Source organism: Falco punctatus, assembly GCF_963210335.1.
Source record: "Falco punctatus genome assembly, chromosome: 5".
NCBI lineage: Eukaryota > Metazoa > Chordata > Aves > Falconiformes > Falconidae > Falco > Falco punctatus.
In genome coordinates, this window is record NC_137584.1 from 24,007,204 (window position 1) to 24,079,292 (window position 72,089).

Here is a 72,089-nt window from a genome sequence, read left to right on the forward strand (position 1 = left end):
ATCTGCATCACTCTGATATGTGTTAGTGTAGTCTCCAACCTTTTCCTAGCCCACCTATAACCTAACTCACAGGTTATAGTAAACTATATGTAGCTGTACAGTGTAATTCACACTTAAGTCTCCAGGAGGAAAACACCAGAGGTAGGCAAATGATACACAAAGTTACATCAGGTATAATAAAACTTCCTTCTCTCTGATGGAATCTGTATTGGGTTTGTGTGGCAAGCTTTTTTTTTTTTTTTTTTTTTATTTTCCTGTGAGGTGGTGGGGAGCTCTACAGGGATGGCTTCTGTAAGAATCTGCCAGCAGCTTCCCCTGTGTCTGACACAGCCAACACCAGCTGGCTCCAAGATGGGCCCACTGCTGGCCAGAGCTGAGTCCATCAACAATGGTGGTGGCGCTTCTGGGATAACGTAGTTAAGAAGCGGGGGAAAAACCCTGCACAACAAATTGCAGCTGGAGAAAGGAGTGAGAATAAGGAGTGAAACAACTCTGCAGACACCAAGGTTAGTGCAGAAGAGGGGGAGGAGGTACTCCAGGCACCAAACAGAGATTGCACAACTGTAGTATCCATCTTACACCTGAGACAATCTGCAGCTGCTACAAGGTTGTTTCACCCATTAGGAATCCATCAGATATTTGACCACCAGGTGGCATATAAACTATGTAAAATATCACAAAGGGATTGCAGATATTATGATATAATTACCTCTTTTTTTAAGAATATGGGTATTCAAATACTTACTGATCCTAGCTATCAACTTTGAATATTATCTGTATATTTTTAAAAAGTAGCTAATAGCTCTTAGTTTGTGTGTATTAGTTTGCAATGTTATCCCATGAGGAAGGGCCCATATATGACACATTAATCAGCTTTGCTAATCACATTGTATCATACCTTTAATCAAGTTTTGTTTTTGTGAATAACAAATGACTTCACAGATGGAAAAAAATAGGTTATGTTATATTGATTTGCATAGAAACACAACCAACCACTTTAAGAAGCCAGCCAAAACTCAACTATTTTCCATTGTTAAAAACACATTTTAGGAAACTTTTTGTAAGCTGTAGTGTAACTTCCAGTGTAAAGATAGAAATGTTCTCAATGATATCAGTTCCTACGTTCTTACCATAAGAAAGTGTAGAGAAAATGGCTTTTAGGGCCAACAGAAAGGCAAGGTAAGTGGTGTTAGTAAGAAAACAGAGGGCCTGAGGTGGCAGACACAAATTCTGAAATTCATGTAGAGACTTTCCTATGGTGAGATTCATGACAACTTTGTAGGTTTGAGAGGCTTTTCCCACCTTGCTTTTATGGGGTGGATGCAAATATCACATACAAATTTCCACAATGACACATATATACTAGGCACTAGTCCATGTTACTCTTTTTCAAATTTCTTTAACTTTTGCTCTTTCCTGCTGCTTCCTTTGTTCCCTTCTTGATCCTCTCCACTGCATTGCTAGAGGTCCCCTAAACTCCAATTTCATCATTTTTACTGTAGTTTTAAATGATGACACAGAGAAGTCAGAAATTTTCTTTTTAATCTTTGTTTCTTCCTTTGGCAACGTTCCTTACTTTCTCTTCCCTGCTCATATTTTTTGAGCTTTCATTCTTTTCATCTTGTCCCGACACTCTGACTGTTCCTTTATTATCTTACTCAGTGCCCTCTATTTTTTTGTATCTCTTTAACGTTGCTTTCCTTGAGTTTCCGTTTTAAGTTCCTTTCTCTTTTATTTTCTAATATTAATTTTTTATTAGTTTTAAGACTGTTTTGTCATTTCTGATGCAAGTTGTTTAATCTATCCAACTTCTGTCTCAGCCTCATATTTCTGGATAACCAACTGAACTTCTCACCCTCCCCCATGACCCCCTCCTCACTCTCTCTTCTCTGTCACCATTAAGAACTTGTGGCAGATTAGTTTAATCCATCCATGATTCATGCCTGATACAGAGTCAGATTAATGTAAAAAATGTATTATAAAAATTGCTTGCAGCTTTGTAAGCAGGATGAACTGGTTTGGGGTTGACACCTTCTGTCTAGGCCAATAGCAGAGCAAAATATGTAGTTAACAGTTTACAATATAAATCTCTTCCTAAGGTGAAGTTAATCCAAATGAAGATGTAAAGGCTTCCTGAGTAATATGTATTGTCTACATGCACTTTCAGGAAAACTTGTTTGCAGACTTTCCTGCGTGCAAGAACCAGTTGCTCTGAACCAGGAAGGTATGGAGATCCCAGTGTGTAGTTTCTGTGGGACTCAAAAGGATTGAATAGGGCACCTCAGAAACTAGTGGAGTGGCAAAGGTACCTTACAGCAGTGGACCGTAGCTCTGCTTTCCTTGCTTCCAATGGTGCAGAGCACAGAATGGGACCTGCAAGGAGACATGGTGCTTTCTGTTGCTCTAATGAAGTCCAGGTGGAATCTTCTCAGTTATGGACAAGCACAGATTAGGAATGTTAAGTAGACCTCCTCTTCTGATCTATTTTTCCCAGTAAGAGTTGTTTTACTCAGCTATCAAAGTTCTATAATAATAGAAAAAATTAAAGTAGACAGAAAATTAAAGTAAGCTTTAGCCTCTAAGAAAAGGATAGCAGAAGGTAGAATAAAGATAGCAATGACTTTTTTTTTTTTTCAACAGTTATGTCAGAAACATAGTCAATGGATTATTCAAAGTATCAACTGAGCAAATTAATTAAATTAATATCTAGATTCAGGGAACCCTTAAAGTTCTTAGCCATGTTTTATAAAAGACATCAAAGGTTAATAAAATGTGTATGACAAAATCCTTATGCCTGAAAGGGCTTCACTTTTTATATGCTAAAACATCTTCCCACTGAAATCTTACGGAGCTCAGTTTCTTGCATTTAATCAAACCATCCAAATAAATTTACAATCTTGTATGATCATGTATCTTAAGTCATAAAAGTTGTTTTTTCACTTTAAAAATCCTTTGTTACATTTCTTTGCATCCTATGCAATTTCAAATGCTTGATGTAATGCTTTGAAATAATTTGAAAAAGCATTCAAGCAGAAGCTGTGGGGTTTTTTCCACTAGCTAACAAGGCTACGTTCATTTGTTACACACAGAATGCCTTCTCTTTTCATGGTTTATCTGATGCCAATAGAGTTCAACATCAGGCTTCTCACTTTCAGCTGGATGCTATGGGCAAAGTCAAATCATTTGCTGTTAACATTGTAAAGCACTGCATACTCTTAGGACACGCTACAAATAATAATGTTGATTCATCAAGTGTCTGGAAACACACTCAGAAGTGATTCTTCCTTTTATTTGTTTGGTGACTGCATGCTGCTAGATCTTTGGGATCAATAAAAGCAAATGCTTAGTCAGAGCTAAGAATGTAAAAAAATTTCAATAATTTGTTTCTTATTCTAGTTGATGGAAAACTTCAGTGAGGAACTTTGATGCACTAAAGGCACTGTCATCAGTTAAAATGGATCTTCTAAGCCCTCAATACAATATGCAGTTTCATTTACATCACTCACTGATACATTTTACTCACATCTCTATATGTCACCCCATACACTAGGCTGTATAAAAGCATTAAATAAGTCCTTCAGATTTCATGGATGCATGTTCCCAGCATTAAAAGTATAAAAGAAATGCGATTTGCAAGTCGTACGGCATTGGAGGGAGTTTGCCATATCATATTACTATGACGTCCAGAACAGCTCTCCTCAGCTGATGGTGATACTTGCACTACGAAGCCTGAGGTCTGGTGGTGTATCAGGCAGATATCCTTCTCATAGCTCTAAATAAACCAACACTGATACTAGAAATTGTGGAAGTGTGTCAGGGCAACGTTCACTCCAAACTCATTAGCTCAAAGGCAGGTCTAAATAGCCTCAAAGCAGACCTGCACTAATGCACCTGCATCACTTCAAAAGTCTGAACTACCACAACACAGTGACTAGGTAGAAAGATAGCATTGCTTGCTGCTGTCTCAGGTACCTCCAATTTCCCACAGCATTTAAAGGCTCTAAACAACTGCCTCTCCTGTCTGCTTTGCCATTTCATATGCTTTGCCCAAATCTTTTACCTCATTCTAACCCCAAACTTTTTATTAGACTACCTGCACTTCTACTATCCCTGTTTTATAGATATTAAATATTTACCATGTGCATAAATGAGCAGTTAAAAGCAGTTTAAAAGTAGTTTGGTCAGTTACATTTTCTCCTTGGCGACAGGCCCCCACTTCAGTTTTCTGTGCTGGCTTTTCTTATCTGCCTGTGTGGCGCATCCAATTAAAGAAAGGCCAGAGTTTATACTTGGATCTTAACAGTGAAGGAAAATGCGACATTGACAAAATTTTGAAGATAATTGCTTCCTGGTACTGATTTTTATTTAGGTATAAGACTGTTCAGCACACCATTTTTAATCATATTTTACATTTCTGTGCATCTTTAACAAGCCCACTCAACTGAGTGGTGAACTAGATGATGTAATACAACTTTGATACATAACAGCTTGCTTTAACAAGTTAACACCTGTCAGCTGAGCAGCTATAACTCACTGTTTCCACTTCCAGGGTCCTCTGTGGGCAGCTCACATTTTTTGACAGCTTAAGCTGTTGCCTGCACCTCACAGCTATAGGGAACTGAGTGGGAATTGCTGCCCGCAGCTCCATTCCAGGCACAGGAACTCGGGAGATGTGGTGTCTCGGTGGTCCTGAGCAGGTGCTAACACCTGTGAAACCACTGCATTCATAACAGAGGAATGGTGGCTCTGCAAGTGTAGTGAGGCTAAGCTTGTCTCTATCATGGGATGGAGGTTTTGCTACAATGATCCCTTTTCAGAAAAAGATCTTCAAGAGCAGAGATGGTGACAACTTTGAGAACAGTGCCCATGTTAATGACAGATGAAAGAGACATCAAAGGAAGGGTAATCAGAGATGGATTTTCACTACCCTCCTTTCTGCCCACTGAAATGGCTAACATGAAATTCCCAAAATTGTTATCCCTGCTTATCATGGATTTTTTTTCTAGAAGGAAATAAGACAAGTAAGACCTGTATTTTGCCCCTGCATTTTCATTTCAGCTACTGATGGCCTATTTTAACTCTTTTAGCTACTTTTTGCTCTCACTCAAAATAATTTTGAAAGAGGTCCTACACTTCAATGGCATGCTGTAGCTTTCAATACTGTTATTAGTGTCCCTCTAACTTCCAAGGGAGGGTTTCTTTCCATAGTTTCTCAAGGCAGATGTTTTGATAGTATGAGAAGCTTTGCTTTCACTGTCCTTTAGAAATGATTCCTTCTAATTATATACCAAGATCTGAAACAGCCAAGCTGCATTATTTACTTCGCTTCACATAAATATATTAGTATCTACAATGCAATTAGAAATGTTAAACCTTAGTTCTAGAGAAAAAACCCTGCTTTTCTTCTGTCACCTCTTTTTGAAAAGTTCATAAAGCTTTTAATAAAGCAAAGTATGTTCTAAATGTTTTTATTAAAAATATAAAAATTATTGGAATTCAAGTAGACAGAAATATTTATCCCAGTAAAATATGTAAAATATTTTGGACATATTATAGACAATCATATAGTTACACATGACTGTGACATCAGAAGTTACCATTATGATCAGTCAGTCCAACTTTGATGTAGAACAGTGTCACTACTTTTCACAATATGTGCATTAAATTAATTCTTTTTTTTCACTTACTATCCTTTACCCAGAGGATTTAATGCCCCCTTTTTTTTTTCTTTAACGTAACCTCCCACTACTTGAATATGTAGCAGTGAAACAATATGTTTTTTCTTTAATGTAACATCCCACTGCTTGAATATGTAGCAGTGAAGCAGTGAGAACTCTCTCATCTGATCAATGAACAGTAATTTTATTCTAACAGTTGCTGTTGAACATCTTGCCTAACTGCCAATGGGGAAAAAAATCCCTACTATTCTATCAATGTCAGCCACAAATACATCACTGCTTATTCATTCTTTCCTTTCTTTTATTCATTCTTTCCTTTCTTCCCACCTCCACCCCCCACCCCACCCCACCCCCCACCCCTCCGGTATTAATTTTCTTTCAGAAACAGATATTTTAACTGAAGAAACTTACATAATCATCGCTTTGCATACCATGGGGCTAAGACAACTTTGTATCTCAGACTCATGAAAGCAATGCAGTGTCCTGCACCTGTCTGAAGCAGCTCCATCAGCAATATAACTCTTTGCCTCCTCAGGATCACATAAGTGACCCCAGAGCTGCATCAAGGAAAGCACTTTTCTATTCCTTATGGACAGCCTTCCAGGGCCAGTTAAAGGAGGCCAGACTAGCTATATTGCTGATTGCCATGACTTTTTAGACACTTCACAAGGTGCATGTTCAGGGTCATGTGCAGCTGAAGGAAAATCACACGTGAAAAGAAAAATTGGGCATGGAAGAAGATGATATCCATCATGTCTCTGAGATCAGTTTTATGCAGCAGATAACCAACATGAGAGAATAACCACTGAGTGACAGAATGACATCTGTCATAGAAGGAAATTAATTGCCCTCTAGAGATGCTTTTTGTCTTTCTCTGAAGTGTCAATGATTAACGTGAACTACAAATCTTACTTTTGAGATGCTAAAATTACAGAAAATGAATGCTACCTAAATGTGTGATCTTTCCAGTAGGTACGGTGAACAAAAAGCATTGGGACATATTGAAATATCTTTTACTGTCCAGCTGGCAGAAGCAGATTATTTAACTGCAAGAGATTTTTATTTTTATTTTTTGCTGTAACTTCCTCAAGAAATGTATTCCCCAGGCAGACTGACTATATTTCAATTACATGAAGTGTATCTCACATTTTGTAATTTTTCACTCAATGTAATCAGCATTTGAAAAGAATTCATTGAATTTTAATGTTATTGAATTTGAATTTTAAAAGCATTTTGAAAACTGGAAGCAAAAAATCAGAACATGAAAATATGTTATGAAATAATAAATGATGAAGCTCTGTATAACTGTATTACACTGGAAAGCAAGCAATCAACAGAATTTCCTCTTAGAGGCATGTATGCTTCACAAAATACCTGCCTACCTGACCAGAAAATACTGTTGTTATCTTACAAGTTATAAAACCTTGCAATATCTCTTTCAAATAACAAACTCTGAAATTAAGTCATTTATGGTTCTTCTAAAGTTTGTCAGCTGTATTTCATAGTTGTAGCTGATACAGTCCCAACAATTTATATGGTTTGCTATTAACAGGTCTATCAGAATGTAATTATTTCATGGCCACCTTTTCCTTAAATCTAAGTTGAGTGCAATAGAAGTAGAATTTTAATTATTATAATGCAAAGAAGCTTACAATTTTTTTTTATTTTTTTTTTTTAGCAGTCTGGTTATCACATAAAAAGGAAGATATATTTGGCTGGTACAATCAGGAGGAATGTAAAGCTCCCACGCCTGCCTTCAATAATTGATGAAGTGGGTCAGTGACATTTTACAGGGCTGTGATTGAATTGCACCCTTGAGGATAAATAGCGCATAAACCTTTTCCGCCAGCTCTTTGGTAAGTTAATATTGGCAATTCCAATTTAACGCTTATGAATGTAAGTATTGCAGGCTAAGTGATATAAAAGAACAGCCACAGCTATTGTCTTTGGTTGGTGCTCTTTCCCACAAACACTATTGAATCCAATGAAAAACAGAGAACTCATCTGTCAAAGAAACGCATGTGACTGGGCTCGTTCTGGGCAGAGGGGAGTGCTCTGGAAGAATTTAGAATTTCTTGTATGATGAAAAATGCAGATTTTTATCAAAAGTGCCTGTCATTAGCCCATTTGGGAAATATTCTTGTTGATTCCTTGGTGAGGTGGTACATTGAATGGTTGTGAGGTTTCAGATGCGTGTTAGTGTTGACAAATTCTATTAATAATTTACCGTAAAAGGAAATATTTTATTAATGCCATCTGAAATCAATGCACAAAATTAAAATGAAGCATTCCCAATTGTTTAACTAAGCTATGGGGCATGGTTGGAGAAAACAGGTATTTAATTTTTAGAATACATTGTTCATTTATTTTTAAACATTTCATTTAAGCATAAATGAAATTCTTTCATGCTGTCATTATGAATATTTAATTTCTTCAATGTCACATATAACTTTTATATAAACACACACGTAATTAGCTTTTAGCTTCAACTGAAAGAATCTGGAGCTTACTAACAAATCTGCACGGTTGCGTACAAGTAAATTGATATCAGCAATTCCTCCAGACTGCATTTCACAGGCAGTGTTTTCCTCCACTGTTTGGACTTTTCTGGGCTTTGTTGGTGCTAGTGAGCTAAACAGGGACAGGGCTGAAGCTCAGTCTCTAGTCTTGTGGGTATCTACAGCATTTAATGCTAGTGCACTACTTGATATCATTTTGGTCCATGGCAGGCATCGTTTTCCCAGAAAGTGCTTGGGCTCAGCCTGTGGATAGCCTAGGGCTGTCCTGGTGGGCTGTACGGACAGTGCAGCCTTGCTTTGGGGAAGATAAGTTTTTAGCCATACAGATGCAAGCCATACCATGTCACTTGTCCTCAGGGTCAGAGAATGGTGTCTGACCCATTTTATTCACTAGCAGAGATGCAGACATACCCCATAGCTACTTTAAGAGCTGCGGATTGAATGCCAGCTCCATTTGCAAGGGTGGCTACATCCCTGTGGCATGCCATGGACTGGAGGGGAGCTCCACGGACCTCTGCTGATGGATGCCACAGTGCAGCTGGTAGCTCTAAACTTGGTTTAAGAAACACTGTAAAGTTTAATGCAAAGCATTGGGGACATAAGGCAAATTTCTACAAAAATAGTTCATGCAAGACTCCTATTGAATTCAAGAGAAATTTTGCCAAGATGAGGTTTGTTAATTAGCTCTGTTGCCATTGAAAATGTAAAGCTTAAAACTCAGGGAATGGAGTGTCCTCACAAATGATTGACCATGCACTTGCTTTTCCTGAAGCAAACCACTGTGCTTGGTGTGAATACTGAGGGGCCATGTTGACCACTCCTTTGGAAATACACAGACTTGAATGTAATGATGGATTTACCAGGGCATGGAAGGGAGAACAGTCATAGCATATACATTATAGGCAGCACATATGCTCAGTGTCACACACAGATTTGCTGTCACCACTGTGGCTGCATCCAGCCCCAGGAACTTGTGCCTTTCCTGAACATATGGTCGGAGCTTAGTCCCAGGAGTTCATAATCATGGCATGTATGCTTTGTAAAAGGGATGAATAGTTTTACTGGGAAGCAGTTTAATCAGTCTGTTGAAAACTTTCTTGGCTGGAAAGCTTAAAACTGGATAATGAAACTGAAACTGTAAGACCACTTGTGAAAAAACCTTGTTTTGTTTCTGTACCTGTTTGAAAATGTAATATTGGGAAAACATCATCTTAGATTTTAAATTCACTAGGTGAGAGCAGACCCAGCTACCTAAGCCTCCTAATTATAAGCATCTGGTATCACTTTTTATGTGATAGGCATATTAATTCGAGCTAGTTGGGACTTTAGGAAAATTACTCTGGGATTTTTAAATTGGAGAGTGCTCATTCCATGCTCATTCATGCTTTGCAAATATGCATTTATTTCTATAAAGCTTACATCTTAGAGATTTTTTTAATTCAGCACAAGATTGGGTCAAGAAAGCCCCTGTCGAGAAAGCCCTTTATCCCAGAGCCTTGTGGTGGTACTTGGCAGTATAGGAGGTTCCATTACCATGTGGGCCTGTAGCTCCCTCTCTTTTTTTTCCTTTTGAAGAACTTTCACTCTGGCATATAATGAAAAATGATATCAGAACCTTTGGGTTTTGTGTGTGCTGTCGTGTGTGCCAAAATTCTTGGTTTTTCAGCCAACAAAGATCAATCTTGGTAATCCTGCTTTAGGAATGCAAGTCCTACCTGCTGCCACTACTCCAGGCCTCTCATCTATCTTGGATGCTTGGCAGGGGCAAGAAAGAATGGCTGAAGGCAAGTGTTCACTTCAGTAGTTCACTTACCTAAAAGAGCAAATATTCTGCAAAGAAATCCTCTAATTTCACCTTTCTTAAACCAATAAATGCTGTGCAGTCTTCAACTGTGCTCTTCCTACATAAGAGTCCTTGCCAGGACTATATTGATACTGGTATTTATTTAATTTTAAAGGGCATTTGGATTTCAATGGTGTCAGTACATATGCCTGCCAAAGAGTATGGCACCATGGGCATGACTTTAAAAACACTGTGCACAAGAAGTTGCAAAACGTGTATTTTCCTAAGCATAGTTAATCACTATTAGTCAAAGAAATACCTTTGGAAGTCTCTAAAACATCCCTGTTGTAAGTGCGAACAGAGGTGCTCCCAGTGCCTCTCAGATGCTTTTCCCAGTAAGGCTGATGTCGATATCCTCACCAAGCTCAACTGCAATTTGAGTGGAGTCACAATCTTGATTTCTGCTGGCTGTGTTAGCTGGCCTTAAATCCTTTAAACTTTAAGGAAAGGCTTTTATATCTATGAAGCAGCCCATACAGAATTCCAGGAAAGCCTGGGACTGTAGCCTGGCTGACAATATCCACAGTGTGGTGAGGAAAGGGATGTCAAATATTCTTTTTCTCCCAGTAACCTTGAAGTGACAATTCCTGTGCTTGAAAATTATACTGTCCTGTACTTTAAAAGTAAGGTATAACTTCTTGAAATATTTAAAATAAGCATTCCCATCATGAAACATATTTATTCAGATTTGAAAATGACATGTTTAACTGTTTGAAAGCTGATTACTAATTTCTGGTGGTATCTGTAAACTTTCAGGATTCAGAAAAGAAAATGAATTCAGTTATGTCTCTAGTTATGTTAAATTACTGGATTGAACTGTTCCCCTAGACCCCATTTTGCCATGGCAAAATTCCCATTGAAATTAACTGGACTTCTGTAACAGTTAATTTTTCAATTATCTCTATGGGAATTATTAATGTCAATAAAATTTTTGGTGAATTAGGTCCATGGCATATACGCAGGGCTCTAACTTTCTGTTTCATCTTCTGATTTTCATACTTTGTCTAGAATATGGAATTTAGGAAGAAAACAGCCACAGGAGAGATATCCACATTGCTAAGAGATTATTTTTATTTAAAAAAATTAGTATTAATTGAAATTTTTCACCAGCTCAACAGATATAACTGTAGTGAATTTATTAAAATTATTATTGTTATTATTATTAAGAAATTGTTATTCATTGTAATTACTTCTGCTTTGACTGCAAGAAAAAATATTATTGTAAAAAACCAGATAAGTAAAGTATTATACTAAGATCATTGGAGTTTATTGTATGGCAATGAAAGATTACATATACATCATGGAGTTTTTGTTGAGTAGCAAGATGGATAAGATGTCTTGTTTAATACCCATTAAACAGTTAAAAAAAATAAATTCCACAACATACAAAAATTTTTTTGTGAGTCACTGAAAAAAAAAAGGCAGACAGAAGATAGTCTACCTGTAGATTAAATCTTTCTTTCTCAATAGTTTCACGTTCTTTAAAACTCTTGTGATGTAAACAAATTTGCATTTATAGAGCTTTGTTGGCCAACACGAAGTCTCAGACAAACTAAAAATTACAGGGAAATTTTTTTCCACAAGTATCTGAAATACAGATACTACCTTCCTGGTGAAAAATAACATGCTGTACAAAGATTTGAAAGGTATAGTTTTGAATGGACTGGGGAATTTTTCAGGTTTTGCTGCTTAAAACTTCTGATACATGCCAAACAAAATAGAGCACACTTGTACGTATTTGGCATATGGTGCAGCATGCTGGTATTCAGAAAAAGGTCCGGCAACATTTTATTTTATTTTTTTGCCTCTTACTAATTTGGTTTTAGAAAATCCATTAATTTATTTCAGAGATTAGGAGTTAATAGGAGTCTACATATTTTTCAGGATATTTTTTATTTACCTGTGTATTTAATGCAAAGTTTTGGGAACATAAAGGTAAATTCTACAAAACTAATTCAGGCAAAACACCTGTTGCATTCAAGAGAAATTTGGCCATAGTTAGGCTTGGGGATTAGCTTTATTGCCACTGAAGAGCCTTGTTACACTGATGGTGGTCAGACACTGGCACAGAGTGCCCAGAGAGGATGCGGTGCCTTTATTCTTGGGGAAATTCCAAACACACTTTATATAAACTAGGCATCCTTCTCTGGATGACCCTGCTTTGAGCAGGGAGGGTGGATTAGGCAACTGCAGAGGACCCTTCCAGCCCCAACTGCTTTTTGTTTTGTGATTCTGTTTTAAAAACAACATTTTCAAAGACAGACTATTTTTCAGGTTTTGTGTATTTGTTTCTGGAAAACTGAGTTGGTACAAAGAAGGAAGATTAAAGTTCAAATAACTCCTCCCCTGAAGACAGGGAAAAACTGTTATAAAACCTCTTACAGTTTCTCAGTAGGTTGATGGAAGACACTTAGAAGATCATTGCGTCCTCTTATTTAGTACTAACCGATTGCTTGAGACATAGAGAATCAAATCTCTCTAAAAAAGATGATGCCATAGAAGCAGCTAGCAAAAAAGTATGGTTTGGGGGGCTGATTAAAAGGCAATCTCCACTGTGATAATATTCCTGATGCACGGGGGAAACTAACCTGTAAACAGGGGTCAGTTGATCTAAAGACCAGGGGCAGGTATTCAAAAGATTCAAAGACTTAACCAAGGGTTCTCCATCCATTTTTTGTAGCTAAACCATGACCTGACTTTCAAACATGTTGACCACAGATATGTATAAAGAGGTGCATTGGGTAAGACCAAAACTCCTGTCTCTGAAAGTGGATGGTCAAGGATACTTAAGGAAGAAGGCTAATAACACAGCAAAATAGAAAGAGTAATTTCCTTCACTGAAACCTTTGAGCACCCCTCAGTCTCAGCCTGCGAATTTTTTGAGCCGAAGTGCCACATTAATGAATTTAAGAACCAAAAAGTGTGTTGTGGCCATGAGAGAGATAAGCCCAACATCAAAGCTGTAAACCAAGGAATTTCCAGACATGTTCCAGTGAATCTTCAGTTAGTGAGATTGCCCTGAGTTGAAATTACTGAATTTTGTTGTACCACTGGTTAATTTTCTTTCTTCTAGATGATGTCAGGGCAAGTACAGCTTACCACATCCAGACCTTGTTGATCTGATCTGTAAGTAATGTAAAAATACATACTCTCAAAATACAGGACCTACCTCTACTTTCAAGAAGAAGCAATAATGATTGGACAAACACCTATCTTTCATCTTTTAAAAGGAACGAATTATTAATAAAAGTATTAATTGGATAACCTCCCCATATGCTATTATAAGATTATCTTATTTTTTTACTGAAGATGATCAAATACTTCAGGAACTGGGGCCTTTACATTTATTAGGTATATATTATAGGATCCATGCCCTTTAGATTATTGGTTGGAATACACACCAGGTCAGTGATTAATGAAAATTGTTATTATTTCATGGTTGTTCAGTGACCTGTCTGGAAGGAACCGATGTCCTCTGTTTTATTTTGGCAGGTGTACGATCATGTCTGAAAGCCAGCAGAATTGTGTAGCTGTCCTCCATGTCTGTGCTACTAAATCCATGACCTCTGCGGGAGGTCATGGATTTAGTAGTTCTGGAAGCTAAACACTTCATTGCTTCTCAAGACCTTTTCTCTGAAATACCGCTGACTTACAGTGCTGTGCCATGATTGCCTTTATTGGTCTGCTGCAAAGATGAGAACTTTCAGACATAAGGGAAATCTTTCTGGATGATAAAGCCTTCAAGTATTTGAGAAAACTGACAGACTGGACTTGCATTTTTAGAACAATTTGGGCAAATATTTATCAGGAATGGTTTAATGTCACAGGCTTGCAACACAATTGAGGTTCTCTGGGGCTGTGAATTGTTTGTGATGCCTCTGCAAAAAAACTAAAAAAGCCCACATTACCTATGTGGAAAGACAGAAGATTTTTTGGGGTGCAGGAATAGAAGCTCAAACAGAGTTGGTGCTGCCTAACAGCAGGAATGTGGATGATCTCTTGGAGTAATTTCCAGCCTATGTTTTCTATGAAGCTATGATTTCATAATGTTATTGATTCGACTCTTTCCATCAGTTCCACCACCAGAATCAGATGGAGATACATTAAAATAAGAACTGTAGGACTGAATGTCTGTATGAACATCAGTGTCAGTCCCCGAGGAATGCAGCGGAAGTGAATATTTGAAAGATAATTCTAGCTGATGGCAAGATGATAGCAAAGCATGCTTTAATAAATACACAACAACAAATTAATATGCTACAAATCCTAACGAGAAGTTGGGTTGCCAGTTGGGAGCCTGTATGCTTGTGAAATTTAACAGTAATTGTTTCCTACCGTACCTGTGACACACACTGTGCTACATTACCTATTGTATGTCCTTTAAATGATGAATGTGTTTGTCCCTCGCAATCTCATGAGCATAATGATTTGTTTACTTTTTTCACTTTCACTGCTAATCCATATTAGAAAGTTTAACCTAGTAAACAAACTAGAATCCAATCAAAGAAAGAGGTAATAAGTGTCTAGAAGCCTGAAGCTAGGCTGGCTAAAAGGATTGTTTATCAGAACAAATGCTCAGTGGTGTAACTGTTTGTTAGAAGTTTAGTATTGTATGCAAAAATGTATGTTTTTCCTTCACTTAGACATTTAATCCATCTATTTATTTTCCTTCCACATAATAACAGAACACATTTCAATAACACCATTGCCATAAACTGATAAAATTTAGCATAAAAACTTGAAATTGTTCTGATTTATCAGAAGCTTCATCAGTTTTGAAAACTGTTTTGAGAGCCATACTGCAGTGATTTAGCCTTGAAAAGAAATAGTTTTGGTTTTTAAGCATTTGTAGTACATCTTCAGAAAGCCTGATGTATTGAACTTCATGCAAAGTAAGAACAGGAGATGCAATGCGTTAATTCCCAAACTGAGTGGAAAGAAAGTTTGATTTATTAGCACTTGATCCTGTGAATCATGTACCCACCCACAGCTTCATAGATTAGGTGTTTGCAGCTCTAGGTTTGAGCTGAGAATTTAATGAAACAGGATTTGATGAATTCTATAAAGTTTTCTTCTCTATCTGGAAATTAGGTTGTTATACATATGGAAATAAAAGGATTTAATTTCCAGTCATCTCGCTTGCTATTTTTCTGTATAATGTTTAGAAGCTGAAGAATGAAGGCTTAAACAGAGACCTGAAAAGTTATGATAATGCTAACATGTCAAAAAGCACAGGACATAATATTTTGTCCCTATACTTGCCTTCAATGCCTTCAACGCCTTCAACCAAGTCAAACAGAAGCCCATGTATCTGTTCTCTTTACTTCATCATGATGGAACTACTGCTAAATGTACCACAAATGAAAGTTTAATATGAGTGTACATTTATTTATATATTAGTGTTTTATTACATAATGCTAATTTTCACATTGAAGTGTGTCCAAAAGTGATAAAATAAACCTTGCCATATTATTTTTGTTACTAGTAGATTAACCGTTTATTGATCTTCTAAGCAGTCATTTGATTGATAGTTCTGAAATTGCCATAGTTCTCATTATTAAATGAAGAAAAGGCTGTTATTTAGGTATATATGGAGGATTAGAAAGTTTGTTGCAATATGACTATATTTTTCAAGGAACATGGAAGTGTTGCAATACTCTTAAAGACATAAATAAAAGCTTGACAATTTTTTATTTAGAAAACATGATAACACAAGATAATAATTTCTCAGAGCTAGAAAAAGCAAATTGAAGCTTAATTTACACCAAAGTTAAGAGGAAACTGAAGAACTGGGATTGAAAAGTATTGACAGAAAGGAGAAATGAGAATCAGTCTAAGAGTACAATCTGTGAATCATGGTAACTTAATAATTGCTCCATTTGATTTGTTTACAGGAGGGAGCAAGAAGGGTGAGAAATCGGATCAGACACATTAGTCTGCTGACTAAGACTGTAGGCTTCAGTAGACTGTGAGTGAAAATAATGGATTATATATGTTTTTCATGACCCAGTTTTCTGACAACCAGTTTATTCTATATGCGCTGACACCACTCCTGATACATACAACCTCAGAGAATAAACTCAGCTATAATTTGAAATGTGCTGGCAATGAGAAGAAATTAAATTAAATTGTATATAGAGGATAAATGTTCAAACCTGAATCAGTATTAAAACCCAGATTTGTTTACACTTATGGCATCAGGGTTGTTCTTAGGTCAGTCTTTACAAAAAGAGCTCAATACATGCAGTGTGAGTCTACACTTTCCCTGTTTTTAATCTAATCAAAATTTACATCTAGTAAATATGAATCAACCATATATAAGTGCATAGAAAAGCAAAGTGTTATTAAATAATCTAATTAAAATTTACATCTAGTAAATATGGATCAACCATATATAAGTGCACAGAAAAGCAAAGTGTTGTTAAATATGCATACTACTGACTTAATCATAGGAGTTAAGGGGAAACTTGAGAAAACTAGGATTTTTTGGTATGTTTTTCTTCTCCTTAATCTAATCAGACAACACTAAAAGCCCAAGAGGTATATAAACTTCAGTAACTAGTTATATTAAACCTGTGTTTACTTAGATGATTTGTATGAGATAAATAAGTAATTACCCAAAGGACATTAAAAAATGGAATATATGAGACTGCATGTGAGCAAGCTAACACAAGGCAGAGAGCCTGACTGGTGCATATTTAATAAGAAGAATTCCCTGTGCTTTTATATCGTCTTCTATTCTATAGAAGTCCTTATATCACCTTTATCACCATAGTAACTCAGCACTTTGCAGTCTTCTCCTTCTATTCATTGTATTATTTTATCAGTTTAGTAAAGGATAAAGTGTTTCCCAGATCATCCACCATTTGGTACCCTGCCTTGTGGGCATCCTGCCAAGAAATATTGTGAATAATATAATAATTCAGCAATCTTCTACAGAATAAGAAGTGATCCCTGATTTATACTACCGTACAATCAATTTATCATTGTATTTCATCATAATATTTAAAATTAATTAATCATGAGTGCTTAACATCTTTTAACCACTTGATAAACATTTCTGTATCCTTCTGAGTCTGGAGTATCAATTACTATGGTCATAAACCTCGCACAGGTTGAAGACTGGCTCTAAACTGTCTCTGTCAAAAAGCTGCATTCAAAGAAAACAGTCATTATTTAAGCTCACTAGAGGGTATTTTTTAAATTTTCCTCTATTACAGTACCCCCAAAAGGAAGGAAGGTGCCAGGAAAGCATGTTTTGTAGCCTCACTTTGCTATATTATTAAATATGAACAGCCATAACAGACTAGAAAAAATTAGAAGGTATTTTCATTTTCATGCATATCTAGTCATTTCCCTTTGAGCTATAGCATATGAAATTAGATAAATATGTAGTTACTAATTAAATGTTACATGCTCTCAGAGTGGATACATCAGTTAAAAGGAAAGAAAATCTGCAGTTAGCTAGTTTCATACAAACAGGAATGGTAAAGATTATATCAGAGAGTAAAAACAGTTTAATAGATTGTATTCAAAAAAATAGGATATTTCTCTTTCATTTAAGCATTTTTTTCAAAGATACCACCTCCATAGTTTCTAAATATGCGTTTGGCTTACTTTTATTTATTCATACTGAAGCAGTGTGCCTAGAGGCTTTGTCAAAAAGCTTGAGTTTATCTGCATGAATACATACCTCACTACCTTGAAACAAAGCTGATGTTTCTGGGGTTTGATCATTTCACTGCAAACCATACATACATTTGTCCTAGCTTTTATTTAACATCGCAAAGCGTTCTTCTTCTGTGTCACAATACTTCAGTTTTGTGCTTATAGATTAATCAAAATATATGATAGCTAGGCTGGATGACCCAGAGAAGCATTTTAGCTTTTATTCTGAATATAACTTTCCAAAGTCTACCTTTTGATTTGGTTTTATTCTTAACAGCACTTCTTTACGCACAGTGTTTCTTAATGTTACCAGCAAAGGCTCAGAAGGATAAAAATGTTTTTTTCAACCATAAAGTACTATCGTTACGTCAACAGATATCTGGTCTCACTAAATCCTGCCATAAGAAATTTAATTTAAATGAACATACTACTTTCAATCCATTAGAATTACTGTCATGACTTGCACAGTTTCACTCCATTAATTTCAGTCATGTTCTGTTCTTTCTCAGAGGAAGGCAAGGTACAAATAAAAGAGTATAAAATTCATCCCGCAGTGCTTCAGCCAAGAACTGCAACAACCATACAGCTCACAAGAGTGACTATGTGTGCTAATCAGTAGGGTAGGTGGGACCAGATCCTTTGGTTAATACAGCCTGATAGAGCTTCAGGATCTGACTTGCAGATTTTAAAATATGAGATGATGAGTGGCTGGAGCAAGCTAAGTTGTTCAAACTACACTTAAATACTTACTGTGATATTTCCTTCAAATAAAGAGTTAAGGATGCCTGGTCTAGATAGATGAACCTAACATTTACAGAGGCTTATTTATCCAGCACCATAGACTCGGTGATTCCTTTTTCTGCCTTGCCTCAGATGGCATTTATGTGCTTTCTCCACTGTAGGGAGTTTTTCTAGCCAGGTTTTCACACCAAATTTACTGATTTTCTTTCGCATACTCCTCTGATTAATCTTTCCTTACTTACCCAACAGCTGAGCATGATTAAACTCCAATGAAAAAAAGGAAAGATTCCACTACTAGGTATCTTGTGAAATGTTAATATTTATTTTTAACCCACAGGGAAAACTTATTTAGCTGAATTAACTAAAAGACAGAAATAAAACCAAGTTATATACTTGTAAATGTCCCTTTAACATATCCAGTGATCTTTACTTATTAGTTACTCCTGTGTTGGCCCTGTTTTGAGCTTAGCTCCACAAGCCTGCTCGTGCTGCAGAATTTCTGAATCTGTTTTAGCACAATGGAAATGTTTGGTGTAGACTCAAGAGTTACAGGGCTAAAAGTGATGAAACAACACTGTTTCCAATTCTCATGAGCCCCACAGGCTGGTGGTCCTGAACAAGCCTCTCTAGAGCTTCTGCCTCAGTGCAGGTGCCAAACGTGAATGCAGTGTAACGCTCCGTTTCCTAGTAGCAAATAAAAAAATTACACTTTCAGACTGTGGCTGGACAATAAGGAAGCTAAAAAGTGACAGATATGTTGTCTTAAAAGAAAACTTTCCCAAGTAGTACCAGAAGAGCTTCTTTTTTTGGGTATGTTAATGTGAATTGCAATTATTTATAATTTTGTGCAGAATGCAGTTTTTTAAAAAAATCCACCCTTAGCTGCTTGTTTCAGGAAGTGAGTCAGTTTTGCTCTGCTTTGATTATTTGGCAAGCGCATATCCCCTTGCTATTATGTACATTTTAGTCTGCATGTCCACCACTGGAACTTGAATGTGATTATGTTTGGCCCAGTAGGTTTATGTCTTTCAGAACTATAACATTACTTCACTTGAACAGTTATTAGAGCTGCAGAGATCTAACTACAATTTCTAAATGGGATAATGCAAAATGAATGAAGTGAAAGAACCCCTGGAGGCTTCTTGATGTTTACTCTTTCAAGTAATGCATTCTTCTTAGTCTGTCAGCTCATCACAACAGAGAATTATTTAGGGAACTGTGTGAACAGCATTGCTTCACAAGTCTTACAGGCACCCAGAATATAAAATGTACATTATACAAGTCATAAATAGACATTTTCCTGTTTTCTCCAAACCTCTCTCACTACAATGGCTTGTCTCATTACAGCAGTCCAAATGGGATAGCAAAAACATAAAGTAGCAGCATACAGTTGTGGTTTATATAGTATGTGCACACTCTGTTTACTGTCATAAATAAAGCTAACCTACTAGGCTGATTATCACTTATATCCTGCTGAGGATAAACTAAGACTGTGACATTTCATTCTTACCCAGTATCTTTTAATATTTTAAATATTTAATATCTATTATTTAGGTCAGACACAGTAATGGTATTGCTAATGATGCTGCATGTTTTAACACTGAATATAAATTTATGCAAAAGTAACTAACTCTACAGCATTGCAGGTGTGACTTGTGTGACGGGTGTTACAACTTAAGGATGTGCAATCCTCGGGACACCATTGGCATAACATACAGGAAAAATTAGACAGACGCCATTTCTGTGGAATTTTTGCACATGTGCTTAAAAGACACCTGTACAGTACTATGTATCACTAACAGAACAAAAATAAGTATTTGAAGTGAAAAATAATATATATGATTTAATAGCACTAGATCTAATCTTCCTTGTATTATAAAGGCTAATGGTCCCTCTAAAGTCAAGGAAGATTCAGGCATATTTTCTAGAACTGTTCTAACCACTCTGAGCTGGGTGGAACAAGAAGTAGTCATCATCTGCACCCCTGAAGACGGAACAACTTCTTGATGTGCAGTAATAGGAGAAGGCAAGAGGGAGTCATGGATTAATCTGTGACCTTCTAGGATGTAATGGTGCAACAGAGCGGCTATGCCTGTGCCACGGCATAGTAAACCAAGTCGATAACATTTACCAGGGTACACAGTGGCAGCTATGACCCTGATCTCTGGACTAGCAGAGAGCTGAACTTCTTTCGACAGTTGCAAACACCCCTAAGGGTTGCCTGCTTCTGGACACAGCTATCAGCACCGAGCATGAACACACAGAATTCATGAAACGAATATGTCCCTATCACCAGCCTTCACACAATCTCAAGTTGTTATATGTTAAAACCTGTGCACTGTGAATAGAAAGTAGGAAAAAATGTTGACTTCTAGAACCATGGTTTAACTAGATGAAGGTCATAAAATTCCCTTCTTTTAAAAATTGTTCTGTCTCCACCTAATGCCATTGAGAACCTAATAAAGCATTGGAACAGTCTGCTTAGAGAGGTTATGTAGTCTCCATCCTTGGAGATTTTCAGTAACTAGCTGGACAAAGTCCTGAGCAACTCCACTTTAATGTTGACCTTGTTCTAAGGACATCAGTCTAGATGATCTTGTGAGTCCCTCTCCAACCTAAATGGATCAGTGATTCTGTGATCTTTTGGGGTCACACAGGCTACCTGTAACCCTAAACTTTATGCTTGGCACCAAGGATAGATGAAAATAAATAACCCAGTATTGTCCATGTCTCTTCCATGGGGTCAGACAAAGGGAGTAACAGGAGGCTGAGGTGATGGCTTTTTGCTGGACGATGGAAGGACAGGCAGAGCTGTTGTCTGCTGAAGTTGTGCAATGCAAGTTTTACCTTTGAATTTAAATTTATTGCAAAATTATTTCAAAGTAATGAATCTGACCTATTGTCTTACAGATCCATTTCATGAATATAATTGCTTCCATTTTCTCCTAAACTGTGACATAGAAGGGACAAAATATACCATAACTAGCTTCTTTCTCTTCTCTGAAGATTCCAGCACACTTATTTTGAAACAATTGGATTCAGAGACTTTGATGCCACTGGCACAGTGGCAAAATGTACAGATTACTATTTTCTTACTCTTGTTTGACTGCTGTTGCTGTAATTCTTTCATTTCATTAATATAAATTAAGATTTATATCTTAATCCACGGATGTGTTTTAGAACAAACTGTTGAGTGTGCTTACATGCTCTGGGTTGCAAACCTCCATTGTGAAACAGAGTTTGCTAGTCTATGTTTAGCATTGCTGTGGTTATTTTTTATTTATTCCCATCTCATCATCCTATTATAGGCAATGAATGTATAAAACTGCAGATGTGTTCCTTGACTGTCCCCAAAGAAGACCCACTCTAATAGATAACCAGTTAAATGATGAAATATGAATATAAATATGAAACAAGCATCTGTAGTAAACATTACCTCAATCTTCATTCCTGTATTCAGAAAAAGAAGGCATTCCCTCATGAAAAAGATTTTTGGTATCTAGCTTTGTCGCTATTCACAAGTTTTGGGGGAATGAGGATGTTTCAATTCAAATGTGCAGAGGAAACCATAATCTAAACATTTCACTTTTCCTACGTCAAAAGGAAAACCAGAAAACTCAAATTAAAAGCCTGGTTTCCTATGGACAGAAAGTGAAGTATATGTACTACCTTAATCTCTTGAATTATCTGCACTCCCCCCCTTTTTTCCCCTTCTTTGATGAAAAGGACTCCTGTCTTCTTCTTTTCTTTTTTTTCTCATTCCTTGCATACTTCACTTTCCTAGGTATATTATACATTTCCTAAATCAGTTCTTGTTTATCTAGGTGACTTACATGAACTTCCTTTAATAAGTTTAGGTTTTTTAATGTTTTAGTATTTAATATATTAGCCTCACAATTACTTTGTCAAGTGAGAAATTACTAGAATTCTTTATTACTAATAGGAAACTTAGGCAGGGATCCCACAAAATAACAAATGTGCCTGATGTGGGAGTTGGATATATGTCAGTGAGGGGATAAAAACATCTTTGCTTCCAGAGAAGACCTTAGTCATGAAGTAACAGTTTATTCCACGCAGATCTTAGTGAAAAAGGAGGTACAATCTACATGTCCTCTGGAAGCTGTGCGGCTGTTTAGAAAATAATGTAAATGGATTGCGAAAAGCACAACTGAGTCCTCTGTGCTTAAGCTTGTAATGCTCAAAGGGTGTGTAGGGAGCTCAGGTGCCTCACTTCAGTGTTGATTCCTCTTAAGAGATGGGACAGCTCCACTAGTTTTCCCTCCCTTTGCAGAAGCCTGTGGCTCCCTTCTCCCATCTCTTTTCAGCTTCCTCTGGCTCCTGCTGCCCATCAGTAATGTGATGGCACTAGCCTGTTCTTTGTCCACCTTCTGCCTCAGTGTCTGGAGCCCCAAAGCAACTCTGCTGAATACAAATGAATAGTAATAGAATCTACTCGCTGTATCTGCTCTTGTTCTCAGGGCATTGCCCCTGGGCCCTTCAGTCTCTTACTATGTGAATTCAAGCAAAAGCATGTTTTTCCTCTAACAGTATCTATGAAACAAGTGAAACTAGTATATTCATAACGAAGTCTCTATTTAACTTTGACACAAACCCAAAATTTTGATGGCCTAGAATGTTTGAAGCTGATTTAGAAGATCGCATACTGTTGCTTAAAGATTTAGAAGGTTCCTTCTGTAAATATACTATACCAACCACAGTGCAGAGGACATGAATGACAATCCACTGCTTTCCAGATTGGACAACAGTTGTTTTATCTTCTGATAGAAAAACACATAGAATCCAAGGAGAGATTTGTAACCGTAATGTATGACATCAAGCCAACCCTTGTACATAATAAAACCACAGTTAAATCTAAGCAAGCAAAACTATCAAAATGTCTCTGGCACCACCTACAGAAGTAATTCAGTATTAGCTTTAAAGGTTTTCTGTTAAAAGAGAAGGAATAAAGACCAAAAAATAAAAAGGAATAATAATAAAATAAATAAATAAATGAGGAGCTTCAGGAACTAGAATTACACGGATGCTCAGCCCCCCACTGATGAAGTGCTGCTTATTAGTAGCTGCTGTGCTTTCCATGTAACATATTCAAACTCCAAAGTGTGCTTACGTGCTTGTGAATGGTTTACAGGAAACGATTAAGTGACAAGATACAATCTGTAATGTGTGGAAATCAGTCTTTACTATGGAGAACTTACTTTCTAGTACTGGAAGACTATGTATATAGATTAATCACATATTCACAGCTGGATTTTTGAATAGAGCCTCATTAAACTGGTATAAATATATACTATATTGTTGTGTGGTTGGTTTTTTTTTTTCCTCATCAGCATCAAGATCACTTTGGTACGGAAGAATGCTGTTTCATTATATCCACTCCAGCTGTGCTCTTCTTCCAAAGTCCCAGCATTTGTCAAATGTAAAACTTAGCACTTTCTAACAACAGTAAGCTGGTAAAGTTGATTGAACTGAAGTAATACAGAGAACAGACTAGGTAAGGAATAAAAAGAAAAAATGGAGAGAAAATTTTGATTACAATATTCTTTGCTTCACTAATTGCTGAGGATGTGGCAGTTATTATCATAAACAAAATAGACACTACTGAGCCCCACATCAATGAAAGTAAAAAAATATATGTTTTGACACAAATGAAAGATAGCAGCAGAAAATCCCAAATAACATTATGGTTGTATAAAAAGATACAGAAACAGCATGCTACATAGTTGTGTTGTACTCAGACCTCTATAAAGTATTTCCCAGTAATGGTGATTGATACTGATACTGAAATGGTGATACTGAAAAACTCAGTAAGGGCTTGTGCTTAAGTACGGGCTTAAATCTCAGTGGGAAAAAAAATATAAATCATGAGCTAAGTGATGACAAAGTCAAAAATATCTCTTTCATTTCATCAGGGTCAGATTTTATTTGTGGATTCCTTAGAGGTAAAGAAAGTATTTGTGTGTCGTCCAGACACCAGCCTGTGGCACAGCTGTGAGAGCAGGAGGCAGTGCAGAGCCATAGGGGTCTGCAGCCCAGTGGACCCAGTTGCTGGGCTGGGTGCCCAGGAGGCAGCCAGGGCAAGGCTGGCAGATGGCTGGCAGGTACGTCTGTTTTACCCTTAGAACTGTTCATGCTTAGTTATACCAAGTATGCAGCATCTCTGTGTCAGGTTGTGCTCCTCACTGGGCACTTCAAGAAAAGAAGCAAGGTGTGAATATGTTTATGGAGTAGCTTAGCCAAAATCTTTGTTTTTCATGATGTTTTATAACTTGCCACCTGACATTTTGTTCTGGAAGTTGCTGTGTAGTGTCCAGGTAGGTATAAGATTCAACAAAACTGCTGCATATATTCATATTTGCATTCTTCACACTTTATGGATATATAAAATGTCTATAAACGTTCTTTACTGGTACTCTTTACTGGAAGTAGCTCCCTGATGAAATAATTTCAGCTGATGGCACTGATGTAGCTCAGAGGTAAATTTGACTTGAGATTGATTTTATATCATTGCATTTACTTAAAGATTTTTCTTTTTTTACCTAAAGCAAATTATATATAACCATCACATTTTGAAGTGAATGAGTAATTATTAAACTGGAGATTGTTATGATCCCATTAAAATAAGTCTATTCCTGTACTAAAAGCAATGATTCACTGTTCATAAGTGAGCTTGCTTAGACCACGACATTAAATGCTAATCCTTCAGCCAAACCAGAGCTAGAATGATTTTCTTCTTGAGCTGCAATATAAAATCCAAGTAAACAAACCATTTAACCAATGTAGGAGTCCCACAGATATCAAATATTAGTGACCTCAAGTCCCATATTGTCACAGAGGGCTCTGGAGAGTATATAATCCCACCTAGACTGTGAGGAAGTAGATAGCCCTTTAGCTGATGGACTGCAGAGTGCTATCCAGGTAGCAGTTTCCACCTGATGGAAACAAGGATAGAAAAGGAAGGGGATGTCAACCTCCTTTGTGCAGCAGCTTCTTCCAGGTGTAGCATGTAATGTATTTACCAAAAGCAACATGCTTTTTTTTATGGGTGAACAGTTAAGTACCAGTGACATTATCTCCTGCTGTTAACAAAAAAAACCCAAAAAGAAACAAAAAACCCCCACAAAAAAACCCCAAATAAACTACCAAAAAAACCCACACCAAAAAAAAAACCCAACAAACCCCCAAACTGTGAAATTACTTTAAGTCAAAAAAGACCATGCAAAAACCAATCTCTTACCTATTTTCAGTTGATTTGCTTTGAATATTTGAGAGCACTTTTTGTATTGTCATTTTCACTTTCTTCTCTAAATTAGGAAATTTTTTCTTTTCTTGGGGAAAAATTTATGTCTGTCAGGCTTTGGTTACTTTTATTTAAATTCTTTTAACTGATCATATTTCACACTCACGGCATCTCCACTAACACATTACAGTTGATAACAGCGAGGAAAAGCTGCATCTATTATCTTTTATATAGGCAGTACAAGATTAACATGCTATTTTATTTACCTAATCTACTCTGTTTTATTATTTCCATAGCAATTATTGCAACTTATTCTGGATTTATCCAGTGTATGTAAGGTCAAAATCAGAACTTGATGGTGCAACAGCGATTTCTTTCATAACAAAAAGTTTTCATAGATAATAAATCAGTTTTGTATGCTCTGGGTTGGTTTCATCGAATTAATTTGAGATGCCAATTAATATGGACCACATAGCAGGTTAAGTTATTGGAACAGTTTATTAATGCTTTCCCTTGAGTGAGAAGATTATTTAAATTGGTCAGTTAGCAGTCAGAAGGTCTGTCAGTTACAACTCTACTGCTAGCCTTCCATAGACTAGGTGGGTTTTTTGGTATGCTATGGAAAATGACTTTCATATAACTGTTTTCCTCTGAATTCATGGATTTGCTGTAAATCTCACTGGTGAGAGGGAAGTGTTCTTACACTGTTGACTGAGTAGGTTTTTTTGGCAGAGTTCTTAGCAACCCTCCATACTCTCAGTGACAAAGTGTTGATTTTCAGTCTTCCTATGAGATTGAGTAGGGATGGAGAAAGTTGTTTTCTTTTACTTTTTTTTTTTGTTTGGAAGCATGTGTTTCCAACACTGCTGTTGTCATATTGGCAGTGAACAGTGAAGATTAAGGTTTTGTTTTAGGAGGCAGATGCAATTCAGAAAGTTTTTTACTAAATTATATAGTGAGGTTACATAACTTCTTTTTTCTTCTTCTTTTTTCTTTTTTTGTCTTTCTTTTTTCTTTGGAGTCCTTATAGTATATTTGGCCCTCCAACAAAAAAGTCACAATCATATCAGAAACTCCACTGATGGGCTTGAGGAATAAGCAATTAGAAATCTGTAAGATGCCACAATCTGTGACTATGATGACTGATGCCCCAACAAAGAAGCTGAATGATTTTAGTTATAATATCCAAATGGTGCATTCCTCTAACCTCTTGCCACTGACTCACTACTTGATTAGATACAGCACACAACAGCTCCAGTGATGAGAGAAGCAGCCTTCAAGGATAGATTGCAAGCTCTTCTTATCACAGACGTTCAGAAATCTGTAGGAGGTAGATGATCTTTTCTTGCGATTTCCACTGTCATTTACACCTCATTTTTCACTACATCAATATTTGCTAGATCTTCCAAAATCTTAGGCACGGAAGATTAAGCTAGTCCTTGTAGTTAGCGCTAGAAAGAGTTAAGCTTTTCAGAAGTTACTTGTGGATTAGGCAATTCCCTGAACCTTGAATCCACACATATGCACATATGTAATCAAATATAAATACATTACAATATACTTCTGATTTAGAAAAGCCTGAAAGTATGAGAAATCTGAATTTTGACGCTGAAAACTAATAAAATTGCAAACTGGAAGTGTTAAAGGGAGATTTTCATCCATTGTTATTCTGAAGTCTGAAAAATTATATTGCTTTGTGTAAAGTAAACAGTCTATGTTTACTTACACAGTCTCACATAGAACATTGCTAATAAAAATACAGCAAACAGAGTACTCCCAGCCTCCTTAGAAGTGAAATGGCATATTCACGCAAATTAACAGACTCTGGAAACAAATTGATTTTATTTCAGAAATCAAAATATTGAAATGTCTTCTATAATTACATATATATATATATAAATGATATAGCAGGTTCTAATAAGCCATCTGATAGAACTTGCCATAATAGCATCACTTTCTAGGAAGGCAAGATTTTAGGCAATATTTTTTTGCTAAGGCTAACCTAACCTATATTGTAAGTCTGTTGACTCTGAAGGGGAGAACATCTTGTTCACTTCCTCTCTTCAGCAGCCTTTCACAGATCTGAAGAGAATTTTCGTGTCTTGCCTCAGATTCCTCTTTCTTCCACTCAGCAGCTCACCCATGTAGTTCGTGAAGAGCAGAGATCCAGACTTGCATAACACTTCAGCTGCAGAGATCCAGACTTGCATAACACTTCAGCTGAGGAAACAGTTTTGAAGAGGAGGAAAGATTATTTTACATGTCATGTAGGCTATGGCTCTCTTCATATGCTACAAGCTGTTCACCTGCAGCTCTTGAGCATGATAGCACTGGGTTTAATTGTATTGGTTGTTATCATCTCCAAATATTTCCTTTCTAAAACTGACAGCTTGTCAGTTGCTCACCGTTCTGTATTACTGAAGTAGATTGTCTAAGTGAATCTTCCATTTTACTTATTAAATATCATAGTGTTTTAATATTTTTTTTCAGTTTATCAAGATAATTTTAAATTCTAATGGTCTTTCAGCACGTGTGCAGTCCTTCCCTTAATGAACATCACCTGCTGTTTTCTCATCACTTATTTGCAAGTGTTCAAATTCTTTAATTTACTAATACTGTTTCTTACAATTGCAAAATGAATATGACAAAATGATCCTGCTTCTGCTGATCCATAAGCAATTCACTAAATCTGAACTACAAAGTTGAAGTATTCACAAAAAAACACTCATAAAATAGTTATATATTATTAATAGGATTAATCAACTCAGAATGCATACCTGGACACAGAAGGCAACACAATTTTTCTTTGAGTAATATAAGTAGTGTGAAAATAGTCTAGATGATTGCACGAATAACTGATTTTTAATATTGGCTAATTAAAATACTTTTTTTCTTATAGGAAAACATATACAAACCTTTTTTTGCAGTCAAATAAAACACCTGCTAGAGTGATTCAGAACATTTAATTTGAGGATTTTGTTTGTTTATTATTCATTTATCTTTTTCATTACTTTTTGAAACTGTTGATAGACCTACTGCCAGACTTTAAAAAAGAAATCTTATAATGAAAGGGTTAAACACTGAAATAAGTTCAGTAAAGATATTGTGAAATCTCCGACCTTAGAGACTTTCAAAACTCAATTAGGCAAGGCCCAGAGCAGATGGATCTAATTTTGACCTAACCCTGCTTTCAGTAGGAGATTGAACTACAGAACACCCGGAGGTCCCTTCCACTCTATAGTTTCCTGTAATTCTATGTATAGTAAAGATGAAACATAGCAATAATATGCCTACTTGGTAAACATCAGTATCCATTGTTTCTTCCAAAATTAATAAGCCAGTATTTTTATGCCCAGTGTGCTTGTTATGCATACAAATAGATATGTTGATTAGCTGAAGGCAGGATGGGAACATTTCTTGAACATCTTGATAGCTGAGGAGATTATTTTGATTCTTGGTGGGAAGTTTCATCTCTTCAGATGTCTCTGAACATCAAAGACTCTATCATCAATACTTTTCTCTGGAGCATTTAAGTTCCAGTTCAAGGACTGAGCCGGATTTGCCAGCTGTGTTTGTTTTGCCTCATGGCCTCATTTGATGAACATGATTGTGGGTGTGAGTGGGTGGGTGGGAGCATGTACTTCACTCTGACTTTTAGCAATATATATAGATACCTTTCATTCCTCTTGTACTAAACATCGTCCTGTTTTTTCTTCTGTGTCTAGACTACTAATGGAGGATTATGATTGTATTTTTCCTTAATTCAGGTTTTTGGATTCAGCTGTTTTGGTCCAGTCCTCAGAAAGAGCAAGATCAGCGGATGCTGTTACAAGCAGTGGGCAGCGGTGGGGTGTTTGAACCAGTTTGGAACAGGACATTAGGTGAGAATAAGTTAGCAGCAAAATTGGTGCAGATAGGTTACTCTAAGGCCATGGGCAAAGCAAGGTTTATAGGAGCTGGAGCTTCTAGTAGATACAGCTGGGCAAAGCAGAGAAGTGCAGCCAGGGGCAGCCCCAGCCCTGCACATCAAGCACCTCCCAGGGTCTGGGGACAGGTCGAGGCCAGGCTGGGACACAGGCTCGCAGCTGGGCCTGACTAACTGGGGCCCATGGCCAGGCAGGGCCGCGCCGTGGGGAGCTGGAGAATGGCTCTGCTGTGGCATCGCTGGGCCAGGGGCTGGTGGCCCCGGCGGCTGGCGTGGCGTCCTGGGCGATGGGCAGGGTGGAGGGAGGCCATGGGGGGCCCAGGCAGGGACTGTTAGGGCTGGCAGTGACCTTCGTCCAGACCCAGCACCCCTTACCCTCTCGTACACCCACACAGCGTAACAGTGACATTCAGCAGTACAGAACACGAAGATTCAGCATTGTGATGTGAAAGCACCGTGCTGGCAGGCTGTGGCCTAGCCTTGCCATCGTTTCAAGTATGCTTACTGAAACGCACCCCAAAGGAGTAACCAGCATATCTCAGGGGTGCTCCATGGAGCCCAGGGGAGTGAGCCAGAAGCTGTGTGCCACAGCTGCCAGCAGTGCCAGCAGATGAAGACACTAGCTCTCTGCCATGTGCACCCACCTCAGCCTCTGCCACCAGATCTGGGGCCAAGCTTCCGTTCCCAGCCCAGTCCGCGCATGCAGCGAAGATGTACTTTCTGTTAACCCTTGAACTGGAGACAGTAACAGGCTAATAAATCTCTACACACAGCGCGGTTACCAGGAGGGAAGACAGAGTGACATGCAGCTGTGTGACTCGACGTGGGATGTTACAGGTGCCTCTTGGTGGGTTGTCAGAGGCTCTGCTTGCAGCCTTGCTCTTGTGCTCATGATGAAGGCTGGCGGTCTTGTCATAGCATTTCTTCTGCCGAAATGTCCTGGCATACATGTATTTTTTAATGGCTTCAGACATTGCTATTCTCAGCTCACACAGTTTGACAGCTGCTGCCACGGATGTTTTATTCTTCACTAAAGCTTTACCCTTCAGCTGCTCATCCTGATAAGTCTCTGTGTTCTCTGGTGTGAAAGTCTACACCAATGAAGGGTACAGCTCTGTTGAACTCACCTGCCCCCCCCCCCCCCCCCTTTTTTTTTTTTATTATTTACAGTTCTTCCCCTTTTTAATGACTTTGCTGTTCACTCACTTGGCTGTGTCCAGCAGGGGACTGTCACCAAGTTCTTGGAAAAATATGCTGAATCATACACGGACTGCCTCACCCTGATCAGTATACCTGGGTTTTACCAGAATCAGTTGAAAATTTGTTAGCAAAACTTTTCTAGTAGAAAATAGTTCAAATCTCCTTCCTTCCACCTTTCTTCTGCAACCAACTATCTTGTTTGAGAGATGAGCATCAACCTATGGGAAAAATCTCAGTAAAATTCACTTTTAACAAATACTCTGTCCTGGAGTGTCTGTGGAACAACCTGTATTCAGCCTCCAAAGACCCTTTGAAATGTACTGCATGGTGTATCTGAGTTTAAATTCACTGACTAGAACAGCTTTTCATTTACTTAGGGACAGTGCCATAGTTAGCACATGATCCGCCAGCTTTTCTGAAGTAAAAAAATGTTAGTATTAAAATCTATGAAGAAAAAACAGAGGTCAGCATGTAAATTATAAGCTATAGTTTATAACTATATCTGCTCAATAGATCCAGTCCACCAGCTTTGCACATCTTTTTTTCCAAAGTGTGTCAGTGTCTCCTGACTAGGGCTGTCTCTCAGCATACCTTGTAGCCTCTCTGCTTTTTGAGGCTTGTTAACCAGAAGTGACTATGGTGTATTATCCCCTGGACCTCAGTCAAGGTGATACTTCCACAGATTTACCACCTGCAAGAGTGATTTGATTACCCCCTAGTGGCTCCAGTTTCTGGAGGAAATTGTTTTGCTAGGTACAGATACCTAAAACATTTAGAGCCTTGCAATGGTATTAATGTTAATGGTTCATTCTTGTCCCATACTGGTCATGTCTGAATACAGTTTTCTCTAAATTGCTCATGCCTCCAGAACACCTCCTCTCTCAGGAGAGTCAGGCAGAATATGTTTGTAACTTGCATGTATGTGTTCTTACGTGTTCTATTTCTCTATGTGGAGAGAGAGGTTGCCTGTATTGGATCCTGGTTTCTATGTGGCATTACTGCTAATGCGGTGAATTAAATGAGCTTAAATTAGCTTAGTTTGCCTGTACAGTTCATATTCGTCCCACTTGGCATGTTTTGCTTTCACTCAGACAATTTGAATAATTATAAAATTTCAGCTGATCCCTAATATATTGTGAGAATTGTTGGTGCCTTGTGGCACGTTTTGGAGCTCTATTAAATGCAGTAAGCACAAGTCCAGATGCACCAAAGCCAGTGGAAATACTGTCACAAAGTCCAGGTCAATAATTACACTCAACAAAACTGTTCCTTCCCTTTTTTTATGCATCCTCTGATCATTATCTCTGCAACAGTTGTTTTGGAAAGATGAGCAGGTGACCTAATATGAAGAACAGAATTCTGAAACAGCTCACTAGATGCATCAGGTTGCTCTGGTTTTTCTAGGGCTCAGTCCTTGATCATGTGCTCCACATAGATGCACGGTTGCATCCAGGCTCCAGTGTGGAACTCATCTTGGCAAGAAAACCTGGGTACCATTGAGATTGAGATGATAGTTTGTTCCAGTGCCCATTTGCTAGAGCCAGCCTGAATACCGGCAAGTCTGAACCAAGTAACTCATGGAAAAGGCTCAGTCCCTAGCATGGTATAGCAAAGATGCTATAGAAGCAGTCATTGCATACTCTCTGGTTAAGAAGGGGACTGGCTGTTTTAAAGCAAAAATATTTGAATGAGGTCTTGTGAATATGCCAGCCATTTGCGTAATTTCACTACTATTATCCAAAAATCATTCCCAAAGTTTTTGAGGTCTGCTTCAATACAATACATAATTGTGGTGGAAGTAAACTATGATTGCAATTACATTGAGAAACATGCTCAAATCAGCAAGATATGACTGACATTTCACCCTGAAAAAAAATCAAAATAGAACTGATCATGAGAAGACACAGATGCATTAAGTAAAAAAATCCAAACCAGCATAAGCAAAACCACAAGTTTTTCGTTTCCCTTCTCTTTAGTGAGGTTAGCAGGGAATTTTTGCTTTCTTACAGGATCATTATCGGTTTCGGATTCTAGCACCTTTGTATTCCTCCCAATAAGACTACTATATACAAGAAGTAATAGTGTGCTCAGTGCAATAGTAGTAGAGTAATAGCTTCTCTAAAAGATCAGGAGTGTAAGACTTCTAGAAGAGCAAAGTTCAACAGGGAAATAGCAAGAAAATCATAACTTTTTATTTCATGCTATCAGGAGCTAACAGGTCAAATTACACAGATAGGAAACATTACAAAAGAAATAGGTTTCTGTAACTGAAAACAAAGAACGCATTATAATTAGAAAGAGGCATTATCAATAAGATGTAAATATGAGAGTTTATAAGAAGAAAAGAAAAAGTGAGGGAAAAGCTCTTTTTGGTTTTCCAACATTTGTATGTTAAATGTTTACTTAAGTTTTCACCTGTGCTGGCAATAAAGCAGGTATTGTCCAGATATCTCTCTTGTGTGATCCTGCAGGCTAGGCAGGTCAGATCACTAACTCAAAGTAGGATTAACAGAGCTGGGCAGATTCCTTATGTCATTGGGAGAAGAACTGAGCACTGAAAAAGAAATATATTGTGGGATACTGTTCTTCCTGTTTTGTTTTGGTTCTTTTGAACTGTTAGGATCCATTCCTGTACTTGAGTCAGAGAGAGAAAAGATTTCAATTAAATGAATGTAAAGTCTTCTTTAAAACAAAAGAAAACAGGGAACTTATGTGTAAGTGTAGAATCTCTACTGTTTAATGGATTGAATACACATAACATAAGTGTGTCTTTTCAGTGAAAAGATTTCCAGACGCTGGTTCAGTACCAATAATCTCAAATTAGAATCTACCATAAACTTATTTTATCCTGGTAGAAAATTGATTTAGGAACAATTCACAAATGTCATTTTATTATTCACCCAGCACTACATGCCAGAAGGGCTCCTTTTCTATTTTTGAGCAATTGCCCAACTTCTTATTTCTTCTTTAGCCTAAGGAATTTTAGAATATGTAGCTGTAAATTCAGGAAATCCAGTACACATCTGATCAAACAATTTCACCCACTTGCCTAAGCTGCCACCTTTTAGGTAGGATGCACTTCCAGTAAAAAAAGAAATGAAACATTATACTGGTAGTATTACAATATTGTCTTGAATAATTAAAACAAAATGTCTTAAAAGGCAAAGGTTTCCTAAAACTGGCACAGACTTATTTGAATAATGCCCTGGAATAAAAAGGTTAAATATATGTCATTTATATGTAATTAATATCATGCAATACTGTTCATGCTACTTTTCCTGCATCTGTCTCTAAAAGTTTATGACATGTTGAAGTTCTCAAAATGGATGTGTTTATATTAAACTGACAGTGATCTGTAGCAGAGATGACAGCTCTTTGAAGATCATACAAAAATAGAACAAGAAGGTATACTACATAGATACCCAGAAAGATCATGGCTTTAAAAAATAAAATTAAATAGAAGAATAGAAAGTAGAAAACAAAAATCTTGTGAAATGTTTTGTTTGTTTCTTTGTTTAGTTCTGCATAACAGTGGCTCCTAGGTAGTTGCACTAGCTGAGGTGTGTTGTTAGTTGTTAGATGATTAATTTTAGAATTGACCAGAAAACATTGAGATCTTATGGCCAAAAGCTGGTATGACAAGGAAACAGTATTTTGTAAAGACTCTAATGATGTTAGATGGAAAACAGTGTTTAGAAGGTCTAAAAATTATAACCTTGGGGTAAGTGTCATGTGCAAGGAGTCTGGTTTTATTTTACAGTTAAAGCAGATTTTGGCAGAAAGGCAAAATGGGAAACACTGAATATAAATGAGGTATTTATGATACCACTGTAATTAGGAATTCTCCATGCAATGAAATCAAATATGGCAAAGTGGTTCTCCAATAACTGTGCAAATAAAATTAAATTAAATGAAAACCCATTACATATTGTTATCCTTATCAGTTCTTAAAGAACAAACAGAAGTAAAGTTCTAAATTGCATCTTTTAATTGTTTATTAAACTTTAAGATTTACATAATAAATATGGAAATGTCAAATGTGATATATATATATACATTAAATTAATCATGCACGTTTAGATTTACAGTTGTAAGTAACCTGTTACCAGCGATTAACCAGAAAAATAATTCAGATGAGGGTTGTTTTTGCAGTCACAGTTAACGTCTTTGTTACATATTTTTTCAGTGACTTAGAATTAATTTAATTATACAGTATGGTGTGTTTCTTTGCTCCAAGATAGGTTGAATATTAGCTCATACTCTCAGGAAAAGGGTAAGTGATCCTTTGCTTCCCATGCTAATGGTCACCTGCTGATGGGGAGCAACAGCTTCCTGGTAATTGAGAAAAGCAGTTTCCTCGCCTTTCTCTCCCTTAAAAGAACTTGTGCATTCTTAAAATTGGTATTTGTTGCCTTTGTGTATGAAAAGTAAAATTGTTTACTAATCTTTGTGAGATGTTTTCAAGGTCAGTGGAAGGAAAGTCACGTACAAGAGCAAAGCATTAGGATTTAATAAAATCTTTGTCAAATAAAGCACAATCAATTGCACAGCAATATTACTCAGGCCGCTCACCAGTTATTTTCACAGCTTTCTTAAGCAAGGGTGAATAGTATATCAATTGGCAGTAGTAAGATATTTGGCACCCCTTTTCTACTTTGATTCTTGCAGCACTTCCTGCCCACAAGGCATCTGTACACCGGTTGTGCAACTTCTGGCAAGCAGGAAGGACAAGAGCAGTATCTCATAGGACCTGAAGACATTTCCTTCTGCGCTGCACCCGCTTAAAGGGCATAATCCAACAAGTATATTTTTTACCCTGCCTTCCTTCGATAGTGCTGCATTTCATGGTGTCGCTGTGACATCTCATTTCAGGATATTTAACTCTGACTTTTCTCTTTAAACCCAAAACATTTGTATTTCTAACATGACAATGTGTAACTTCAGTTAACTACTTTTTTGTAATTTTCTTATCTGATTCCTTTCAATTTTCAAAGAACAAACAAAACAGGTTATTGTTGGAGGCTATTATTAAGATGAAAGTTACCTTAATTTTCTTGTCAGAATTTGGGGGTGGGAGGAGATGGGGGGGGGGGGGGGGGCAGTGGGGAATGGGGCAAGGGAAATGCATATATAGTAAGAGAACAGATGGGGGAAATCTTATGCTTCATTGAGGCTGGTGTTTACTTCACTACCTAAGGAATGTTCCTCCTGAGAATCACAGCTGAAGTCTGTGTCAGGTTTTGCCCTCAAACTGTAAGAGAATTTTAGGCATAGCTTTGACCTAAAAGTTGTGAGTTGAACTGCCATATTTTTTTACAATTAAAGGAAATGGGAATTTTTAAGGCAATGCAAGCAGAGGTTCTCACATTAAAAAAAATGGATTCCAGTGTTGATTTTACAATTTAAAAAGCATTTTTGATGTAGACTATACAGCTTCATTCTTTCATGCTTTTGGAAATAACATCAAAATCTGTGCAATTCTAAGAGGCAAAATATTACACAAAATCCAAACCCAACTTTCTTTTTTTCCCCAGGAGCATAATTGGCTAATTTCAGGCATAATTTTGGTTGGGAAAAGCAACTCAGATTTTGTCAAAACCGTTATATACTTATTTAGACCAAAATTCCAAACCTTAAAAATGTATCAGTTTTTCATAACAGCTTTATTATCAATGTCTTTGCCTGAGTTTCAGGCAAGATTTCACATTGACACTGACACAAGTGAAACAATAACACAGCAATTCATTCAACATTGATGGACATTCGGAAATGCCTGTGCATTAAACTTTGATTTGTGTGCTCATAGTAAAAAATTCAGGTATCAGGAATATTGAAACTGACCAACAGTGGAGCATTTAATAGCACAAAGTAAATAATGTATTGGGACGTGATGATATCATTTCACATTCTGTATATTTTAAGGCTGCAATTTTCTCATATGTTAAAGTAATCAATCCCCCTTGCACTATAAATGTCAAGTACTATATATGAAGGTTAATGTAAATTTTCCCTTTTGCAACAAGAAAACAATATTCTATAAACCTGGAGAAAAGCCATCATATAATACTAAAATGTTTTCAACAGTTAAGCAGGAAAAAGCTGTCAACAAAAGCAAGAATAATGATCATTTAAGCTGTTACAAAAAGATTAGCAACAGTCCTTCCTCACCATATGCATGTGGTTAAAAGTTAATTTTACTGTACATATTGCCAGTCATCATCTTACAAATTCCCATGTATGTGAATAATTATCAGGCAAGAAAGAAGATTAGTTAAAAAAACTATGCATGTATATGAACTTTGGTAGCACTATATTTTCTCCTTGAAAGGTGTACAGCAATCTTTTTAAAAAATAGTAGAGCTTGAATTCTGAATTACTACTGTATCTTTTGACACCTTGTTTCAAAAATTTGTTATTAGCCAAAATATTATGAACATTTAAGCTAAAGCTACTAATTCTTAAGCATATTTTGCAATTTGTTTCCATTTCCTTAGTGATCCAATTAAACAAACTGTCTACCTATTTCCAGTGTGATAGTTAAAGACTAACTTAAGATTTATTCAAGTGTTCCTAAAAGCATTTCCAAAATATACAGCCTTTATTTACATTTGCAGTCAACACAAAAGAAAATAGACAGCCTCATTCCAGAGTATTTTGATGGCTGGAGCGTTCACCAAGATTGCAGGGAACCAACGGGCACGACTGCAAGTCCACCTTGTCACATCAGGTTAGACTTTGGGGTTTTCTCATTGTCTAACAGTTAAGCTCTCTTGGGGTTTGACAGGAGATAGTAAAAAAGGGCTGCCCAAGAAGATCTAAGAGGCTGCTGGTAAGTGCACTCCACTGGGGTGAGTCGCAAGCTTGTGTCTGACCCAGGTCAGGGGTTGGAATCTAGTTATATCACCTTTTAAATGAGGGTCCCATTCTTTGAACAGGTAGTTATCAGGAGGTTCCCTCTGTCTGTTTCTGCCTGACCATCATGATCAGCAGTTTCAGCTTACGCTTGAGAAACCTTTTTCAACAAAAATGTTACTGAAAAGAGCTCATTCCTAAAAAAAATAAATCCAACACAACACAAAAAAACCCTCCATTTAAATCAATTATTGACATATACTTTATCAAAATAATCCCACCCACCCAGTTAGGAGTAAGTAGACACATTATTCATTCACATTGAATTTGTCAAGCTATAAGGTATCAAGTCAGATTGGCATCCATCTATCATTTCAAACAAGGATCAGATAGCCCATTTATCTGGAACACGGTATCAGATTTCATGTACAGCATACAAGCTCACATATATCCATGTAATTTGCTTGCAGAGTTGACTAGAGGTCATTCAAAGCTTGGAAAATGCTGAAGATCTTCAAGCAAATGAGCATTACCATTACCAACATTTTTAACGAGTTTAAAAAGGAAAAAATCTTGGGGAAAGAAAGTGCATCAAAGTCTACTTAATACCAGTGTTCTCACCAGGATGTCCCACAGCAAAACTGACCAGGTGGTGTGTGGTGGGATGCTGGGGATGTATGATTGTTTGTTCTTACGTGCTTCACAGATTAACTGCTATTGGCCGCTGTCAGAGAGATGGCACTGGAAAGGATTTGGTCTGATTCAGATGAGCCTTTATTTTATTCATCTTCCCTATTATGTCTCAGTACAGGAATATCATATTCTGTCTTTATAAATCAGTTATTTTTATCCTTTTGAAAATTATCCTAATTTTGAAAATTAGGAAACATAACCGACATAACAGAAAGACAAGCAGTATTCTAATGTCAAATAGTAACAGTATTTACAGCTCAAGTGGTGTCCACTCCACAGTGTGTAACAGGTTTCTAATTTATTTATAAGTGAGGTAGATAGAGCCTTAAAATGTAATAAAGAGAAAAGGTAAGCACTCCTGAAAACTAGGATGGCAGGGCATAAAATCCTGAGATGATCTCAAAATCAAGAGTAGAGGGCAATATGTGAGTTTACTAGGTTACTTTGGTTGCTTTGATGAGAACATCCTCGCTTGCATCTTTCAGTTTGCTTGGGGCCTGTGGGCAGAATCAGAACTGTCAGCCACAGGAGGAAGGTGGAGTTCCCTGCTGTGAGGACACTATAGAAAGGCTAAACCACAACCACTTTCCTAAACTACAGTGATAAGCAGAGGGTGAGTAAAAACACAACAATGTCTCTTCTGCCAAAGCTGGATGCATTCTGTCAGGTGTCAAATTCATGGATGTTGGTTTTCATGAGCCTGCATGATTCTCCTGACTTGAGGAAGGGTCAGAAAGGGAAGTCTTGTTGGAATTCCTGATCGGGTTTCCCATTCTTCCTTACACCAAGATAGATTATAATGAACTTTTCAAACTGGAATCAAATAGGAATCCAAAATAAAATGGCTTTTTTTAAGCTTTCATCCCAGACACTAAAGTGTGAAGGAGATGTCTGCTAGAAGGAAGAAAATGGCACTGAGCATGTTTGAACATCTTAAATGCAGAATTTGGTAAACTTCATGGAGTACACTTAATTTCCCAGCTTTCAGCAGAGAAAACAGAACTTCTTTACACTGAAACTGTTAGTCTTTAGAAGTGTTTCAGTTGGTTGCTGACTTGAAAACAGAAAAATTCTTGAATACACTGATGGCTGAAAGTTCAGACAAGTCTGAAGTATTTTGATCTGGAGGGACTTATCTTTTTATGTTTTCTAGCATCACATTAAAAAATCATTTAAGTGGAGAATGTAGCAGCTGAGAAGTTCAAGCTAGTGGACACTGAATAAATGCTTCTGCCATAATTTGTTCTGTGACAGCCCAGAGCTGAGTGCTTGCCAGCCCCTTGGTGTTAATTTGACACACTAGTGTCATTCCCACACCAGTGAACAGGTAGCTGGTTTAAACCCAGCTGAGAATGTCTGCATGTGTTGTGATTGCTGCATTGGATCACGTAGGTCTACTTAAAAACAGAATCACTACAGCCATTTAATTCAAGAAGATAAATTAAGAATTATTTGTCACAAATGAAAGTAGGAAGGTTTAAAATGTGAAAGAGAGTTTATAATTTCTCTCTTCCAATTTCTGCTTCTCTAGGAGAGTTATGCTACCCTTCTTTTGCCTTTGTGTCATAAACAGAAAGGCTGTTTGACTTATTTCTATTTGTCTATAAGCTTTTTTCATAGAAAATAGCATATTACATCCATAGATATTTTTTGTGATATTACTTAGCATTATTTCAGTATTTTGTGCTTTTAATAGTCTACAGTACATATTAGTGAAGACAAATGGATTTCAGGCATTCCACAAGCTATATATAAAACAGGTATAATTGCAAATGTGGTACCTTTGAGACTGCAGTCTTAGAAACAAATATTGCATGCTTCATCTTTGTATTTAAGTGTTGAAGCAAATGCTATTTTAATAGTCATATTCTTTAAGAATGAGGATTATAGCCTTTTCTGTGTATTGACATAAGGAATTGAAAGGTTTGCAAAGTAAAACAGGTTAGATCATACAATCATAGAATGGTTTGAGTTGGAAGACATTGTTAAAGGTCATCTAGTCCAACCCCTCCTGCAATAGGCAGGGATGTCTTCAACTAAATCAGGTTGCTCAGAGCCCCATCCAACATGGCCTTGAATGTTTCCAGGGATGGGGCATCTACCACCTCTCTGGGCAATGTGTTCCAGTGATTCACCACCCACATTGTAAAAAATTTCTTCATTATAACTAGTCTTAATCTTCCCTCTTTGAATTTAAAACCTTTAGCTCTTGTTCAATTGTAACAGGCCTTACTAAAAAGTCTGTCCCATCTTTCATATAAGCGCCCCTTCAGTATTGAAAGGCCACAATAAGGTCTCCCCGCATCTTCCCTTCTCCAGGCTGAGCAACCCCAGCTCTCTCAGCCTGTCTTCATAGGAGAGGTGCTCCAGCCCTCTGATGGCTTTAGTGACCCTCCTCTGGACCTGCTCCAACAGATTCAATTTTATTACCAATTAACGGTCTGTCCTTTTCATTGGAGAACTTGCCACACAGATTTGTCTTCTACCTTCCCCTCACTTTACTATTTGTACTTCCACCCTTACCACTAACAGTCAGAATCCTATCACATTGCACCTAGGCTACAACTGCTCTCACACCCTATTTGGAAACCTTTTATCTTTTGTTCCCACACTATCGTCTGGGAAACCATAACGAAAGTTAATATGTTGCATAATATGTAATGTTTGAAATACATGAGCTGTCTTGAAATCTTGCTATAGTGCAGAGTTTATTAGTATTTTCAAGATGTGAATCTCATTTGAGAGGAAAATATCAGGTTTTCAGAAAAGTCAGAGAAAAAAAAGGAATATCCCCACCAGCTCCTTGCTGGTCTTTACTGTCTTCTGTTTCTCCTCAGTGTCCATCTTGTTTCTTGTAGATATCTTTCTACCAGTGCTTTGGCAGTACCAAATTATTTATGGATATGGTAGTTTTTCACATCAGAATTGTAATATTTTTCTCATAACTTACTGCTAGCTCCGTGCAAACACATCCCAGGGTTAACTGAAGTGCTGCTTGAGGAAGGGCATTGCTGACATCACCTCAGCGTAGGAGAGCCATAACCTCCCTGCGTAACCAAGAAAGAACAAAACAAAACAAAACAAAAATTTGGGAGATCACACCAAGGTAGGTACAAAAAGAAAAAAAAATTAAAAAAAAAATTTAAAATACTGGTCTATACTGTCAGCTTAGGACCACTCCTTGATTATCCAAACTGCTTATGTGTTTGCCCCTACTGCCTAACAGAGGAATGAACCTGGACCCAGCAAGAGATCTGATCACATTCAGACCCTTCCAGTTAAGAAATTTGGGCCATGTGGTGTAAAGAACTGAGAAAAATGTATTGGGCTAGACCATGCCAGAAATACCTGCTATAAAGTAAATCAGGGCAAAATCCATTCATTGTAATTATATTGGTCTGTGAAGGAACATTCTTGGAGTAGTATGGCGTTTGCATTTGTTAGGGCATCATCATAACATAACATCTGCTCTTTTATATCCTTCTTTATAGCTCTGACTTTCAGAGAGATGGTAGTGATTACCTCACATCTTTATTATATAAAAAAAGCTGTTTGCTAGTTGAGTGTTCAGAAAAAAAAAAAAAGTTTTTGTCAGTTACTCATCAATTTGCTCATCTGTTTGTCCTATGCAACATGATGATTTCAAGTCTGCTGACACTGTTACCCAAGGGAGTATGATTCATGCAATGATTTTCCTTCCTTCCTGCCTATTTCTTTTAAAATTGCTAGAACTTTAATATATCCCATAGATATTTTTCACCTTAAACTGTTCTATCCTTACTAGCACTACAGTCATTAATTTCACTTTTGCAATCTTCTTATTTTATGTAGGAAGCTTACTAGTATCAAAAAAATACTTTAAGATGGCATAAAATTTTGGCTTCTTACTCTTAACATTCCATTCTTGCCAGGACACCCATTTTCTTTTTCTCTTCTCTTGGAAAATTAACTCCTTCTTCAAGAATAAAGACTAATATGCGTAATGATACCTTTTTGTTTATAGAATCCATCATCACCAAGGCTATAAAAGAATCTCAGCAGTGCGGGTAGTTCCCCATTTTCAGTAGGGAGGTCATTTAGCATGTTCCAGGATACACAGTCAGCCAGCGACCTTCTCAGTGAGCCTCCTGACACTGAATCCTGTAGCGAACAGAGCACAGTTTGTCGTAAGGAAACACATCAGGCACTTCTGGGTGGAGCAACACAGGACTTCCCATTTCCATTGCGAGGGAAAGACAGTCAAGGAAGAGACCACGCTGGCAGCGGTTTCACTCGGGAGAGCTCAAATCAGGTGAGTCTGAAAATGCACAGCAAAGTATCGACTGTGGCAAAAACACTTCTTTGTGGTTGCCTGATTTGTGAGCTAAAACGGTCATGGCTCATTTCTTCATGCTCTAGATGAACTGAGCTGAGGGAAGCATTTTGATTTGTAAAGTACACCCTCATCCACAGAGCAAAGGAACAGGGAGTAATATCTTGTGGTCAGTCTCCCTCTTCAGCACAGTGCTGGAGGCAGTGCCTGAGGTTAAATGGCTTTTAGCTTCCAGCATTGACCTATTTATTAAGTGTTCATTTGCTATTTCCTAAAGAGAGTGTTCATTCTTGTGTTTTGAAGGGTTTAGAAGTTTTCAGTTTAAACAAGCAATGTAATTTTGGTCTCTCTCACAGGAGCTCTTGTGGAGGCTCGTTATGCACAGGAATGCACAAGTGCCTTCCCAGAGAAAGCTGGCAGACTGTAAGGATCATTTCTTTTTACTTCATTGTCCGTTTCTCCTTTCCCTCAGATAACTGTCTTCTCCTTTCCTTATCCCAGATGTAGAAATGTCCAGTCACTCTCCTATGTCCTCCACTTGCCACAAAACTTGCACCTTATCATGATTTTTTTCATGCAGTTTTTCCTCTGTTTATTATTTACCTTGGTTTTCTTCTTACCTTTTCTTTCAAAATATTAGCTTAATAAAAAACCACAAAAACCACCCTTGAAAAAAACCAAAGGCACACCTGACTTCAACACCTTGTTTCACCCAAACTTGTTTCTATGCACACCTCGCTTCCAGTTCCATTCCAGACTCTTTCGCATTTGCTGTGCACATGGGATCAACTGCCCCTCAAGGTCTCTGTACCTCAGCTGGTGGGGTAGCCTTTGACCTCTAAACCAGCATCTTCTTCTAGATATAGACAGTCGATACATGGATGCGAGTTCATGGTTTCCACATCCATGCTCTTTCTTCTCTTTCATATTGAACATTTCTTATCTGTGATGCTAGCCCTTTACTAGAGCTATTCTTACTCCTAGCTGTTTTAATGCCTCTAGAAAGGAGCTGAGTCACACCTGAATCCCCTCAAAGGAAGAAAAAGTGGTACTCTTGCACTTCTTCCCCTGTAAGAGATTTGTTGTTTGGAGGCAACACCCTGCCCCGACCTATTCAGGCATATCAGCTTGTTAATGGGAAAAAGCTGCACTGCAATGCTGTAATTTACAGACAGACACCATGGATGGACAGTGAAGCATTCAGAAAATCATGAGAAATTATTAAGTCATGATTTAGTGATTTTGCCTCTGAACCAGTCCTCATGCTTTTGAAATCTGGGAACTGAGAATCTTGTCACTTCTATGATACTAATTCCAGTAAATCTATACATAACAGCTTTGTAGGCATTCTACTTCATCTCACAATTGTAAATCTGCATCATCAGATCTTTTAGCCAGCTTGGAAGGTTCTGCACACAGCTAAAACCATGTAAACAGAGTTAATGTAAGGCTTAAATTAAATTACAGTAGATGTCAGAATATGTTAAGATGTCAAATTAGCCTGTTTTCCAGTATTACATACCAATGGAGCCCTCTAAGGGTTACAAAGCAAACTTACTGCTTTCTAGCCAAGATGTAATGCTGCCGATTACGTATTTAATTGAAACATTTATGTATTCTCCACTTTATATTTTTCTGATAAGTTAATACAGCTATAGTGTATCACACTTAACTGGGTTAAATTTAAATGAGTTGACCACTCTGTAAGGGTATCTTCTAAGACAACTATCTAAGTTAATGATACTGAATACTAATGGCTGTTACCAATTAGAATTGACTTAATATGTGTCTGCCTAATGGGCATACATATAAAAATCCCCAAAGGCTTTGGTGTAACTGAGTATAAAATCCTGACTGCTAGTATTTTAACCCATAATTTGCTAGGTAAAATAAAAAAAAAAGAAATGCAGTGATTATTAACTTTAATGCAGTTAGTATACTTTTATCATTATCATTCAACATTTTGTATGATGCCTCAGCTAGACTTTTAAAAAAGGGTAATTTTTATTTGAAAGACAAGGCCTCCATCTTTCAATTGAAAGTATTTTTGGTGATATTTCTGAGCTATTGCAATCTGGAATTGACAATATTGGTACGTATTAACATGCAAAATGATTAAATAAGCTGAAAAAATGTGATAATATCCGTTTTTTTCTGTTGTTTTAGCTTACTTGGCATGTATTTTATGTCTCTCAACCATGATGCAACCATGATAAGTTTCTTTACGTTTATTAATTTATTATTCACTTTACAAATACATTGATATGACTTGCAGTTCATACTACAAAAAAGCCCTGAAAGACTCCAATGCATTTCACTCCACTTAAGAGTCAAAATCGTGATTTCAGTCTTTTTGGTTGATTTATCTAAACTTAGAAGTCTAGAAAGTCATCAATTCCATGTGTTTCTTCAGAGCTTGGAAAAGAGCTTGCCATTTTCTAACATAGATGTATAAATCAATCTCTCAAGTATATTTCATTCAAATATAAAGCTTACAAAACTTTTTGTAAACTTTATACAAGTTAATGGTTTCGGGAACCATAGCTTACCTCTAAGCTATGTTCTTCTTTTAAGTATCAAATAGTTAGTGACAAATCAGTTTCTGAGGAAGCTGTATTTAAGAATATTTTGGAACATTTTTACTTCTGTTTCAAAGATAATTACATGGAACTCATATACCATTACAATTGTCATTGTTTGCTCACATGTAAAACCAGTCATCTAATTTTGCATCTTAAATTTGTTCTTCCCACAACATGGGGGAAGCAGAAAACTTGGGTAACACACACTATTAACTAACAAATTGGAATGTTTGATAGTCAAAATCAATAAACTGATTTGCTAGAAAGAAATCAGTCTCATGAATTGTTTTTTTTAGCTCTTCCTAATCAGAGGGATGTTGTGTCCTGCTTTTTGAGAATTACTGTAGAATAATTAGTCTGATTTAGGATTTAGAGCCATTGAAACAAGAAAATAGGTAAAACTGGACTGTTTTACTTGTGTTGACTCTGATTTCAAAAACAGACTGTGATTACTTACAAAAGGTCTATCCATAAATGTACAAACCCAACACCTTTAAGTAAAGCCATGAAATCTATTTCTAATCCCCTTTTACAACACAGTTGTAGACTGCATGTATTTAAACAACCGAAAAGCTTAGTTCCCTGGATCCTGCCAGAAAACACTTCGCCATGAGAAGCCAAAGAATTTCATATTATTTCTTTAGCACATCAGCTTCCTGATTTTTGTGGTGCTTTTGCTTGAGTACAAATCTTACAGATTGCATTCTCTCCAGGGTGACTATATGAAGCTGATTAACTAATCCCTAAATCAGGGTGGAATATGGTATCGGAGGCATGACTCACAGTTATGGACCTAAAATGATTCACGTCTTGTAGATCCTACTCTATATTACTTCAATGTATATTACTAATGAGATGTTGGGTAGATCATTACTACCAACTGCAAAGGAATACCCCACTTTGTTCATGCATTTATCTCAGTTCCAGAGCATGATTACTTAAATGACTTGAAGAATTTCTAAAGACTTGTTTCTACCATATTAAAACTCTTCCAAGCTTAGTGTTCCTTAGATCAAGGTGTATCAGTCCTGATTATATGAAAAACTTCAGATCCTACCCCGCTAGTTGAAACTACCTAAGTGTATTTATTACACAATCCTATGATGGAGAGGCCAGTATGACTTCAGCTTTGTCCAGCTGCCTCCCCTCGGGTCACTGTGCAAACCCCTTTTCTCAGGTTTTTGCTGGATCAGAAGGGAGGAAAGGTATACAAGATTGTATTTCTTAGGTTCAGGGCTGGATTAACAAGCATGTTATGACATTTGGAACTTGTCCATTTTAAGAAATGTACCTTGTTTCAATCAGTTCTGCTGAATGCCTTGGTAATTATTATAACATTTTCAGATGAAAGGGGCAACACATTTGATCCTGACGTTGATTTCAACTGGTTCTAACTCTGGAGTGGGCCAAAGAAAACAGGACCATGATTTCAGTGGGACCACTTAAAGTCAGTGCTTATAGTAGTGTAACGTATTACCAGTTACAGATCTTTTCCTGGCTTCATTATGCCTGTGAAACTGCATGAGAAAGGTTCCTACAGTTCGTATTTACATGAAACAATAAACACAAATACAGGAAATGTGGAGGCCTTCCTTTTAAGTCCTTTGAGATATTTCCTACTCAGTGCAACACCGTTCCAGTTTTGCAGCAAAACAGTGGTAGAAGTATGGCCGCAATTTGGAGAAACTGGTCAGAAGATAGACCACAAAACAGAGGTCCATAAAGCACATTGGTTTTGAGTTACAAGGCAGGCATTTCACAAGCATGTTGGGTTATAATTGCCTGACCTTTCCAGAGTTGCTAGGTGTATGTACATGCATGCAAAATGACAGGAAGGGGACTGAAGTCCATTCAAACTGAAATACAGACTTCTTAAAGAGGTGGTGTGTGGAAACAAGGTCAGATGAATTCCAAGGATAAACAAAACTAGGCTCAAAACCAGGTATGCAAAGGGGAACATCAAGTAGAGAACTCTGCATCTACAACTTCTCAAATGAAGTCATAAAGCCTCTGAACACTGCTAAGATGGTGCAGAAAGTCTGAAGTGACTTCCAAGAATCTCAGTCATGACTTAGTAAGTAATTACTAGCTACATAACACACTCAAGACAGACTAGGTAATGGTGCATTATGCAAAGGTAAATCACAAAGAAATCGAAGACATGCATAAGGTCTGTCAGTTCATGAATCTGCTTCAGTGAGCTTTCCTACATATTGTTCACACAATGATGTCATTGTTTTATTTTTTGTTGTTATACTGCTTTTTAATTAGTTGAAGACAGGCTCCTCCATATGAAATGCAGGTATAAGCAAAAGGTTGTTTATTTCACTGCCACATTAAGAAGCTTTAAAACACATAATAGCCCCAGTCCTGATTCCGGAAGCATGTATACACATCGCTGCTACAAGCACTTTTTAATGTAAAAAGCAAGACTCTCAATATACATTTGAAAGTGACTGGGGATGTGTCTTGGAACTGAGATAACAGTTTATGGTTTTGAAGGTGGAAGCTACACTGCAAGCCTTCCTGGCCATTCCAAAATGCTGCAGAAAGTATTTACCAAGCTATGGTGAGAAGCCCTACAGAACAGCTCAAAAGGAAAGCGCTGAAAGGGCTTTTACGTGTCAGCTAGTGACATCCAGTGGCCAGTTTCGTTAACTGTAAAGACCTCGCCTACTGATGCACAGAAAAAACACCAATACTTTTATTTTGTTGAGACACATCAAAATATTTAAAACCTATTTAAAAACATTAAAACATTTAAATAGAGAAATATACACAATGTGATTTACCTACAAACATACTCTGATATGTTAATTATAAAATGGCGTGTTCACCTACAGTGAAAAATTACTTTTTCCTTCTGATTTTTTAATCAAGCTTACAATAAAAGCAAAAAAAGCTGTATTTAAAGAAACAGAGACATTACAGCTGATTTTTTTTCTATCTTGATCACACAAAGAATCACTACTCCTCTTTTTCCTGACATTCCCAGTTCCTACAAAAAGGAGTTCAAGATTTGAGCTTATGATTCTCAAAATACAAAAGCAATTCTTCAGAGACTCTTCCTCCATTTAAGATTCACAGCAGAACACCATCTAACATAGCATTTCTGGAGTAGGTTCCTTGTTTTAAGACCCAGATGATGAAAAGTAAAAAGAAGTAAGACTTCTCTTCAGGGTTCTTTATTTGGAATACATGCAATGATGCAGGAGACCTCAGTTTACTGTCCTCCCGTGCCTTTTGGAGGTAGGTGATTTTTTATGTGAGATTGGGATATCCAAAAGACGTATCAACTAAAGTACCAAATACTCCTGAGGAACAGACATGTAAATTCCCTTATCGGATCTGTTCCATGACCAAAAAAGAGGTGAAAACACAGTCCAAGATAAGGATATGAAATTTCAGTGGATATGGAAAAAAAAAAAAAAGAATTCTAGGTTCTCATCCTTGGAAACTCATCTTTTCTCAGTTACTGTATTATCACAGTGAACATGGCCAAACCAAACTCCAGGAAGTCTGCCAACTAAATTCTGCTAATCTATCTTTTCACAGATTTATATGCAACAAAACTGCTTTCTGCTATGGTAAAATTCCAGGTTAGTATTACTTTCTCCCTTTTAATGTTTTTCCACATTGGCTGACATCATGTGCTGTTGTGGAAATACATGTTAAGGAAGGCTGAAGATTTGAGTCACTGCCTGCAAGATACACAGAACCAGTAACCAATCACCTCTCTCTCGTGTTAACTCTCCAAAGAACTCAACTGATCAGCTATCAGCTTTCTGTATGCACCTTCCAAACTGAAATAAACAGGCTCTTTTATAGGCAATCTAAATTCCGGTCTCCAATTAAAAGCAGCCTTAAACATTTGGCTCTCATTCACTTACACATATAAAATTGTAAGTAGGTAAAACAGTCTCTAAATTCACGATACTACTTTGGTTTGTCAGCAAGTAGGCCCTTACAATATATTATTGCACTATCACTTCATAAATCCAGACACATAATGAAAAGCCACACTTTATTTACTTCAAAGGGTTTCTCTTATGGTTAAAGATACCTACTTATTTTCTTTTTTTCTTAAACTTAGCTTTTAAACTTCATGTCTCTTAGGCAGGGTTAGCTAGAGGACAACTCAGATAAAAGCTTGAGTCTTTCTGAAATGTAGAAAATGGGAATATTTTTCTGACAAATACATATGGAAACCACACTTCTGTGTTTGTAAAAAATTATCTTACATAAAACTGTTATTTACTTACAGTTTCAGTAGTCAGGGAATGTATAAAAACACCAAGCTTCCAAAAGTGTGTATGTTGAGAAGTTTGTCTTTCAAAAAATACTGATATAATTTTGGAATTTTCCAGCTGTTTATACTTTCACTCACCAATACTTTTAGAGACAACCCCCATTGATACTTTCTATACCAAGTATTATTTGCCTCCTAGCTATTGCATTATGTCAGTAGTACCAATACTCAACAGATAACATACAGCTTAAATACATTTCTACTTGCTAATTAAAAATAAAGTGTCTGCCACTCACACTCCAGGGTTTCTGTTCTTCAACTTTCTCAAGGGGCTATAATGCCCTGGGATCTAATATAAAAGGGCAAAATTACTCCGGTAATGCAATGCAAATGAAATACTGCCGGAAAGGTCAACTACACTGAGAGAAAGAGGAAAGAGAATTTAAGCAAGCACCATTTTTTTAATTTCATTTGGGATCCCCAAAAGTAGCGAGAATTTTTCTAACAACTGTTGTGCCAAGCAAGAGTAACACAAAATTGGGCAACACAGAGAAAGTAATTTCTGTTATCTTTACTGGTACGCTAGAAAGGACAGTTCTAATTGCTGCATCTCATCAGTTGCACATACTTACAGAGGAGCAAATTCTCATTTTTTTCAACCTCACACAGAAGAAAGTAGACAAAGTACTGAACTACTTGGGGAAGGTTTGCCTTGGATGTACTACATAAGGCACATAGTTTTTCAATTGCAAGAGACTTGCTGCTTAGCTGCTCTGAACCACCTCATTTACTGTGAATCAAACTCAGCCGCTGTGAAGCTGAAGGCTATAGATAACAGGTGGTATCTCAGTATGACGAGGTACTACAGCTTTACACATGTGATACTGAAACAACTGCGCAATGATATAGTTGCAGAACAGTTCACAAGTGGAAAGTCAGGAGCATAACATTTGTGTGGTCATGCTTAGGGCCATGTATGAAAAATCGCTTATCTTTCCCCACTGAATCGTTAAAAGTAAAGCTGAACTTTTCTAAACAAGCCTGGAAGGACTACATCTATCTATCTAAAAATCAGAGGCCTGGTTCCTTGGTCCTGAACACAGGTGGCATAGCCTATATTGCAGCAATTTGGATAGATTCTTCTCGCTCCTTCAAAACAGGGACTGTTCTCAAAAGGCACATGCTATCTACCTGACCAGAAGAGATGCCTTCACGGAGACGGGACAGTTGACACTACCCTAAATTGCACCAAGACTCACAACAGAATGGGTGATTATGGGACAACATAGCAGGTCTGCATCTATTAAGTTTGCCAATACAAAGTAGCCTAGCTGTCTGTAATAGTTGATAGGGCAATGAGTGAGTAGAGCCATGCTAATTCAATCCATGGGAAAGGTAAAGAAATCAATCCCAGACTAACACTCCACTGCCCTTCCACTACATTGTGAAGCCCTCTAGGCAGTTTCACTCTCTAAGTAGAAGACTTGCAAACTGCAAGCAGATTCATCTGCATATCTCCCTTGGATCTGTATTGCTATTGGTGTGAAGACTACTCAAGTGTTTAAAATTAATTTCGCAAATAATTACTTAGCTTAAAAATTCACTAGTGTTCTGCATTTTTGTACCCAACTGTTCTTCACAATAGTCTAAGTTCAATTTTGTAGATCATCTTTCCTACGTCTTAAAAAACATGTACTCTAGACAGAAGTTTAGGTTTCCACACAAAGGTTTATCTATTTCCAGATAAAACTTTTACTAAATATGTAGACAGTCTTCCATTGTGTTCACTCCTCTCCCTAAATTTCCTTATTCCAATAAAACCAGGTTACTCTGAGTAAAACTGAAGTGATCGTCATTTTTACCAGAGTTAATTTTTCATTTTCACTTACTAAAAAAAAAGTAAAGCATTAAAAAAATTTAAAAGGAACAAAATTGCATAGAATGCTATGAACCTTCTCCCCTTCCTTTCTGTTCTACAAGTAAGTGAAACCCATTAAAATTTCAGCCAGTTTTATCTATTAGCATTAAAATCATGAAGTGTGCAATTTTACCATCTGGGAATTTTTATGAGAAAAAATAAAAAAAGAATAAAAAATTAATACAAATTAACTCAATTTAAGATACAGTGGATAATTTTATTTATTAAAATGTTATTGGAACCCAACACACATAGGAAGTATGAAACTCGATTTATAAAGAAGTGAAATGCTTCACAGAAGCATGGATTCCTAAGGCATTCTGAATACAATCCCTCATTTACTGGAATTCATGACACTGCTCCAGTTGACTTCAGCAGCAGAAGACTGGATACTTGATAAACACACAGTTAAGACATAGTTAAAAAATACATAGGCAAAAGGAAACGAACTGGAAGATTGTGTCTCACCAACAACAGCAGCCCTGGCCACAGTGGAAAACTATCTTATGCAGAAGGGCACAAAGACCTGTTAAGACTGGGTTTCTCAACTTCACAGCCAATTCACATGTATCCTAGATACTTGCTTTCACCTAGTTGTCCATGACAACAGGTTGCAAGTCCTCTTGACATCAGATACAAAATCATTGCTGTTTCTGTATAAATATACAGAAGAACTGGTTAGCTGGACAAGTATTATTTGAAATAATAAAAAAAAAAATAGCATAAGGCTCTTTCAGTTCTTTTTCTCTTTCTCTGCTTTTATTCTCTGCTGTAGCATCTTCAGTTCAGTCATTACATTCAAAGTTCTGTAAACCCAGGTAACCTGAAAAGTAAATAAATTTTTAAATTTAACTAATCCACATACATTTAGTTATCAATTTAATGAAAGCATCCATATAAATGAACATATACATACCACAATTATAATAGTATTCACCAGCAGTGGTGCTGAAAATACAAGTGAAATAAACATCCCTCTTGAATCAAAGTACTGGTATTTAGAAAACAGCCTGAAAGAAATAAACCAAACAAAAATAAAAGAACAAGTTTTATTCAGTGTAGTTCACATAACACTAGACTTTCACACCAACTATTCAATGTCGACATTGTACAGATTATCCTATTAAGTCAGAACGAAGTGACAGTCAGTATCTTGTCAGTTATGAGTATTTATTACAATACCAATCTTTCTCTTTCTTTAAAGTTTTAGTTTCTGTGCAAAACCTAAATAAAACAACCATAGATTAAGTAACTTATTAATGTTATTACAATAATACATATTTTTGATCAGAAATCATGCTTATCCTGAAGGGTCTGCAATGACTTTCTCAGGTATTTTGCTTACTCATACTAGAAAAAGATAACAGAAATAATAGTTGTAGCAAGGCTGTAATTTAGCTTGTGTATGCCTGAAGTGAAACATGAAGACTTACAATCAGATGCCTGCATAAAGTAGTGTTAAACATGTAATTTCCAGTTTCATCAGGGAAAGGTTAGTTCAGTGCTTATGAAAATAAACCACCAATTTAATTCTGGTACACTGGCTTAGTAAAAAAGACAACTGTTAATGCTTTGTATGTATCTATGCAAGTATGTAAAACAGTAGTGATACTTTTGAGAAGTGGTGCTTAACTTCAGCTTATTAAACACTAATAGCTACCAAAGAAAACCCAATAAAAGCAAAAAAATTAAAATCACAGCTCACATCCTTCCCTTAACAATCGCATTCTTCTTTTCTCTTAGTTCTCTGACTAGTTAGTTTACAACCATCCATATGAACACATTTATGTAGTACAATCATGCTAGCTATGAAAAATTATCTTTTCTTATAAACTAAGTGATAGCTGTGTTGTACTATATGATTTTATTCAGAAGTTTTATATTGATCAATGGAACAGACCCTCTGCAATTGCATTCTAATGATGATACATCTAAAAGGCATCTAATGATGACTTGTTTTCTGGGAATGACAGGAAAACAAGACTATTAAGAAGAACATTCATTTAAATGTAAAAATTAAAGTGAAAACATTTACCTCCAATTCATGGCTGCTAATTCATTTATATATTCAGCGCAGTACACTAAGCCCACTGTACAACAAAAGAAAAACATCTGATTCAGTATTTCTTTAAAAATTAACTGCCATCAGTTCTGCCATGTATACTAAAGATATATACATATCAGACATTAGAATTCCTTGACCCTCAGAAGATCAAATTACACATTTAAATATTTAACTGCACAAAACGAATTTAATGTCTCATATAGTTACTAAGTATAAAGTGATCACAAAACATACCCACTATATTACAAACATATAATCCTACTCATCTGAGCTTACAGAAAGACCTCAGCATACAAATGAATTAAAAAAAAAAAGCTGTTATTTTTGATGTTATGGTGTCCTAACAACACTGTCTGAAGTTAGGGTACTAATTACATATACGCATTTTGGCAAAATACAAACTTAGTTTGAATAGGTCTATAGCAGAGTAGTCTGCTGCAATCAGGTGAAAACTAGCACATTCTTACTCAATAATTACATGAAATAAAAAGCTATCAAGCCAGTAAGAAAATTCAGTGGAATCACATGTTTAACAGAAAACCAACACAAAATTTTAAGTTTGCCCTTGTATCATTTTCCACAATAAACAAAGCAAAAACTCCCCAGATTCACTGGCTAAAGATGACCTGCACAAGGCAATTAAATAAGTAGTCTGGTGATATGATGGAGTGCTATCTTGTTTTTGACATCATCTGGATTATCTCTGTTTGGTACTGCACAGTATAAATATACCTATGGCTGCCCAGCTGCCAACGAAAACCAATATGATAATTTAATAATTTCCTCAGTTATTTCTGACTATCTACAATACAAAATTATATATATTGCAGACATATAAAAAATGGTTCAGTTTTCCAGGTACAAACAAGGCTTGGACTCAATATGGATATATTTATGCACTCGTCTTGTTAACAGCAAGTTTACATCATATCTGGGCTTAAAATCCAGCAATGATCACTTCCATTGCATTTTCCAGCGCAGTTAGACATTGGGCATTCAAACTAGTGTTAGTATCCCCAGCAATACTTCAGATTAAGAGTCTAAAATAAACAGCATGTCACTGGAAATTCTGAATGTCTAATAAAAAATTTAAGAAAGAAAATTCTGTATTCTTATAGGGAACTTTCAGGCCTATCGTGTCATAAACACGCATTGTTATTTTGCTCTCTGTAAATAACTTTAAACTTTGCAGTTACAAACAGATAAATGGAAAATACTAAGTTTTCTAGATTCCTTTTTAGGGGTACCTAAAGTTATTGGAACCTTAGCTTTAGCCGAGATAAGTTATTTGCAGATTTGAGGAAGCTATAACTCCTCTGTCAACTTGACTAGTTCATTGAATGGTATTTGAAAGTAAACATAGTCTGCAAGCAGCTTTTTGCCTGCAAATCTCTTTTAATTGCTTATTCTTCCCCCATTACCCTGCAAGCATGACAGAACTGAGGTACTGTATAAAAAAATGCAGCTCACCAGAAAATCCAACCCACAGCTAGAACCAATAGGCTCATAATACGTGGCTCTAACCCAAACCCATGCCATCTTAATTAAACCGAAGCTGCTGGATCTTCGGCCAGCCAACCATAAAGGCACAGCTTTGGCTAGGCAAGGTGACTGTGGATTCCTAGGCTAAAATCTGATAAACACCAAGATAACACAATCTGTGTAGGAAACCAACTGGAAAAACAATCTAACACCAAGGAAAGCTCTGAAGGGTGGGAACCAGCAGGAGACAAAACTAATTTAAGGGAATAGGCAGTAGAGATCCCCTGAGCCTCTCAAGGAAGATCTCAAACACTCCAGGAATGGCTCACATGCAAGATCAAACAAAGGTTACTTTATATGAACTAAAGACTAGTAAGAGCCAACAGCCCACCAAAGGGTGAGTAACAGCACAAGAAGCAGTAGAGTCAGCAGATTTCTGCAGTAACTGGGGGAAAGGTAAATGTGCCAGGGGGAGATCGTGACCACCAACTCAATTCAAGACCAAAAAGACTTGCCCCCGCCCCGCCCACCCCCCCCAACTTGTAAGGAGCATGTGTGCTAATTTATGTGGCAAGCATGGCTGATGTTAATAAGAGGTGGTTCACACTGAAGGACAAGAATAAAAGAGGAAGGAAAGCATCTTTTTCAGAAGGAGTAAGAATTAAGAATAAAAGAAGGGATGTCTGGATGGGTGTTCCTACAAGAAATACCACCTGTTGGTGGGCCCAACACTGGATTCAGGACTGGTGATCTCTCTCTCTCTCTCCCTGTCGACCCCCCGTGTCGTCCCCCCCCGTCCCCCGTCCCCCCCCCCCCCTTTCTCTTATCCTTTTACCTTTTTCCAGCAAGTAACACAAGGTGTAAAACTTTATATCATGGCAAGTAATAAGCATTTCTCCTACCCAATTATTTACCAACGAGCCTGACTATGGAATAGAAGTCTGTGTTTACCTATGGACCTCTGGTATTGCATATATCCTATTCCAACCAAGAGAATCAGCAAATCTGAGTCACTCCTCCCTCCTTCTTGGTGGGACGTGACAAGCTGTTACTGCAATATACCAAAGCAGTCTTGCTCTTCCTCATGCCATTATTACATCCGCCAACAGGGCATATGATGAACCTGCTCTAGAAATTAATTCAGCTGAAAGTGGACCATATTCACTGAACTGCAGCCTTAGAGGCGTAAGTAGAAGAGTACAAGGCAAATGTTGGCTCTTAGTAGATTTCTCTTCTGCTTCTCCAGCGCACCAACAATATCCAGGGAAGCTGTGATACACACAGCATTTATCATGGAGAAACTTACTTATCCCAGATCCTCACCTGGGCCAGAGTTTTAAGTCACTACTTCATACAGTCTTGGAAACTAAATACATGTTTACAGATCACAGCAGCATCTGTAATAGTTTATCACGTATAGACACACACATTACTACAACAGAAAAACTGACTCGCATGCACTTTACCTCCTGCAAAGCATAAACCTGTATGCTATGCAAGTACGTGAAGAAAAACGTTATCGTTAAAAGACCAAAAGAAACTACGTGCCAGTACCAGCGGCCCCGGGAAGGCCCACAGCCCGCACCCCCGGGGCGCCCCTCAGGGAGGCCCGGCCCCAGCACTCACCCATGCAGAGGAAGTGCCCCACTTGCACCCGGTAGTGCTGCAAAGATGCGTACGTCAGGAGGAAGCAGAGGACGTGGAAAACTGCCAGCCCCACCAGCCAGGGCTCTGACCAGTCCGTCTTCTACGGACAAAACGAAAGCAGATTATGGCAGGAGCGCCGCCAGGCAGCGGGAGCGGCCAACTGTCCTTCCCCCGCGCCGAAACAGCGGCCGATCCCAGTCACAGGCCGCGCTCAACAGCCGGCCCCACGACAAGCTGGGCAAGGAGCGACCCCCCTCGGCGTGGGCTTCCCGCGCACACACGGGGCCCGGCGCCTCCACCCCGCTCCCCGGGCGAGCGGCCAGCCCGACCCCAGCTCCCTCCTTACCGCCAGGACAGCGGCCAGCCCCGGCGGGCCGCTCAGCGGCTGCTCCATGGCGGCGGCAGCGCCGCTTCTCGCGAGATTTGCGCGCCCGCCGGCTGCGTGCCCCGTGGCGGCGGGCGGCGGGCACGCGCCAGAGCCTTTTCCCGCCCGCCGTGGCAGCGCGAGGGGCCGCGTTAGCGCGTCCGCCCTCGTCCCCTCAGAGGGAAGGGTTGCGGCGCCTGGTGCTGTCTGTGTTTGAGAGGGCCAGCGAAGGCGGCTCCCCACACCCCGGTGGCTGCCTCTCGCTACTGGCCGCTCTCACAAACCTGGTGCTTAAAGAGAGATTTCAGTCTCAGATTCCTGTCAGTGAAGCCAGGAGAGTCCATGAAGCTCACCAAGATTAGCTTTGTTAAATCAACCATACTACCATAATGCCTCCACGTTCTGCTCCCATAAAATTAGTTTTTCTGACACTTTGGCTTACCAGATGTAAAGCCTTGGCTTCCACGCACAACCCCCTCCCCCCCCAAAAAAAAAAAAAAAAAAAAAAAAGTTTGAAAGTGCATGTGTAAGTATACATTGCAAATACTTTTTCCATTTAGTCTACCACATAACCTGATACTGGTCTTCACCATGAGGTAGTCTCTCTTCACTGTCACACTTCTGCAACGTAGTGTGAGATATACCTGAAGCAATAATTTGCTTTAAGTTTATGCTAGTCTTTTCCACAACGACAAGAATACCTAGAGGGCAGGGAGGCTTTTACTTAAAGCATTGTAAAATTAAGTAAGGTGATGCAAAGGTGATCATTTCTATCACCAATTTTAAGGCAGGGTGGTGGGGGTGGTGGTTTGATTCCTCACCGTAGGTTGGGAAATAAGACTGGAAGAAACAGACTTGTCATTTGGAAAGGCTTATGGCTAATGTAACAAATCAAATGGGTTCGGATTTTTGTAAACGAGGAATCAGTTTCTTGAAATACCTCAGTAGCGGACTACAGTAATTCCTTGTGATAGCTGCGGGGCTTCACTGAGTGGAGGACAGAGCAGCTGCCTTATGGGCAGAATGTTCTGGTCAGTGGTGAATACGTCATGCAGACAAGCTGGGTGGACAGGAAATTACTGCCTTGTCATGGCTACAACATAGTTTTAAAAAATACATATATCTTTTTCTGTCAACCACTGCAGCAACAGTGGAAACTTTCTTATAGGGATATAGGTGTTGCTTCTTCAAGATTGACTAGGATAAAGTCAGTAATGCTGTTTGTCAGCAGGTGGTAGCAAATCTTTTGTGTAGTATAGGTTATCTTCCATTTCTTTTTAGTGGAGAATGAAATGTGAAACAAGATACTTAAAAGGTAACAAAGTGATATATTGCTCTTTCATAGGGAAAAACGTGTGTATTTGTCCTGTCACAGCTTCTTTGCAGGGCCAGTATGCCACACTTCGATACAAATTTTAAAAATACTCTAATAACCAGAAATACACAGTACTAATGATAATACATAAATATTTCTGTTCTTGTTACTATAAGCAACTTAAATAGTTTCTAAAACTCAGTCTCAGTTTTCTGTTATAAGATTCAGATTCCTGTGCACTTCCTTTCCACATTACAGTATTATCCAAGTAGATTGGATGAAAGATTAAAAAAAAAAAATAAATTGCTTTACAAAGGAAGAATCTAAAATCAGACATTTGTCTTAAGTTTAGGGTGCTGAAAAAACATGGTGGGTGGTAAAAAAGCCTACTTACAGGGAATCCCAAGCTTAAATGCTAAATTGTGTTTCTAGTGGTAGCCCTAGATGTCTGCTAGCTGATCTTATGTTGCTGTACTAGCCACCACTTGAAAGTGCCTTTTGTACTTGCTGCTGAGATAAATGCAGCTCCAATTCTCCATGAGAACGGAAAAGAAGTTTTATTTTTGAAGCTCCCTACAAGTATGGGAGTTGCTTAATTTCTTTTATTTGATGAGCCTTTGAATTAACAGCTAGTTAGATAATTTTTAATGGCCTTGTTTCATTAAGATCCTAAGATGTAAGCTCTCTTTTGTGATAATTAATTTTTAGTTTCTTGCAATGTAAGATCCGTATTTAAAATACCTTTCAAAATTCAAATAAAATTTCTGCTGTCCTTGTACTGAGCAAGTTATATCTTACACCATTTTATTCTTTGCATTTGGTATATTGAATGTTCTATCTTTGCAGGGTGTGTTCCATTGTAAACTAAATTTTGTTTACAAGGGATGGGGTTTTCTTGAGATTTTTAAGCTTTTCAAGCTTTTTGTGGGTGAGTCTCAATTTAAACAAGCAGTTTCCTGGGGAAATGTGATGAACAGTCTTGTCTTCAAACATGAATCAAAATATACAAAATGCTAAACAAAAATAGCTTACAAATGTCTTAGTGTGATAAGGTATGTCAGCGTGACAACGGATACATCCTCTGATCAGATCAGAGGTTACATGCTGGGATTGTTGGACCACAGTCTGCAGTTATTCTGCTGTCCTTGTCCATACCATGCAGGCTGATCTACAGTTGTAGAGGAATGAAACTACGTTAATTAACATTGCTAATATACAGCTGTGGGCTGGCTTCAGGGGTGGTGGGTTGGCCGATGTAGATAAGGTGCAGCTGTGGCTGATTGAGTGGTTGAGAGCCAATGAAGAGAGAGCAGCTGAGGAAGAAGCAGGAGAAGAGAGAACACATGTGCTGGGTGAGGAGAGATGAGGAGAAGGCAGCAGAGAGACTGTAGGAAGAGTATGCTGGTATCAGATGATAAAAGACCTTGTTGCAGCTGGCTAGTTTGGAGAGTGCTGCAACAGTAGTTCAGCATCAAAGACAGCCAAGAGGTAGTGAGCCAGTATATCTACCTATTGATCCTGGAGCTATGCATGGTTGTCACTTTCTGCTGTTTGTCTGTCAGGTATCTGAGCCCATAGCTCTGATGGTATAGTTTGACCAAATGGCTCAGACCAATAGAGCATGTTAGCTGAAATTTGATCTCTGGAAATAGAAATCAACACACACATTATAAGCACTTATATAAGATATTTTCAAATATGGGAAGCTATAAACATTTGTACAAATCTATAAACATTTAACATTGTGACAGAGCTTTTGGATACTGTCTGCACATGGATTTGATATGACAGTTATGTGTTGGAAACGTCAGTGAAATCATCGGAGAGTTTCAGTTATAAAGATTTCCCAACTGTGCTGAGATGCATATCCTCATCAGGTGTCCTGCACAAGAGATCCTACTACAGAGAAAAGGCAACTTGCACATTAAGCTTTGTAGGTGCCTGTGGGCACCTCTCAAACCTGAATCATCAGCCTTGTACAAGGAATAAATCTGTGGATGGAAGCTCTGAGACACTGAAAAGGGAATTGTATGAGAGCCAAATCAGCAAAGTTTTGGAAGCTAACACACAGTATGCCTAGAAAACCTGTAGGAAAGGTCAAATTGCTCAGACAATTCCAAGTCAATGATGAATGCAAGAAGCAGACTACATCAAGCATTTTGGGCAAAGACTAAGTTTTAGAGCTGCAAGATCAAAGAGTTGCAGGCCTAATTGCAGTATTCTTAGTTGCAGACCTAATGTTTGCAGTTGCAGGACTGTGTGATATTTGGACAGTGAAACACATAAAAATGGATCTGGTGTTAAAACTGCCATTGGCAAAGAAACATTATCATGGGAGTGGTTATATACACAGGGCATGTTGAAGTGCTGTACGTTGCAAAAGGTAGGCAATTTCAAATTGAGAGCTGTGGGATTTAGGTGGAAAAAGCTCCTGTTCTGATGAAATAGAGGAATTCAACAAGAAATATGTATCTGCCCAGTAACTATATCATAACCTTCTTTCCTGGAAAAGTATTGTACAACAGGAAATCCCTTCCTCCAGCTCCCTTCTCCTATTTTTATTTTGTGTCCTGTCCTTCCATGGCCTGCTTGTACCATAACCAGTACTGCCAGAAATAAGGGAGTAGCCATTTGTTTAAAAGAAAAAAATAATTGGCCCCTGCAGTGCCTTTTGATGATATAGTGGAAAATACCAAATGAGAAGGAAAAAACACAGCAAAGGAAAGACAATGACAAAATATAGTAACACCTGGGGCACCAGTGAAAATCTATTCCAGAGCCTGCATTGTCAATTAAAGGATAATGCTCCTCTGTAGGCTTGACCCCATACACAGCAGTATGTGGAACAGCACCTTAAACGTTCACCCTTTTGTAGTCTTCCTTGCAGCATCCTTTCTTTATTACTGCTGTTTTCTCTGGAGTTGAATTAAAATTTACCCTGCTTAACAGCACTGTCTGTCTATGGTTTCAGAACAGACTCTGCTAATGCATTGCCAGATGCTGCATATTTACACAAGTGTGGGTAGCATACAGTCACATAAAGGCAGCAAAAGAAACTTGATTCACTGCTGCTCTAAGGAAAACAAATTAAATGTTTGATCATATGAAAATAGGTACTCTGCCTTCCTTTCCCCCTATCCCTTAGGTCAAACTACTGCAGCTAAGTGAAAATGTGGCTGCGTTCTGTCATTAGCTGTTGCTAGTTGAAAGATGCAAGCAGAGATCTTTTCCTTAAAGATTAGGTCTAGGCTTTCACCACTAGCAATAGATAGGCAATCTTCCAGAAGCTGTGAACCATGGGAATTAACCATGCCCCACCAGTACTATACTGAGTCAAAGTCAGAGCTCTAACATTACCAAATCTTTTCTGTTTCAGAAATCCCCATGCTGAGACTCTAAGGTACTAGGATGTTCTCACTGGGGAGGGTGGCTAATCTTTTTTCCAAAGTCTTTGAATACCACTCAAGAGGGTCCTCTGGTCTCTTCCAGGCCTCAGGTTGAGTAGTGCAGTAGCCTTATTTTCCTTCTTCCAGAAAAAAATCTTCAGCTCACTCTGACAAGGATGGATTTATCTGGGTTTAGCAGAGACTTAGTTTCTGTCCCTGTTTTTCAAATGTTGCCTTCATTTTTTCTTTTAATTTGATGCAACATTGATTCTGTAGGATGGTACTCCTCAGAGATCAGCTTTCTTGAGACCTTGGCAGACTGCCATCAGGTTGTTCAACCTCCCAATGGAATAGTTGGACCTTTGCCTGGTTGAGTTCACCAGGGTTAAAGTATCTCGACAGAATCAAAGTGGTGACACTCAGGTAGCAGCCCTTGGTTTGGTTCTCTTGAACTGCAGAAGTAATGGTGGTATAAGCTCACTTACACTGATGAGGTAAATACTGTGTTAAAGTTTCCCTCTCTGGAAGTAGAAAGGCCAGATATAAGTTTGTGTCGCTCAGCTAGCAGTTTGCAGTGATGATCCCACTAAGATATTTCTTTTTTTTTTTTTTTTTTTTGGTGAATGCCCAGAAGCTTGTGTCTGATCACTGATTACTTTCCTAATCATTTTGGATTCCCTTCAACTGCAGAGGAAGGATGAAACGTAAATATTTCCAGAACTGTTGCTTGCATATAGCAGGAGGACTTCAGAGTTGCTAAATTCTTGCTTTAAAGGCTGTAATTTGTGTCCTCACTAACAATGGGCACTCTAGATTGCATCCCAGTGTGAAGCTTTCTGCTTAGGTAAGAAACCTGTGTGCAGGCTGTGTGTATAAGATGTGTTCTCTGTGAGTCTGAATGTGGATACTCAGCACATTTGTAACTAAGAGAAATGCTGCTGCTCACTAAACCACTAATGTAGACACACCTTAACTGTTCAAGTTAAGTATGTTATCCTCAGTTAATTAAAATTATGCAAGGACTCAGAAGTTCATCCTTACTGGAGACAATAAGCTAGAAACTAAGATTCCTAAAGGCAATGTGAAGAAAGCCTAATGCAGAATATTTGGTACTTGAAGAAATTGTGAGAATTCTTTTCTATGGAAACATTTAGAGTGATGTTTATTTTATTTTGCTTTCTGTTTAAATTGAGGGAATTAAATACTTGTCTGTGTGTTTGATATTTTATTTTGTTTCACATATAAAGGAAAAATCAAAATACTGGATTTAGATTCTGTCAGCTACTAATTATTGCTATTTTGTTGCATTTACCAGGAATATTTTTAAGGGTTTACCTCTATTTTTTGTTTTAGTGCTGTTATCAGGCTAAAGTTACAGGAAAGCATTCCTTTTATGGACTACTAGTGAGCTGGTAGCACATTAGGATGTGCTTGTTAGTGTCCAGTAGCAGATTCCTAGCAAAGAATATAAGAATAGGACAATCAGACAGTGAAACTTGTCCAGTAAATTCCCCTCTGTATCTTGCAGCTCTTTACTTTTGCATGTTGAGAGCTAGAAGAATTTTTTTGTGACTGAGAGTTGAACTGAAGGGGCTGAAGGCTCAATGCAAAACATGAACCAATTGCTGGTGAACACCAGAAACAGGTTTAAAGAGTGTTGTTGTGAAAATACATATGCAATAAAACCGGTATCATTCAGCTACTTGTAAGGCTAACTATGCGAAATGTGTATTGGGAGGTGAGGAAAAGAAACTGGCATTCAACAGTCTTCTGTTTAAGAACAGTAGGTGGCAATCTTACTTCGGTTTTCCTCGGTATACTTCATTTTCAGGAACATTGTATCATTTGAAGCAAGTTCACAAAAGAGGTTTTGAGATATACTCACATTAAGGAAGTTTTTTGCTACAGATCTTCATCCTAGTAAAAAGACTAGCATACCTTTTAAGTTTATGGAACAGTAACTATGCTTCCTGCAGGTGTTAATAATTGCCTTATTAGTTCCTACTGCTACATACATTCTGTGGGTACAAAACCCCTGAAGACTTCTGCAGGACCCTACTTGTTAGGGGAAAGACGCAGGCAGAGATCTTTTTCCGTAAAGGTTAGGAAAGCAAGAAAATTTCACCAGTAAGGCTTAAAGAATTGTATTGGGTACCTCTGGAAACACTGAAAGCTTACTGGGTTTTTTGAGTGTCTGCTACTTCAGGTATGCCTGCTCCATGCACAGAATATAGAGATATATATAGTGTGCTGTGCAGGAGAAACAGCATGTGCTTTGGTTCAGTTATGCTGTGTCCCACAGCTATTGCTTCTATCAGTAAGAAAGGGAAGTCTGCGTTTGGACCATGAGAGAGCTGGTGAACAAGGAGGCAGCAGCCAAAGCAATTCTGAGCTTTCCAACCATGCACATACACACAAAGCCTGAGCACTCACTGTGTTTAGCTAGTAGTGTCCTGTGACATGTTTTTACTACGCATAATTTCTTTCTGGTGTACTTGATCACTGCTGCCTTCTAAGCACATTTATTACTGTTTCCTAAGGCTAATTTCAGATTTATGGGGGCAAAGGTATTATCTCAGGGTTCTGATTGCTTGGAGGTTTTGCCATGATCCCAGTGGCTGTTCTTGGTGTCTTTGTTGAGGCTGGCTCTGGAGCCTCAGCTAGCTGCATAGAAGTGGAGAATCTCCATGTGAAGGACCATAGAATCCTGGCATAAAATTTAGTTTCACAAAGAAGGGAAGATCTGATTTTCTTTCCAAGAAGATCGGTTGCATTACTAGGTACGCAGTTAGTCCTCCCCTAGTTTCTTAATTTTGAATACATAGTTCTCAAGTGTTTGGCTAAAGCAGGTTTTGGCCATCTCAGGTGAAAGCAGGTTATTATGGGCAGATGCTGTTGGGCCTGCATTGACAAGAATCCAAGTTCCTTGTAGTATCTAGATACTCATGATGATGGTGTAGTGAGAAGCTGCCCTAAAAATGGAGTAATTTCCACCATTTGGAGACTGAATGTTTTGGTAGAGAGTGGGTTAGCAAGCTGTTCACGGTGGGATAGGAGTTGGGGTGTAGTGTGGGGATAGACATGTGGATCTGTGGCACAGTGAGATGACTTTAAAGGTTATGGAAAGCCTGGTATGTTTCCTGTATGAGAAATGTGTTAGTATGCAGCAAAGTTCAGTCTGAGTATGTGCTCAAATGTAGGCACTGTGCATTCAGGGAAGGAGAAAAATCCTGAAACTTGAGTGCAAAGTTATTATATGATTGATGGATTCCAATGAGTACCCATGTGAGAGATGCAGGAAAAAAACAGAAGGGGGGGGCAGGGAAAGCACCTGAAACTTGTACAATGCAAACCTTTTTCTTTTTTTTTTTTTTTTTTTTCTGTGATAGCTAAACATTTGTTTTGTAAACTGCAGAACAGAGTGTTTGATTTCCCAGTATCAGCCTCCCAGAAAACACTGCTGTTAACGACTCCCTGTTTGAAGAGACGTCTGTCATGAACAGTAAAGATCTGTGTTAGTTGCAAGCACCAAAGATGTAAAGAAAGTGCCTGGTTATAGATATTAAAAATTGGACATCCTTAGGAGTTCTAATTAACACTTTTGTGGAAGAAAAATAGATTAATAGAAAAAAATTGATGGAACATATCTGAATGTTATTCATTGAATAAGGAGGTAATGAAGGAACAATGGGGTTTTCAACTTCATGTTTTCTTGGGAAACTACAAAGCAGGGGTCCTCAGACTTTTTAACCAGGGGGCGGGCGCACGGATGAAGTGGCAGTCAGTCATCTGCGGCTGCTTGGTTCCCCCCCCAACCCCCGGCAGGGGGGTTCTGTAAATACCGGGGGCCGGATTGAGGACCCTGGGGGGCTGTATCCAGCCCGTAGGCCGTAGTTTGAGGACCCCTGCTACAAAGAATCTGGCAGTTATGTAACAAGAACACATAGTAAATTGAGAAAAATAGTAAGCCAGACTGCAGTTCCATTGCGTTAACATCAGCTGTAAGCAATCTCAGTGGCAACTTGTATATGGTAATTCATGGGTTTTACAGTAATGGTTAATGGGAGATGCAGAACTGAAATAATTTTACATCTTAAATATATCATGCTTTATATGAAATTTTAGTAATTAAAATGTTTAAAAAACAGATGGAGTTAAGATATTTGCTGTATGCATAACACATGAAAATGAAATAATATTTGGTAGCTAATATCAAAGGGAAACAGTATCAAAAGAAAACTCAGTGTTAGAAATGGGAACTTGGATTGCAGTGTCAGAAAATAAAACGATCGACTCACTATATTGATTCTTTTAAAAACATGTATGTGCATGAAGGTCTGTGCACTTGGTGTTCTCTGCTAGCAAAAAAGTCTGAGAAAAAAAGTGTTAATTACAGAAAATTCTGCTTTCTCACAAACATCTGCTGGAAATAAGAATTATTAGTTTAGGCCATACTAATAAGAGGTTTGACTATAGCTGCTGAAGAGGGCAGGAGTTTTGAAAGCCTTGAAGACAATTCAGTTGTATGGGAATTGGGCACAAGAGATAGTTAGCTCTCTGATTTTACTTTTTCTTCCTCACTGCACTCTTTAAGAAGACAACGTGCAGTGAAAAACCTAAGGAGTAAAAGTCTTGTATAGGGCATTCTCTAAGCAAATGCTTAACCCACCTTTTCCAGGCAGATCAGTAAATAGCATATCTAATGATCATTTGTAGCCAGTCAGGCTGCTGGGGATATGCTGTTTTCCAGTTTTCCATGCATTTGAAAGTAAAAAATTGGTGGTCATCCATCTTCAGACATGTATCTGTACTGGAGAATTACTGGTGTAGAGTGATGAATATAATTAAAGATTTTTAAAATGTCACTGTTTCCTCACAGTAAATATTCTTAGATGAATGCTGTCAGTGAAGGATTGTGGGAATGTGGCATCTCCATCTCTGGATATGTTCAGAACTTGGGTGGACAAGGCTCTGAGCAACCTGGCCTTGAAGTCAGCACTGCTGCAAGTAGGAGGTTTGATTGGATGACCTCTATGGGTCCCTTCTGTTCTACATTTTTGTGTTGAGACACAGTTTCAACTAGTAAAATACCCCTTTTATAAAGATAAGACAGTTCTATTCTGACACAAACCTTTCAGTATAAGTCATATATGTAATTTTTTTCTTTGTAAACAAATATATTATTTTTTCTTCTTAAAGTAATTTTGATTTTTTTAAAAATCAGATTCCTTTCTGCATACTTATATCTTTTTATTCAACTTGATGATGAATAGAGTTATTTTTGATGAATAAGTTTGTTTTTTAAAAAAACAGGCTTTTAGAGCCAGATCAATCCCAGTGAGTGTGCTTTTGCTAGTCATGAAATATTTAATTTGCTTTCCTTACATTTGTTGATAGGCCGCATTCTTATTTTTTTATATTAGAGGGCATTTCTTGTTGTGCAGCAAGGGTTTAATTTTTGTTTTTGTTGTGATAAATTTGGAGATACATAATTTCATTCCAAAGGGCAGTTCCCAAAGAAGTAATTTAGGAGCTAGAGTGTCTGAGATGGGATGGAACAAAGAAATTGCCTGGGAGACCATGCGGCTTGAGGCCCTTCCAGGATCAAATACTAGAAGAGGAGGAGCTGGCATGGTGATAGCCATAAGGCAGCTTCTTTGGCCTCAACAAATAGCTTTTAAGTGGGTGTGTATGCTCAGCTTTGAGAAAATGCATGTTTTGATAATGCTGTTGAAATATGTCATGAAGGTCCTGTCCATAGGCTTGTTTCAGCAGTTGATCATACAGGGAAGGTGTTAGAGTGACAGCCCAGCATGTATCAGTTCATCAAAACACTAGCAGAGCTGGAGTTTATTCTCCAACTCAACTTCAACATTATCTAGACCCAGGTCAAGACAAACCCAGTCCTTCAGAGTCTAGGATGATTGCTGAGGATTCTTGGCATCATTTTAGAAACCATGAGCTGGCATCTTGGCCTGTGAGGTGAACATGATGATAGTTTGCAGCAGACAAATTTGTGTCACTAGCATGTAAATATATTGGAATCTTTCCATCTTGTGGATATTAGTTCCAGATTTTTCCATGGACTGGCATCCCCGGGTTCAGCCTGAGGATTTGCCATCCCCAGGTTCAACCTGAGGATCAGCCTGAGCAACCTACATTAGCTTTTGCATCTCAGATTAGTGAAAGACAAAGAAGAAGAGTTTTGGGGTTGAAGTTTCTGTGATTCATCAACAAAAACATTTATTCTGTGAGTTTATTGTGAGCAGAAGCCCTGCCAGAGTTCTAGTTATTTGTGCTTGTTATTGATGGCATGGATTGAAGTCATTGGGATTCATGGCGCATAGAATTCATGACAAAAGTGACTTCTACACCTGGATAAAAAGAGCAAGAGTTGATACAAATTATGTGTGATTGAGATTAACAGTTTAGAAAGACAAAGGTGGGAATTCCTCACAGACATCTGCAGAGAAATGTGGTGCTTAAACAGGGGAAGATGGTGTAGGAAGTAGATGACTTGCAAGATTCCCAAACTTTTAGATGCTTGTCATTGAATAAAATATTACAAACACGTAAGTTGGCCATGCTAAAATTCTGTTATGTACTGGTGGCACACTATCAATATAAAATATGTTTTATTCTTATTATGAATGATATCTCAGACTTTTATGGTCTTCTACATACAGAACTGTATTCACCAGTCAGATGAAGGGTGCAATATGAGATACATGTTCTGCATCTGGAGGGTTCCCAGGGAACCAAGGAGTTGTAGCTGACTCTGGGATGCCTCTGGGTGCTCCTTCAGCATGATTTCTCATTTGATATCACCTTGAACTTGGCAGTTTGTTTGAAACACCATGCTTCATGGATTTAGCAGTGTGAATGAAGGCACAAGTAGTGCTATGTGTAAACTGACACAAACTGCTCTATGCGCAAGAATTACTAAGCCTACCTTTGTAGAAGAGGTAGGTAAATATAGATATCAAAATAGAAATCAGTAGAAGTATTTTAATCTTTCAAGGACATTTCAAACTTCAAACATCTCTACTCAAAATGAGAGAAATTATTTTTAGATACATAATGCCTGGAAAATATAGAAGAATAATTGTATTTTTGGTTGCTTATTACATAACTAATTAAGAAATATTAGTTAAGTTCACACTAGTTAAGGAAGTTTAGAAAATTCCTGCATTTTCTTATCCCAGGACAAGTGTTACCTATAAAGAAATACAGTAACATCTTGAGATAAGAAAACATTCTCATTTTTTTACACAAATTCTGGAATTCAAGGTTCTTTTTTTTTTTTTTTTTCTTCTGAAATACTGGAGTGTATATGAGAGAATGCATTGCTGTGGTTTCTCATTTGAGTCTTTAATTGCATGCTATAACTAATATAAATTACACTCTTTTTTTTTTAAAGAAAATCTGAAGATGATGAGGTTGATAGACAAAAAACTTCTCAGGATCAAAACTACCTCTTTTTGATAAGAAGGTGTTATTTCAAACAGGATATCTTGTTGATATGCTTTTATTTGGAACTGTACAAGTAACAGAAAGGTAGTTTCTGTGTGAAAATTATCAGAGGGCTGGGACACCTCTCCCATGAAGAAAAGCTGAGAGAGTTGAGGTAGTTCAGCCTGGAGAAGGGGAGGCTCTGGGGACACCTTATTGCAGCCTTTCAATATATAAAGAGGGCTTATAAGAAAAACAAAGATTTTTTGTGAGGTCTTGTAGTGACTGAACAAGGGGTAATGGTTTTAAACTGAAAGAGGATAGATTTAGATTGGATGCAAGCAAAAAAAAATATCTACAGTGAGGGTTGTGGGACACTGGAACAGGTTGCCCAGGGAAGCTGTGGACGCCCACCACTGGAAGTGTTCAAGATCAGGTTGGATGGGGCTTTGAGCAACCTGGTCTAGTGAAAGATGTCCCAGTGAGTTGAATTAGATGATCTTCAGAGGCTCCGTCTGATTCAGACCTTTCTATGATTCTGTGAGCAAAGAATGGGTTATTGCTAATAGCTCCGAGAGGTGCCTTTTCTGATATCTGGGCCTTCTTAGCAGACCTCTCACCTGAGCCTTTCCAAGTTTTTTGACACCTTAAACATTTAAGAAAAATATTGATAGTCAGAAAATTGCTACAGAGGTGGGCAAGCTGTTTTGGCTGCCTTTGACATACATTTCTTCAGTGGTGGAAACCTTTACAAATCCTCAAATGTTTCAGAATTTTAAGCAAACTTTTATTCATAACTTGTTAACAACATGAATGTAGAGTGGAGCAGGCTCTTATAATAAAGAATACATTAACTGGCAAATGACTCTGGCAAGGCTTAAGCAACACCTTTTCTGAAGTCCAATGTTGCCACTCATAAAAGCAATAACAAAAGCTGTTTAAGATTGCACTTAAGAACTACATTTTAAAAGGCTATTATGGGAACTGAAAATAATTTATATTAAAAAAATTACAATATTAAAGCAGAAGAAATAGCTCAGAAAGTAAACCCGTAAAAGTTGTTGAGATAATTTTCTGCCATCAAGGTGAAGTCAGTATCATTGTCAGTTCAGGAAAAGTTACAAATTGCTGTGTGTTTTATAGTGTTACCCAGTGTTACGTAAAGGCTAACAGTACGATTTCAACACTCAGTGAGACAATGAAAGATTGTAATTACTAATATTTCAGCCTGAACAAACCCACACATTCTCTTCTTTTCTTGAAATGAGAGGGTAGTTCTGAATTTTATTGGTGGGGAGAAAGCTAGCAGCTATCCAATTGTTTACCGCTTCTGTTAGGCATTATCACCTTGGTTTCAGTGGTTGCACCACTGCGGGTGAAATGAAGTCACAAAGCATTAGCAAGTGATTGGATTTTTTTCTATAATAATTTTAATTATAGGGTAGTCAGCTGCTGTTGCAGTTTAGGGTAACAGCTTATCAAATGAAATGCAATGTAATGTGGTGTTCAGTCTTACAGAGTGGACACACATGAATGTTAGCCATTAAAGATTTTACACATTCTGGCACTAGACAGGAATGTACCATTGCTAAAGGAGTTCAGAAAAAAAGGATGCACTAACATGTTTGGGGCAAGATGAAGGAGGAGGTGGCCAAAACTAGAGTGTGGCATGGAGCAGGTGAAAAGAGGGAAGCAAAGAGAAAGTGTTCTTAAAGGACTAGGAGAAAGGGCCTGGAAACAAAACAAAAAAACCCCTGAAGCATCAACGGCTTTGAACTAGCTGTCCCATTGGTAATTTTCAAATATATGCAGTCCTCCAGAGCTGCTAAGTACCAAAGAGAAGAAAGGCTAAAAGCAGAATGAAGCTATGTAGTGAGGACTATGGCCTCATCCAGGATGACCCACATACTGTAACGTTAGAAGATTTTTCCTTTGTCAATGTGAAAATCTCTGCACTTTTGCAAACTCTCCTTTTACGTCATCATTTCCTTTCCCATGGGCTAACATTGTGATAGGTTGACTATGGCTGGCTGCCAGACACCCACCCAGCCACTCATTCTCCCTCCTCAACAGGACAATCGAGAAAATAAGATAGAAAACCTCATGGGTCAAGATACAGACAGGAAGATCGCTTAGAAATGACCATCAAGCCCAAAACAGACTCAACTTCAGGAAAATTGATTATTCTAAATTTAAAATAGAGTTGGGTGGTGAGAAACAAAGGCAAAAAATAAGACACCTTCCCCCACCTTCTTTTTCTGAGGCTCAACTTCACTCCTTTATTCCTGACTCCTCTACTTCCTGCTTCCCCCACACCGGGCGGTACAGGGGGGTGGGGAATAGGGGTTGTGGGTGGTTCATAACACTTCATCTTTGCCATTCTTTTCTCCATTTCTCCCTTGCTCCTGCATGGGTCCTTCCATGGGCTGCAGTCCTTCAGGATAAACCCACTCCTGCATGGCCTTTTCACAGCCTGCAGTTCATTCAGAGCACATCCATCTACTTTGGCACGGTCTTCACCACAGGCTGCAGTGTGGATATCTGCTCCAGCATGGTCCTTTATATGCTGCAGAATGCCAACCTGTTTTGCTTTTTCATGGTCTTTTCCATGGGCTGCAGGGGAATCCCTGCTCCAGCATGTGGACCGCCTCCTCCCCTCCTTCTTCTCACCTTGGTGTCTGCAGGGCTGTTTCTCAAACTTTTTTCATTACACTCTGCTGCACAGTGATTTCTTCCCTTAAATATGTTCTCCCAGAGGTGCCACCATCATGGCTGCTGAGCTCAGCTGTGCCCTATTGTTGGTCCCTTGAAGCCATCTGGAACTAGCTGTGTCCAGCACAGGATAACCCTGTTCTCTCCTCACAGAGACTGTCCTTGCAGCCCTCGCTGTCCAGCAGCTTGCCACGTAAACGCAATACAAGCATCATGAAACCTCTAATC

General features: G+C 37.9%; 1 protein-coding gene and 1 long non-coding RNA gene across 2 annotated transcripts; one reads left to right on the forward strand and one right to left on the reverse strand.

Annotated features, from left to right (window-relative positions):
- Positions 1 to 27,903: 27,903 nt before the first annotated feature.
- Positions 27,904 to 52,100, forward strand: LOC308064118. The gene is made up of 2 exons (XR_013928211.1): positions 27,904 to 42,668; positions 43,046 to 52,100. It is a non-coding gene; the product is annotated as an uncharacterized lncRNA (long non-coding RNA).
- TMEM18 (transmembrane protein 18) lies at positions 51,635 to 57,138 on the reverse strand. Its single transcript, XM_080388078.1, has 5 exons — positions 56,979 to 57,138; positions 56,612 to 56,732; positions 53,474 to 53,528; positions 52,355 to 52,448; positions 51,635 to 52,261 (listed from the first exon to the last, which is right to left on the reverse strand). The coding sequence occupies exons 1-5, from the start codon at positions 57,024 to 57,026 to the stop codon at positions 52,172 to 52,174; spliced, it is 408 nt and encodes a 135-aa protein (XP_080244204.1). The 5' UTR covers positions 57,027 to 57,138; the 3' UTR covers positions 51,635 to 52,171.
- Between the last annotated feature and the right edge of the window lie 14,951 nt (positions 57,139 to 72,089).

Excerpts from the sequence above, each read along its gene's own strand:
- TMEM18 (XM_080388078.1), bottom strand. The coding sequence starts at position 57,026 with ATGGAGCAGCCGCTGAGCGGCCCGCCGGGGCTGGCCGCTGTCCTGGCG. Across the intron at positions 53,529-56,611 it reads GGGGCACTTCCTCTGCATGG|TGGGCTTAGTGTACTGCGCT; the intron begins GTGAGTGCTGGG and ends TTTGTTGTACAG. Across the intron at positions 52,449-53,473 it reads TTAGCAGCCATGAATTGGAG|GCTGTTTTCTAAATACCAGT; the intron begins GTAAATGTTTTC and ends TATTTCTTTCAG.